The following is a 59,769-nucleotide window of genomic DNA, read 5'->3' on the forward strand; positions in this document are numbered from 1 at the left end:
GCAGTTAAACACTAAAGCATGGTATGGCTCCTTTCTAGCTGGCTGGGGAGAGAGGTTTTACATGACGAGATTCCAGAAGAGGTTTGTGTCTCTGTCACTGTGTGTGTGTGTTTGTGTGTGTGTTTGTGCGTGTAGAGCGGTTTGAGTGCATCTGTGCGTGAGTGTATGTGTATGCTGGGGGTAAGAAAAAGCGAGGGAGCGAGTGAGTGAGTGTCGTCACAATGAATCAGAGCGGGTGGGATAGCCCCCTCCCCGGTGTCTGTGTCAGCCAGTGAGCGTGCTGTTCTCAGTCGCACTGCACACAGCCAGTGTACAGCATCTTCAGCAGCCTGCCTCTCACGCTCTCCATTCAGCTCCCTGCTCCACACACTGAGAGAGCCAGCCGACCAGCAGCCTCCTCACTGAGCTCCATCTGCACGGAACGCAAAGTCGGGACGAACGGAGAGCTGCAGACGGGATGTACTTCCAGGGGACAAATATGTCTGTGCGGCACCCTGCGTGTCTCCTCCTGTTTCTGCTGAGTGCCAGTGGCGGGGGCCTCTCTTCCCCGCTCACTCCGGAGCTCCCGGCTCCCGAGGCGGACGCAGTTGCCCCGGCCGAAGCTGACCCCACCCAGGCCACTCCCCTCCCTGACCCCTGCGAGGGACGGCCCTGCCTGAACGGGGGAGCCTGCTTGGCCAAGCCCTCTGACCCGGAGGCAGAAGACCCTCTGCCGAAGTCCTGGGCTTACAGCTGCACCTGCACCTCTGGATTCACTGGACACAACTGTGAGGTGAGACTGTGCCACCATCCTGTGTCAGAATGAACTGCCCCTCCATCCATCTGTCTCTGATATTAAACACGCTTTGTCACCTTGACTACGCTGATTGCGATATGTGCACCTTCACATTACTGCAAGTGTGTTCTCTCCGTCTTCTTCCTCTGAGCATGTGCTGTTTGGGAGACATGAAGAGGAGCACTGCGTTGCTGTGGCAACTGCAGTAGAGAGGTTAGCAGAGAAGTAGACATGGGTGCCTATGAAGCAGTTAATTAGCCTAAAATATGATGCTGTCAGTTAGGTACAATCTTTTGTGTGTGAGTGTGTGTACATGTGCGTACTGTGACTAAACCCAGGTTCTGAGTGGAAAAGTAAACCAAGGCTTGTTCGTCAGTAGGTTTGGCATTGATTGGGATATTGATTTTGTTACGAATATCTTTTACCTATGATTGATTATGGCTGTCTTTCAATAATCATTCCCTCTTCCTTTGAACCCATGACCTTGACATTTCATAAAGACAGTTACGTTTCGACTCTCATTGAATTTTGGGTTCTATTCCTAAACCTATCACATCAGCAACAAACTGAGTGTCTTTATTAGTGGTAGGCGGTTGTTGTTGAATGAAATGCGTGTGGGTACTTTTACCCATTCTAAACCAATCAATGTGCTGGTGTAATGACTTCATTACAACTTTATGCCACCAATTTTGTTTACAGCAATGAGACATGTTGTGTTAAGACATGTATGTTAAGGCAGCAACATAATTGCTATAAAGCTGAGACACATACTAATAACAACATTTTTTTTTTCAATAGCATTAATTATTATTTTTATTTATATACACAACAGGTTAAACACTTTTGTTACTTTTCCAGATATTGAAAACAATTATGTCTTAGTGTTGCTACCCTCTGAGCAAATTAACTAAATGACAGTGCTTTCACTGCAGAACAGGCCAATGCCCTTTTTCACATACCAACCATTTAAATGACCTCAATACCTGAAGGAGACTTCCCTGTAAGCACAAGACGATAAAAGTAAATTTTCCTTGTTTGAAAAGAGGTCTTATTTGAACTATTTTGCAAAGCGGGTAAGCCTCAGATTTGGTTAACTGCTGACTGCATGTAATAACTATTTTTATTATGTAGTTACATCAGCCTTTTGACTGATGCTAAGAAAAGACAGCATACACAAACACCAAAAATGACAAACACAACCACACTTTCTCTAAGCAAAACTCAAAAATGACTGGAGCAACTTTGACCGCTACCACTCACAGCTGTCAGCTACGTTTGACACCTGAACAGTGTCTACAAGGACAACGCTTGAGTGAGTGTAGAGAGAATTGTCAGTGTAGCCAATGGTAATCAAACCTCGTCTCTCACTTACCAGCCTGGCATGCCTGACAACCAGAATTCCCGGTATTCAGGGAAAATGGAAAGAGAGCCTGTGACTTGGCATGTAAACTCCTCCTACACATGCACTTTGGTTGAAAGCGGGAAAAGAAAATCTCGAGACGATCTTATTGCGGATTTAGGTTCAGGTGTTTCTTTCTCATTCACGTTTTGGAGTACCTTAACAAGGCGGGCATGATTCCAGAGCACCTCTGCTACAAAAGCATGCAGATGTTGTATCAACACCACCACCACCAACCACCCAGCACCACCAACCACCCACCACCAATCACCAACCACCACCCACAACCACCACCAACCACCACCCACCACAACCACCAACCACCACCCACCACAATCACATATCACCACCAACCACCACCCACAACCACCACCCATCACCACCACCAACCACCCAACACCAATCAACAACCACCACAACCACCCAGCACCACCAACCAACAATCACCAACCTCCACCCACAACCACCACCCACCACAACCACCAACCACCAACCACCACAATCACCCACAACCACCACCCACCACCACCACCACCAACCACCCAACACCAATCACCAACCACCACAACCACCCAGCGCCACCAATCACTAACCACCACCAAACACCACCCACCACCAATCACCAACAACCACCAACACCAACCATCACCACCAACCACCACCAACCACCACGACCACCAACCACCACGACCACCCACCACCATGTATGTTTGCATGCCCAACCTCAAAAAAGGTTCATGAGTAGCCTATAAAAATCCTACTTAATCAGACTAATGGCACAATGGCCGGGACGTTTCTCACTGTATCCTTGGCTGCTCTGGTTTCTGACTCCTGGAATAGATCTGGGATGGCCAGCAGCTGCGGTCTGTTACAGTTGCAGCCAATCCGCTACTCCGCACCACATGTCCGCCGCCGCCAGCCTATGAGAGCAACTCTTTGGGGAGTCATTTATTTCTCTGTCCCTGTCCCGCGCACCCCCGTCTTTCTCCATGGCAACTGGAGCAGCAGTCAATAGGGATTCAGTGAAAGACCTGTGTGATCGGCTTGGCGGGCAGACACAGTGGCTGCTGGCAGCGGTCCGTTCATCTCGCCACAGATGCAACTGGGAAGCGGAGGATGGGGTGGGGGGAGGATGATGGGGAGATGGAGAAAGGAGGCTATAAGTTGGGGCGGTACTGACATTGAGAGACCGTGTGGGAAACTAATAAATGAACGTTGTATCTTTTTGTATGAGTTTTATGATTTTATGAGACAACGTTTCTGTGCTGGAGAGCAGGTGATGGAATTTCACCATGCTGGAAGGGACGTTGTGTAACAATCATGTCTTCCCCTGAGCTAGTTCTGGGAACCAGAAACGCACTGAGCCCTGGATCACTGACATTACTGGGTATTAAACCAGTGATGTATTTCCAGCCAAGCCCAGTGCACTAAACTGGCCTGGATACGCATCCACCATAGTCTGGCTGAAGCTGCGCTGGAAAGGACACTGAGAAAGAAAAAAATGCATCATCCAGCACAGTCCTGTTCAGGTTGGCCAATAATGAGAATCAGGAGTAGATCTTCATCTTGCTGAAACTCCACACAATCTATTCGGTACCTAAACCTTTCACCTGGTCCTATAGGGTCACCAGATGAGATTCCTCTTGCTAGTATCCATGCATTTTCCTCCTCTGAGTCTCAGGCCCAGGCTTATTCATTATTAAATTACTGGATGTACCCAGTTGGATGTGATAAGCTCCTCAAAAATAAGGTCAGGGAGGAAGTGTATCACTCCCTTAAGACAAGCACACAAGGAGCATTTAGTTAGTTGGTTTTCAGCGTGATGAGAACCAAAATAAGGGCTGGGGTCTGTTGGACTGTTGGGCTGGGGTCTGTTGGGCGGGGGTCTGTTGGACTGTTGGGCTGGGGTCTGTTGGACTGTTGGGCTGGGGTCTGTTGGACTTATGGGCTGGGGTCATTTAACCTGATGGCCCCAGCCTTTTGCGTTTGCCATTATTGTCAGTACCGTGCACTGAGGTAGATCACTTCCCATGAGTCCTGTAAAAAATGTTGTTTGAGGTCTGGACTCGTCTGGAGAGTGTGGAAAGTGGGGGCGGGGGCACGGATCATCCTTGTGATTGAACAGAATGGAGACTGGTTGAGCTGTTTGAAGTGGCAGTTGGCTTTTATTCAAAGCCACCGGTTAAGTGAACTGTCCATCATAGCTTTGAAGAAAACAAGTTTTTCTCCAGCTAGGTTTCTTGGAAGTCATCAGACAGGTGCAGTTGATGCACCGCTACCTTAGATCCCTCTGTTAGCTTTTCCTATGCACAGGGCACTTTGGATGAACACGAGGAAAGCTAATAGAGACTGGCCCATGTTTCAGTGGTGATGGTTATTCACTCGTGTCTCTCGGCGTGTCTGAGCTGCTGCAGATACAGCGCTACAGTGCTTGTTACAGCGTTTCATCGTCATCCAATTAAGATGAGCTCAAGGCACAATGCCGCGAAGCCTTTTGGTCTCTGAGCTGCTTTCATATCCTTTGCTTGTTAGGGAAGCAAAGAGATTGAGGCCAGGAGGAATACGGGAATATTCACACAGCTTCTTATCACACACTGCAGACAAATTACAATATTTCCGTGATCATCACTATGGGGACGATACTGTCGAGAGAAGTGGGCACAGTGAATACCAGCATGCAGGTTTGTTTTGGTCGATGGTGTCATCTCGGTGATCAGTTTGTAAGAAGTGGGCACAGTGAATACCAGCATGCAGGTTTGTTTTGGTCGATGGTGTCATCTGAGTGATCAGTTTTGAATGTTTGCAAAAGATCTGACTGCTCGCCGTTTGAGACAGAATTAGCAGCTGGAACAGGAGCTGACCAGGCTCACTGTCGCTGTGGTCAGGATTTCAGTCCCACGCCCCCACGTCTGAATAACAGCTGTTGGGTCTCCTTGATTTAATATAGGACATTATGACATGTTACACATCTACTGACCCCCAGTGATATTGTTGACACCATTGCTTTGTTGGCAGGCCAAAGGCCTACGCGTAGTTGGATTTTATTTCACCGTCTAGATGTAGGATTGCATGGCCAGGAGGGGTCACTGCCGGAAATAAATGTGGGGTTGAAGTGGTCAAGTTCCTCCGGTATGAAGAGATTCTTTAGTAGTAGTGGTGTTTTGAGTCCTAATATCTACAAGGCCCACAGCGTCAGACTGACAGTTCTGGACTAGAACATCTTGCTTTAAAGCGCTGCGGACTGTCTCGTCCTGTCACTCATCCATTAAGTCCTGCAGGAAATAGAACAGCAGCCCGCAATGTTCCAGACCAGAGCGCCCTCATGGGTATTCTACTGTAGGCATGCTTTTGAGTTTTGTGTCTTGTCTCATTCCACATTTTCTTCCTGGCCTTGTTTGTCTGAGTATTCAATCTCCTGTTCATCTCTGATTGACACTTTTTGCACACAACCATTTTTTGTTTGGCATATGGACGCTGATTTTATCCAGATAATATCTGCTTGCATCCAGACGCTCACATGGGAAGACCACAATAATATTAATGCTATTTTGAATATTGAAAATGGATGCTGTGTAATCAAAGCATCATCTGTCATTGAATACGCCAGATTAGCATTTTGAGCCAGAATCAATAAACTCATATTCTGGATGATGTCCTTTTGATTTCATGAAAGCCCATCTTTTCTTTCTAGATGAGAGTTGTCTCTCAGGCCTTGCCTTGCTCATTTCCACATCACACATCATCTGCCCTTTTGATCTCAAGGAAACCGAGTAGTTAGGACCATACTGGCTGAAAGCACTATGCATATGAATCGACTGAATATGGCCAATCTAGGCCTTGTTGCCAACTTTCATTGGCACTGTGGTGGTAAGCTGCAATTAGTGCAAACCAGTGTGCCATCCCATAACACCCTCCGCCGGCTCACCAATAACTGGTTGTTTCTGTTTTAGGGGTAAATGTAAACAGAGCTTTTTACTTTTAAAATTTTTACTTGAACCCCGTTTGTCTTTCTAATTTCATTTGTGATTAAGACCCTGCTTCATTGCAGCAACTCCCATTGGATTTGAGTGTCTTCCGAAACATATTTGGTGCTATTCTAATTCCTATCATGCTCATTCTTGTGTGCTGGAAAGAATGCGCTCTCTGGCGTTCTACCTCAATAGAGCTCACAGGCGCTCAAGCCACAACAGGAAGTTTTTTGAGCGGGATGAGGCAAGACAGCCATATTTGATCATTTACCCAACATAACTTGGACGTTGCTGGCTAATTGCATTGCCGAGTGCTAGAAAAATTCTCAATGGTTGTAAAAAAAACAAGCTTTTTGCGGAGCTCGGCATAATGTGATATTACAAGAAAGTATACCAGAAAATGCACTCACTACAGTGATCCAGACTGGATTAGTGTTTCTGCTAAATAATGCAAATGTAAAATGTTGGTGAGCCAGAAAAAATATCTGCAGCTGTCATCAAATTAGCACCCCATTTGGACCAATACAAGGAAATCAGCAGTGCTCTTATCCAGCGTGAAGGGCGCTAAACAAAAGCAGAGGAGTAAACCGAGAAAACTTTAAAACTTAAAATGGAATTTTAAAACTATTCTAAAAAAATTTAGTTTTTAATACTAACATACTGAATGGATTAACATACATGACTGTAACCAAACATTGTTGATTAGAAATTATGGGAATTGCAAATGCACTGCTGTTCATGCACAGCAATGGGGAATTGATTCACACTAACAGAGAAAACATTTCACTGCAGTAATCATACAGCTCACTACATACAGTGGGGAGAACAAGTATTTGATACACTGCCGATTTTGCCGGTTTTCCCACTTACATGTAGAGTGACAGAATCTAAAACAAAAATCTGCAGGATTTTAATCCATGATGGCGTAGTGTGTTACTAATGGTTTTCTTTGAGACTGTGGTCCCAGCTCTCTTCAGGTCATTGACCAGGTCCTGCCGTGTAGTTCTGGGCTGATCCCTCACCTTCCTCATGATCATTGATGCCCCACAAGGTGAGATCTTGCATGGAGCCCCAGACCGAGGGAGATTGACCGTATTGAGATTCACCTTTATTTCCTGAAAAGGTGGTTCATCCTTTAGTGTCCTTTCTTCTCTATTACAGATTTCTGGAAATGTGCTTTGCTGCACACAGTAATGTCTTCACTGTCCACTGTGATGTGTTTCTTGTGAAGAGGACGCACTTTGCTTTTTGTGGATATATTTCGACACACCACATATTGGACCGGTTTTCTATTTTGAATATGCACTCTGTGAGTTTCTTGGAAGCAGAGGTCCTTTATAAACTGTGATATGTGACCAATGTCACACTGAATCACTTGAAATGTCTGATAGAATCTAAGATAGATGACAATATGAGGGGCTGTAAATGTTTGGACCTTTAGAACTGTTACTTGAGGTGCTCCTGTTTCTGTGCTGAACCGTAGTGAGATGGCAGTGGTGAACGGTAGTGAGATGGCAGTGGTGAACGGTAGTGAGATGGCAGTGGTGAACGGTAGTGAGATGGCAGTGGTGAATGGTAGTAAGATGGCAGTGGTGAACGGTAGTAAGATGGCAGTGGTGAACTGTATTGAGATGGCAGTGGTGAACTGTATTGAGATGGCAGTGGTGAACTGTATTGAGATGGCAGTGGTGAACTGTATTGAGATGGCAGTGGTGAAGGGTAGTGAGATGGCAGTGGTGAACGGTAGTAAGATGGCAGTGGTGAACTGTATTGAGATGGCAGTGGTGAACTGTATTGAGATGGCAGTGGTGAACTGTATTGAGATGGCAGTGGTGAACTGTATTGAGATGGCAGTGGTGAAGGGTAGTGAGATGGCAGTGGTGAACGGTAGTGAGATGGCAGTGGTGAACGGTAGTGAGATGGCAGTGGTGAACGGTTGTGAGATGGCAGTGGTGAACGGTTGTGAGATGGCAGTGGTGAACGGTTGTGAGATGGCAGTGGTGAGCATGACTCTTAGTTATTTTATGGAGTTTAATATTGCTATAATCTATGAAGGAGTAGAGACGCATAGGTTTTGTATCGTAAAGTGTGTTTAATCTAAAGCATAAATAATACAGTACATTTCATACTTGGCATGTGGGTTTGGCACTCATGGTTGGCAGAAAAACTGGGTAATGAGAGTGGGAATGGGCAGGGCATATGGACATTAATATTAATATATCAATGTAGTAGTAAAGTAATATACTGCATTCTGTGATAAGCACTAGCTTAACCATTTAGCCAAAGGAAAATATTAAATATTATACATAATTCTATAATAAGTACCTCACAAAAGGATACTAGTGTGTAGTAATTTTCTATGGTACACTATATAATTCTATATTAGTGTGTAGTCGTTTCTTACAGTACACTTTAAGTTCTATACTACAGCGTGTAGTAGTTTTTCTATAGTATACTATATAATTCTATACTACAGTGTGTAGTAGATTTTCTGTAGTATACTATATCATTCTACACTGCTGTGTGTGGTAATTTTTCTACAGAAAGTTTCACTACACCACAATTTCACTGCACTGTACTAAGTTTTGTGGGCTTTAGTAAATAGTAGTATTTTCCTACATGATGTGTGTTTAGGTTTCTTCTGTATGTCTGGCATAAGTGCTATTTCTATCCTCTAAGTCCCAAGGCGTTGCATCACAGCACTGGGCTGACAGTGAACCTCCCTCATCCATCCCTTAGTCTACGTCCAGGGTCACCAGAGTACACGCAATTAGGGAGATGTGTGCACGTGTGCGTGTGTCCGTGTAGTGAAGATGAGGACGAACATGCGGACGTGGTGGACGGATTTCACTAGCGAGCGTGCGTCATCGTCTGTACTTTCGCCCTTCGATCTTGCAGGAGACGGTGTCTCTTAGCAACAGTGTAGCCAAATCTGTGGCCTGCTCTCCAATGACTGATCATTTATACAAAGAGATGGGCACGCTAACTCACGGAGGCTCACGCACACACACACACACACACACACAGACAGCACTGTTTATTAGTCGGCATAACAGTATTTCATTTTGATGTGCGGGAGCATAAGTAGCACGCTCTGTTTGAGCACAACTTGGACAGCTTTGCCAGGTTCTGAAGGTGGCCTGTTGTTTAACCTCAGATAGTGTGATTCCATATTCACTGTCAATGGCAGACGATGAAGGAGGCCAAACAGACAGTTAGGCAGGCAGGAAGTTAGGCAGACAGGCAGTCAGGCAGAGGCCCTCAGACAGACAGAAAAGGGGAGAGCAGTGTTGCCCCCTCCCAGTGGAGGTGTTGTTAGCCCAGGGCGCTAACCAGTGTTTGGCACAGAACCTGACCCAGTAAAAATCCATGCTCTTAAGGCATATTCACACTGCACCTTACCACAGGAGATTTTAGCACAGGACTAAGCAAGTGCTCACACTCGCACCTTTTGAAGTGGACTACTGTAGCACCAACCTTAGCCTAGGGTTAGCTGACCCAGATCTGTGGCAGGGTTAGCATCACGTTTTCAAGGCTAGCCCCAGAAACCCTGGGGCAAAATAACCAGTGTCAAATGGGGTCAAGAATAAAAGCATTGGCTGTTTATTGTCCAAGCACAAAAACAAACATTTAGTTTTCATATTCTTGTGACCCACACCATTACCAACATTTACACTGTAGCTCTGTATTGGTCTTTCCACTCCGCAAACTTTTCTTATGAACGTATACCGGCTTTATTTGAGGGAATTAGCCGGAATACAACTAATTCCTTGCTTTTGAAGTAAATCTATAAAGTATGTCAATAGACAAAAGGTGGAACAGGTCACATTCTCCGTCTCATGTTTATATTTACAAGTCACCATTTCTGTCTTTTTTTTGTGTAATTGTAACAAAGTTGTCAAAGCAAAAGCCAACAGAGTGAACGTCTTGATCAAACGATGTCAGAAAGCCCTTAATTGAACCATGGGAGACTAATATTGAACGCATGTTTTACATGTTGACAATATTTGCATGCCAGAGAGAACGTAACATTTGTAACTTGTCAGAGATAGAATGTAAAATGGTCTCATGTTGAATTTCTACATTAGCCTAGGGTTACAATTTCTTGTGTGAAGAATGGCTAAGCTATTCAAGGCCATTCTTAGACTTGGCTAGCTTCTTTTCTCTATCTCTTCACAGGATTGACAAGTATTCAATCACATACTTTCCTGTAATTAAGGATATTTAGTTAACTCAGTTTATCTATATCTAGCTTGTCTAGCTGTCTGCATTTGTCATCCATACCCCCCCCCCCCCCTAATTATTTTGTTATGGCTATCTCAAATATGTCTGCTTGTAGAAATAGTCATTCTATTTTTGTCCCATCTGCTTTCAGTGTTAAAACAAAAGATGTTTTTGACAACGTTCAAAAACAATTCAGTGGCTGATGCTTTCTTCATTTTCTTTCTTTTTTTATTCGTAACTAACCACATTACTAATGTTACTCTTAATGTGCTGAAACATAAAGATAAATAGTTTGAATGTGTAGCGTATACATTTGTTCTGGTTTAATTTGTCCTTGATACCAATCAAAGGCTATCATGGCTCTTCCCGGGGCTTTCCGACATCGGCTTTAGGTAGGCACTGCATAAGCATACATTGCAATGGTGCATGAAATAGACGTTTACTCGGGCGAGCTGTGGGAGGGGCTTGATGCTGTGATGATGTTACATGCTGACAACAGAAACAATACATCACTCTCCATTCTGGATACTGCACGCAGTCGGCAACATGCACTTCCTTGTTCAAGTGCGCACACGCGCAGCACGCGCACACACACTTAATGTATTCTCCCTCTTGCTAGTTAGTTAGCGATCTCATTTACGATGTGCCTGAAGACACTGCCAGGTAATGACATGTGACGACACCACACTATGTGCTCCCTGGAGACACATTAGCTTCCTCCATCCGGTATAAACAGATGACTGCTGGTTCTACACTCATCCTCTCCCTCCGTTTTTCCTCTCTGTCCTTCTCTCTTCCTCTTTAAGAGATATGTTATCGCTGTCTCTATACTGTCATCTCTATCTCTATCGGCCTTTTACAGTAACTGTTTATCTCTTGCTATTATCACTGTTTCTGTCTGTCTTTTTCTATTATTTCCCACTGTCTATTTCTTGCTGTTATCTCTGTTTATGTCAAATTTTTATCTGTACTGTATTTGTTTTACTGTAATCTCTGTATATGTCAATTTTTTTTTAATCAAAATCTCACTGTACATCTCTTGCAGTTAACTGTCTCTGTTTATTTTTCTCCCCTCTCTTTCTCTTATTTTTTTGAATTGCACAACCTTGCTCCCTCTTTCTCTTTCACTCCTTAATTTCTCCTTCATATACCTCTTCATCCTCTCTGTGGACTAGAATGTGTGTGGGTTGAATTAATGGCATAATAGCAGGACTGATGCTGATCTACTGGGGGATTGTGGGATCCTTAGATAAAAATGTCTTGCAAAACGTGTATTATTTTTAGGGATGGTTGATTTATCCTGTTCACAATGTCATTTGAGTCTTGTAATATTAAAAACCATAGCACCACAAAAGAGAAAGGGAAGAAACAGAAAGAAATAAAACAAATTTAAATGGAGGGAGATTGGAAGAGGGGGGAAGGATACCAGGGCTTGTTGTTAGTGGAACATGACAGATGTCGGGATCCCCCATCTATGGACTTGTTTGTGTGATTTCTACCTAAGATATAATTGGAAGTTGTTTGTTTTATGTGGTAACAATAAAACCACCATAATCTTCAAACTTACGTTTCCACGTTTGTGCCACTCAGCGGCCAACTTTCGAAGGACAAAAGCGAAAAAGATACTTGCTGAATGAGATTTATTTGGCAAGGCAGGGGTCCTTGGTTTGTAACAGACATCAGCCAAACAACAAGGAAGTAGTACTGACTAAGCTTGCTGTGTTAGGTCTGTGACACATGCTTCCATCTCTGATTTGTCAATCATCTATCAGAACATCTAGACTGACAGGTGTCCCTGTCTATCTCATTTTGACTTTCTTTATCTGACATGATAGTCCCAAACACTATTTTGGATGCATTTACCATGTGATCTCCAGTAGTTGTCATCTCTTTAGGTGGATTCTCAGGATTTGAGAATATTCTATTTCAGAATACTTACTCCTCCTTGTTCTCACTTTTTTCTCATTATCTTGGACATGTGTCAGTTTTTGTCAATCAACAGAACAATGTCTGAAAATACCCAGTCAAAAAGACAGCTTTTAATTTTATTTTAAGTCTGATTATGTTATCACTATCCTTTCAACCATCTAAAGGCTCAGACAAATTCCAATAGAAAAACAATGTCAGATTTTTTTAATTAACCCATTAATAAATGGGTTATCATAGCACTTTCAATGTCAAAAACACAGAATACTGTAAATGGAAATCTAGTCCTTTGGGGGGGTCCATGTGAGATTTGGTTAGGGGATCCCCTGCCTCGCAGCAAAACATTCTAGTGCCACTCCACTGATGGAGGAGAGAAACAATTTCATTTCTTCCAGCTCTAATCATTTTGACATGGCTTGTAAAGACAATGTAGCACTTTTAAAACCTTTCCAAATACTTGTTTTATAACAGCTATATTTTCCCTTCATCAAACTGATGCTGTGCAATGTTTTGGATGCTGGAAATGTTTTGAGAATGTACAAATGTGTAAAAGTAGTCAACAGAATGTTTGTGTTATAACCTTTTTCTAAACTGATAAAAAAAAATTCCCTCTTCAATCTAAACACAATACCACATAATGACCAAAACCAACATTTGTTTTGAAACTTGAGCCAATTTATAAAACTAAAACTAAAATCTTCTTTGGTATGACCCTAGCCTAAACGATGGTCAAACAAGTCTATCCCATTCTTCTCTGAAGAGCCTCTCAAGCTCTTTAAGGTTTGATGGGGAACGATGCTGCACAGCCATTTTCAGGTCTCTCCAGAGATGTTCAGTCAGGTTCAATTCAATGCTCTGTCTGGGCCACTCAAGGATATTCACAAACTTGTCCGAAAGCCATTCCTAAGTTTTCTTTGCTGTGTGCTCTAGCAGGAAGGAGGGCCTTCAGCCCCTCTAAGTTCCTCCGTGCTCTGGAGCAGGTTTTCATCCAGGATATTTCTGTCTCCCAATTCCTTATGTTGAAAAACATCCCCACAGCATTAAGCTGCCACCCACCTCCTTGATTCATGTCAGAGACGATATTAACCAAGTGATGAGCTCTTATCTCTGGTTATCCAGACAAATTAATAAATAAACTTCAATTAGTGCTGCACACAGCTGCTAGAATCCTAACTAGAACAAAAAAATTTGAACACATTACTCCTGTCCTGGCATGCTTACATTGGCTGCCTGTTAGGGTTAGGGCTGATTTTAAGGTTTTACTCTTAACCTATAAATCAATACATGGACTTGCTCCTACTTACCTTGCTGAAATGATCCAGCCATATATACCTACACGTAACCTTAGATCGCAAGACGCAGGCCTTTTAATTGTACCTAGAATTTCTAAACAAACAATTGGCGGCAGGGCCTTTTCTCATAGAGCTCCACTCCTGTGGAATGATCTGCCAATTAAGGTTAGAAATGCAAACTCAGTGCAAACTTTCAAGTGTCTACTAAAAACTCATCTCTACAGCACGGTTTATAATTAGGTGTAGCCTGGCCCGGGGGCGTGAAGGTGACCAGTAGGCTTGATACTGTCCACCCTTGCTGTCTTGCCAGGTGGGCTCTCGTCGCCACTGGGATGCCCTCCCTCCAATGCCCTTCGGGGGAAGAGTCACTGGCTTGTTGTTGACTCTCTATTGCGCACTTGTGCAGTTGGGCTGTACGCTACTAGCAATACTCGGCCCTCATTCAGGGGGGTTGCGGTTGGTGGGTGTCCCTTTGGTTGATGCCTGGCAATGTGGTTGGATTGATTTCCTGCCTGTTGGGCCCTGTCCGGGGCCTCCCCCGGGTAGGGCCACAGTGTCACCGGACCCCCCCGTCTCAGTTTCCAAGGTGTTACGCTGCTATATTATTGTGCTGGGGGACATGAGGGATGTACTACTAACTTTTCTCAGTTTCCTCCAATTTTAAATTTTAGAAGGAGATGAGGTCCTGGTCCACACCTGCGGATTACCTGGTTTGGGGGGACCGTTGCTGTTCCTGTCCTTGTCCACTTGGTCATACTTCTGACCTAGTCTAAAATCAAATATACTCTGGATTTAGCCAAGAGAAATTTATTTATTATTCCAATTGGACTCTTAATATCTCACCCGGCACAGCCAGAAGAGGACTGGTCACCCCTCTGAGCCTGGGTCCTCTCTAGGTTTCTTCCTAAAATTCGACCTTCTTAGGGAGTTTTTCCTAGCCACTGAAATTCAACACTACTGTTGTTTGCTCCTTGGGGTTTAAGCCCGGGTGTCTCTGTAAAGCACTTTGTGACAACTGCTGTTGTAAAAAGCGCTTTATAAATAAATTTTGATTGATTGATTGATTGATGAGCGTTGTCTGATTTCCTCCAGATGCGACTCTTGGCACACACAGCAAAGAGTTTAATCTTGATTTTATCAGCGCAGACAATTTCTCATAGTCTGGGTGACCTTTAGGTATCTTTTGGCAAACACCAAGTGGGCTGTCATTTGCCTTTTACTGGGAAGTAGCTTTCATCTGGCTACTCTACCATAAAGGCCTAATTGGTGGAGTGCTGCAGAGTTGGTTGTATTGGTGGAAGGTTCTCCAAACTCCCCACAGGAACTCTGGAGCTCTGTTGATCTCCCAGACATTTCAGTACCAAAGCAAATGGTCTAAATACGCATGTAACTTGGATATTTTTATTTTTGAATACATTTTCAAAAATGAATAAAAACCTATTGGAATAATGCACTGTATTTATTCCAAACTTGGGGTCATTGTAATTCTTGAAGACGAATCTTCTACCAACTCCCAGGGCTCTTGCAGGCGTCAGGTTTTCTTCCAGAATTTCTCTATGCTCTGCTGCATCCATTTTGCCCACTATCTTCACAAGATTTCCAGGGGATGCTTCTCTGCATGGGGATGCAGAGAAGCATCCCCATGTCATGATGGTGCCACCACCATGCTTCACAGTAAGGATGGTATTGTCAGGGTGAGTTTTTGGCAAACATTGCACATAGGGTTGAGGCCAAAAACCTGTATTTTGATCTCAACAGGCCAGAGAATCTTATTTCACTCTGCCTTACTCTCCCACATACCTTCTGGCAAACTCAAGCAATATATCCAGGGGATATTAAATGCCTTGGAAATCTTTTCATATCCTACCCCTGATTGGTTCTTTTGAAGAACTTGATATTACAGATTTCCTTTTTCCATAGGATCTGTACGAACCATCTGTCCAGAGACAGGTGTATTTATCCTGCAATCATGATGAACACTTTAACTGCACACAGGTGGACTCCATTCACCTTATTAAGTGATTAATTACTAACCTTAACCCTAAAGACAACTGGTTGAGCCACAGCTCATTGTGTGTGACGGCGTGGCGCTGCGCACCCTATCCGGCGCTCCACATCGCCGGCGTGCTAATTGGCGGCAGCAGCGCACCCCATCGACACACATACGTTAGGGGCACATCTAAGATCTTCTGGTGGTTTATTCCAGTTGTGTACAGCATCAGTACTAAATGCAGCTTCTCCCTGTTTCTTTTGGACTCTGGGCTCTACTAGCTGACCTGTGTTCATGGATCTAAGAGTCCTGCTCGGTCAAACATATCAGAAATTTATTTGGGTCCTAAACCATTCAGAGATTTATAAACTGAATGCACTTTGAAATCTATTCTGTAACTGACTGGAAGCCAATGCAAAGATTTCAGAATCGGAGTGATGTGCTCTGTTCTCTTGGTCCTGGTTAACATTCTAGCAGCAGCATTCTGAATGAGCTGCAGTTGTTTTACAGTCTTTTTGGGGAGTCCAGTTAAGAGACCATTACAGCTTGGTCTTTATGGGACCCCAAGGCTTTGATTCTGGCTATAGGTTTTAGATGATAGAATGCTGTTTTGGTGACCGCTTTGATAAGACTGTTAAATGTTTTAAGCACTCGCTGCCCTCACAACTTACAGTGCGTCATAGAAAGGAGGTGAATATATATGCAATCAATTACTTTATGTCTGATATTTGTAATTCATTTAGAACTATTTGCTGATTTTACTTTTCATTTTGACATTATAGACTTTTTTGGGGTTGCTTAGTGGCAACAACTATTAAATTAAATACATTTTGATTTCATGTCGTAATACAACAAATGTGGAAAAGTCCAAGGAGGGTGATTACTTTTCAGAGCCAATGCATATATTATTTTTAAATGTGCGTGTTTACATTGTATTACAGTGCTAAGAAATTAAATCTACTGACCACTCTTCAAAATGCTACTTATATTGATTGATTTGGCCGTCCATTGTCCCCATCCCTAATTGTCATTTGCAGTGGAAGCCATTCAGGATAATTTAGCAGTGATGCCTGAGAGATTTGTCTGGGATTTGAGAAGTACTTTCAGCCGCGGCTATTTGTCTGTACATTGTTGCTGTTGTTTAAGAGAAACAGCCGATGTCATGTATCAGATATGTATGTCTCTGTGTGTTGGGGTGTCTTGTGTACTCTACAGTGCTCTCACATTTCCTTCTCTCACTCCCTCTCTCTCCTTCTAAAGCACAAACACACACACAAAATGTTCTTCTACCTTAGATAATTGCTTTCGGGTTACCTAGACACGGTAGCTATGGCAACACAGATATGATTGTTAATAGTAAAAAAAATAAAAAACATTCAGGCATCTTGCTGAGGGACCATACTGTCTTCACAAATTGTCATGTAATAACTATGTTCTAGACAGAATGCTCTCACCAAGAAAAACACCCACACTTGTTCAAGCGTGGCCTTCGCTTAGCGGGCTCATGTTTCAGGAATAAAGATATTTGTGTGCACGCTTTTTAATATTTGTGACTAAGGGTGCCAGCTTGTCTTAAATATTTAGAAACATCTTCCATCTTCCTTACTCGGTGAACCAGTTAGCCATTAAACTTCCCTTGCAGCTTAACCCACAGCATAGATGACTCAGCCCTAATCAGTGACTGGCTGATACACTGACTTCCATTTACCAAACACTATAGCCCTCACTGGCGATTCTCCAGGCTCACTTTCACACCTTTATCCAAAGCTGGCCCCATGGAGATTTTCACAGATCTGAACAGACTGTGTCAGATTGCTAGCACTACAGGACTGACTGTGAGCTCCCGCTGGATTATCAAGCCATACAATTCCATATAATTTACATGAATACTTTATTAACATTTCACCCCAGACCTTTGTGCCACACGGTGGTCTAACGGTATTGGCCGATGCCTCCCGCGCTTATGGATTCTGGATCACTGCTGTCTTAGCACACAATCAGTCTTTTCTCAATACTTTTTCCTGTCCCACAAACATGCAAAGACTCAATGTTTTCAATGCAATGAATCTCGATAACATCTATAATTCAGTATGTTTTACTAAATTCCTAATTCTACAGCCTGAAGTGACAGAATGAGATGTGTTATGTGTTCTTTTTTATTAGTTTAGTTTAATTTATAAACAGCTCTGTCACAGCCATTCAACATAAAAATGTTGTGCGTTTGTGTGTGTTTCTGTATTTGCATGCATTTGTATGCGCATGCGCATGTGTGTGTGCTTCTGTGTGTGTGTATATGTGTGTGTGCTTCTGTGTGTGTGTATATGTGTGTGTTTATATGTGTGTGAGGGAAATTGCTGGCCCATCTTTCTTTACCTGCCATCGTTGAATGAAAGGTTATGGAATGATATTCTAATGTAATGACTCAAGAATTTTCTTCACGATAATTGTCCCAGCTGGTCTTGTGGTCAACGTATGGCCAGCAACAAGACCTTGTAGCGGATAGGAGCTTCAACTGTAGTTGTGTGGTCACATGGTTGAACTTGAGATGGTTGAACACCAGATGGGTTGAAATGTTCTGGATACGTTGCAGGGAGGTTTGAGGGCACCAGCAGGGAGCCCAGCTAACAGTGAGTTGATGTAGGCCAGATGTAGAATCACCATTTCCTGGATTTTGTACCTGTGCCTCTTCGTATGTCGGGTAACATTTTAATGTCCACAAATGTAATCTTTGGGCGCGACCGTGATGTCAACTCCGCGATGTTTGTGGAGAATGACATGGGTGTTATCCAGGGTCACTAGGGGTGGGGGAAACCATGGAGTTTCCAACCGTGACAGAGAAGTCATGTAGTTGACAGGTAGCAGACAGGGCTAGACAGCAGGCATAACTTCCTCTTGGTGGTGGTGAGTAAACACCCAAGCAGGGATTTCTGCCACCTAGGTATCCGAAGGAGTAAAAGAAATTAGTTCTGCTTCATCTGGATATCAATCAATGCAATTCATGGACAATGCAAGGAAATGACCCAGTCAAGTCACTTGTGAATAGAGAGAATAGAGTACCTATAACCAAGCCCTGGCAGAAACCAGTAGTGAGAGCCCATGGAGCAGACACAGATCCTCTCACAGAGGTGAAGACAGCTGAACGATGTAAGTGGATAATAACAGAGGAGATGGAGTCAGTTTGGGCAGTGCAAACAGCTTCTGTGACACAGAGGAGAGTGGTCTGGTTTGATTGACCGATCTTGAAGCCTGACTGGTTAAGATAGTGGAAATCATTCTGAGGCAAATGATCAACAGCCTTGCTCAAGTATTTAACAAAGCAAATACTAATGGCATGCCAGTCTGTTGTTTATTCCCATCAGTGTGGTGCTGTGGTGGTTTCTTAAGATGAGGAGTGACTCTGCTACCTGGGCGTTAAAAGGAGATGCCCCCAATGCCATTTTTGTTCAGCTGCTACAGCCCTGTTCATTCTCAGTCACTTTTTGTGGAAATTTGTTGAGGTTCTAGTGGATCCTTGTTTCAAACTTGCCCCTTGATAATTTATATAACGGCTCTCAAAGGTTTTCACTCCCCTGGGACCTTCTCACATTTTGTTGTGTTACGACATGAAATCAAAATCCATTTAATTAGACATTTTTGGCACTGATCAACACAAGAAAAATTACGATGGAGAAATGGCACCAACTGAACAGTTTGTTTGCCACATCTGCGGCACACTGAAACATTCAGCTGTTACCGATGCCAGGATCCAGGTCCCTAGAGCAGAAATGGAAAGCAAGATAATTTAGCATCTAGAGATGTTCTGGAACGTCACTCTGCATGTAAAATATCTGGTTGCATGCAGACCGGGACATTAATGTATGGCCCCCGGACCAAGTTGTCTGGTTATGGACAGCCTATATTTGGGCCGTCTTAGAGCTGAATGATCCAACATGCTTTTGGGCCTCTGTGGTCCTACTGTAGGGCAGTAGTTGTCACTGGCATGAGTAAACACTTGAGAGAGTTGAATGGTAATGAGGTGGGAGTCAGTCCCATGGAGAGAATGACGCTCTTCCCCACCCTCAGACATGCAATGCATACCGAATGACCACACACACACACACACGCGCACACACACACACACAAACTTTAGTTAAGCCAAAATCTTTCTTTTTCAAAATGGGGACACACACACAAACACACAGAAATGTAAACTTTAAGTTCCAACAGATTCACAGCCTGCTTTAAACATTTGTCCAGCTAGGATACACACCTAAATACATGACTGAAAAACCAGCTGTTAGATGCAATGATGAACAGGCATTACTGTTAAGTACGTAGTTAGCTTGAGCATTGTAGACATAGTTGACGGGCAGTTAAAAGCCACCGTTTAAGTGCAATGATAGAGCAGACGACACTGTAAAACCGTATCCAGTTGCTTAATTAACCTTACATTATAATTTGGCTGGACTTCAGAAAGACAAAATGATTTACTCAAAGTGAACTGAATATGAACAACACGTTGAGTAAAATTACAAAATCTTGTACCATGATTCCACAAAGGGAAACTATTTACCCTTAAATTAAAACTGCCAGTCTGCACTTCAACCCTAAAAGTCATTGTAATATTATAATTACCATTACAATTACCATTACAATTACTATTACAATTACATATTTCCATCTAAAGGGCTGGTATACAGAGACTGAAAAAACAAACATTTGTCCTGGTCTAAATACTTTTGGAGTCACTCTATTTGTTTTATATAGTTAAGTAGTGTATGTACTGCACACACACACACACACACGTGTGTCCTAAACATTACCTTTCCATCAGCTTCACTAAGACATGCAATCATCTCTTTTCAAAGACAGAGGCAAGCAGAATCCCAAGATGGGAGCAGATTAGGATACCTCCTTTAGCCTAATACCTACATTTAACTTGGCCGTATTGAAAGAGAGAGTATGGCATAGTTTAGTGTTGATCACACACACTTGTTAACAACGTTTATATTTAGGGCTTATTACAATACAATACAATTTGAACGTCAAACACTGAAGTCAGTTCATGACTTTGTGTTGCAGGGCTTAGTTTTGTTACAGTCCCATTTTTTGGCTGGTGTGGCAGATACAGCTAATTATTATGGTTCTGGGATTGTCTGGTTGGAAACAACAGTTCACACTTCATGTTCACTGGTACAATTGTACATGTTTATATATATGTAGTTGTATGTTTCTAAGTATATTTGTTTGTATGTGTGTATTACTGTATCTATTGTTTAACCTTTCCATATATTCTCGTATGTAGTGACAATATAGTAACAGGCTTTCTTGAGTTAAAAGCTGAATAGCTAAGATTTAAGGCTAGGATAGATCTACACTTTATGCGGTAAAGTTTTGGACCGAGCCCCTTTTACTTGGACTCAAAGCACCTATAAAACCTCCTCAAAATGTATAACTCTCTGCTACTCCTGGCTTTGCATCCTTAGCAGAAAAAGCCATTTCAAAGTTAATAAAGAGGTAGGTGTAAATAAGAGGAGAGTTCTCTAAGGCACAGCCATGGTAATATACAGTAACAAATGTTGAGTCTGAAGTGGCCTCTCCGTTTTCCAGGGCGTCTACAGTCACTCTTCCTCTCCTCTGCTGTGTTAACAGTTCTTCACAGACCCCTGTGCCAGCAGCCCCTGTCTCCATGGCAACTGCAGCGGCAGCGGCGAGGGCGAGGCGTACACCTGCGAGTGTGCCGAGGGCTACGACGGGGAGAGGTGTGAGCGCGCCACGTTGGGAGCCTCGGACCAGTTGCCTCTCTCCAGCTGGGAACCCGCCAAACTCCCCGCCCCCCAACAGGCCACCCCGGCCACGCCCACAACCGCCACTCAGCCGCCCACGTCAACCGCGGTGCCCTCCACCACGCTGGCCCCTCCCACACTGCAGCCGTGGCAGCCCAAGGCCGGACAGAGGCTCCTGGCGGTGCCGTGGGAGAAAGAACAGGTTAATGATGAGCACACACAGCACAGAGAATTATCTCCTTGGTGTTCCTGTGTGTTTTTGTATTCCTATATATGTGTGTGTGTGTATTCCATTTGCAGGTGACAGAGGGACTGCGCTGTGAGAGTCCTGAACTGTGTGAGCTGACCTCTGGAACTCTGACCTTATCATTAGAGGTGCCTGAGGAGACTGCCATCAAGTAAGAGCCTGACATCTGTGTGTGTGTGTGTATAGTCCTCTGTCTCACTGTGTGTGTGTGTGTGTGTGTGTGTATAGTCCTCTGTCTCACTGTGTGTGTGTGTGTATAGTCTGTCTCACTGTGTGTGTGTGTGTGTGTATAGTCCTCTGTCTCACTGTGTGTGTGTGTGTGTGTGTGTATAGTCCTCTGTCTCACTGTGTGTGTGTGTGTATAGTCCTCTGTTTCACTGTGTGTGTGTGTATAGTCTGTCTCACTGTGTGTGTGTGTGTGTACAGTCCTCTGTCTCACTGTGTGTGTGTGTGTGTATACAGTCCTCTGTCTCACTGTGTGTGTGTGTTTACAGTCCTCTGTCTCACTGTGTGTGTGTGTGTATACAGTCCTCTGTCTCACTGTGTGTGTGTGTATACAGTCCTCTGTCTCACTCTGTGTGTGTGTGTGTATACAGTCCTCTGTCTCACTGTGTGTGTGTGTTTTAGGTCTTACTAAACTCATGGGGACCAAATGTCCCAATGAGTATAGTAAAACCAGAAAACATTTGACTCAATGGGACCTTTTGCTGGTTAACTTTATTGAGGTTAAGGTTAGGGTTAGGTTTAGGGTTAGATTAGGGTTAGGTTAGGGTTATGTGTTAGGGTAAGGGTTAGGTTTAGGGTTTAGATTAGGTTAAGGGAGCATGCAATTTATATTTTCTGGTCCCCATGAGGGTAGATATACAAACTTGTGTGTGTGTGTGTGTGTGTGCGTGTAGTCCTATGTTTCACTGTGTGTGTGTGTGTGTGTGTGTGTGTATAGTCCTCGTTCTCACTTTACTGCATGCTCCAAATCCCCTCTTCCATTTCATCCTTTCGTCTACCTAACTCAGTAACTCACCTCTCCTTGATGATAGTCCAGGAGAAGTCCAGGAATGAAGATGCTTCATTACAAATGTTCTTTTGCAAAACATACATTTGTCAAATACTGCAATACATTTCTGAGATGGTTGTCTATGATGATTTTAAAAAATTATAATAATCTCTAATAAATATATTTGAAGTAACACTCAATTATGTTGTAACAATTATGATGTCTTTTTTTGGTATGTAAAGTTTGCAAGTTTATAAAAGAAATCACTGGAACTTCAGCCTGTTTGGGGGGAACTTTGACCTGGATGATAATAAAATCCTGTCCTATTAAAAGAAGTTCCCTTTAATATTGTGTTTCTCTAATATGTACATGTCCCAGTGGCCCTTCTAGGAGGAGAATCCACTCTTTCCAAGACTCACCATCATTGTGAAGCCCTAGTTACTTCCTCAAACAGAGTCATTTCTGAGGAGGTGTTAGGCCATTTTATTTGTTGTTGAGTGAAATTTTGTGTAATGAATAATAATGAGTAATGAATAATTTAATACATTATTCTATGTAAAATAATAGGGATTCACATTGCTTCTAACTCGCTACCCATTCCTCTGTCTCGTGTACGTAGAACATGAGTAATGTCCCTCAGTCAAAGACAAAGGGAGTTTTTTTGAAGCCTCATGAAGACGGGTGGATTGGTAGACGGGTGGATTGGTAGACGGGTAGATTGGTAGACGGGTAGATTGGTAGATGGGTGGATTGGTAGACGGGTGGATTGGTAGACGGGTAGATTGGTAGACGGGTGGATTGGTAGACGGGTGGATTGGTAGACGGGTAGATTGGTAGACGGGTAGATTGGTAGACGGGTAGATTGGTAGACGGGTGGATTGGTAACAACACTGGAATTGTATCTTTAAACATGGTCAACAGTTTTTTCTTTTGCTGTTGGTGATTAATTAATTCACGAAACACTTCTAAGATACAATAATCAGCTTCAGGACTGGGAGGACACAGCTTAGGGGTGTCACCATGAGACCAGTTAGGGTTTTAAAACACAGAAGAAAAACAGAAGTATCTCCCTAATAATTACACAGTGAAAAGAAGGACGTAAATATACAGAACGAAAAAAGAAACAAATATAAAAATGATGCATCCTATGCAACAAGCCATTAACATACTGTTATACTGCAACAAAAAATGAAAAAATATGTTAAATAATATCCAAACCCATTACTGTGTAAGTGCCTCAGTATTTTCCGGCATGGTAATGGCTGCATCATGGCACAGGTATGCCTGACATTGACAAAGACTAAGGAGATTGTCAAACAAAATCAAATAGGCAAAATCCTAGAGGGAAACCTGCTTCAGTTTTCTCCACACCAGACACTTGGAGAGGAATTCACCTCTCAGCAGGACAATAACTGGCACCTTATAATGGTCCATCTACACTGGGTGTTCACCAATGACATCATGGAGAGGTCGAGTTACAGCTTTGACATTCAAATGGTAAGACATGAAAATGGCTGTGCAGGAAAGATTCCCAACATCTTGACCAAGCCTAATGAAAAATGGGTAAAAATTACACAAAACACGTTTGCCAAGCTTTTAGAGACTTACCCAGGAATCTATTAAAAAACGTATTAGCTGTGTCTGCCAGTCCTGCACTGGTTCAGTATGAGCCTGGCAGAGCATCACCAGGAAAGGTACCCAGCATTTTGTGCTTTTTATGGGTCCCACGCTTTAATCCCAGGAGTTAATCATTGCCTTTCAAGGATTTGAGACCAGGTAAGAGTTAAACGTGAATACTTAACACATTAATCTGTCCCCCCCCACCCCCCTTCTCTCTCACCCGTCGTCTGATTTCAGGGTGTTGGTGAACGTAAGCGGTGCTCCAGTACTTTGGCGTGTTGGAGAGGACAGTTTCCAGCAGGCCTCCGTGGTGGATGGGACCATCCTGTGTTTCCAGCAGGCCTCCAATGGGCTGGTGATCCCTGACCACTCCCTCACCCTGGGACACAACTACTTCATCAGTAAGTCACAAGTACTTCCACAGCTGCAACGCCACAGCTAGAACACATGATGGAGGAAGGTACTTCTGTCAAGTCCACGGGAACCCGAGACACAAGTCTTAAGGATGTGTACCCGTGTCCTTGGTTTAAAAGATTTTGTTTAGTTGACATTGAAAAAAATAATCCATTGACAGTATCTGTATAATGCGTATATTGTGTTTTTCCACCTTCTTATTTAATTATAACATTGGGAGATTTCCTTTCTGTTTTACTTTGACCTGTGACCCATTCTTTTTTTTACCCCTGCAATACTGTTCACAAGATGCTGCACTTGAGTGGTCTTTTGTCATATATCTGAAATAAACATTAAGTGTTCTGAGTCTGGATAAGTAATTTCCATGAAATTTCCAACAGAAATGCAACATCCATAAAACAGTGTAATAATGTCTCCTTTGCATGTTGCTGCACATTGCCTCATTGGCTCTGGCATGCTGTTACGTTTTCTGTGGATTCGTTTTCTTTGGCATTCGGTGTTTGGAACGTTACAGTAACGTGGGTCTGAAGGTTGGATGGATTCCCGGCGGTGTGACATGCTAATTGGTATTTTGCCCTTTTAGTGTGACTTTCTACCTGACCCCTGTGCGTGGTCCCCATACCAACGCTGCTGTGTTTTCCGTTTCAGCCTGTCTGCACACTGACCTTCAGCTGTGTACAGACACTCTGCGTCAGAGCCAAAAGGCTGTGTCTTAGCAGATGAATTTTGTGTGTGTGTGTGTGGGGGGGGGGGGGGGGGGGTGGAGGGTAAAGAGAATGAGGGGAAGATGAAAGGGATACGGGTAGATACAGAGGAAAGATTAAAAAAGGTCTGAAGAAAAGTAGAGAGAATAAAAGAGACGAGAGAATAAAAGAGTAAGGAAGGGAGAGTAAGTCATTTACCACTCTGCCCTGGAGGTGTGTGTTTTCTGTGTGCGTGTGTATTTCTGTGTGTGTGGGTGTACGCATACTCTCCAGGACCAGATATCAGCTCGGTCCTAAAAAAAAAAGATTTACTAATGTGTTTTGTTGATTAGTCTAACATCTGCAGTCAAGTTTTCATGATAAACCACATTGAGTAGCAAAACAAAATGTTTGGGTAAAATCTCTTTGATCCCATGTACAGTAGCTCAGTTAGCATAGCATGGGACTTACAGGGTCAAGGTTCTGAACTCAGTCAATACAAGAGGCCACTACTGTTAAGCCCCTCTGGATAAGGTCATCTGCTGAATTAGTTACATTTGATGTGAAGTTAGATTTGAAACAACGTTTGTTCGCATCTGACCCTACTAACAACAGAATTGGTGTGAGCCAGCCACAGGCTTCGACTGAATGGAATAATCATTCAGACTCACGACAGAGCCTTCAGGATATGACTAGATACTAAATTGAGAAAACACATTTTATTTGCTCTGGTCATTCCGGTAAATCAGGGGTGTCCAAACCGGTTCCACAGAGGGTAGAGTGTCTGAGGGTTTTTGGTTTTTCCTAAAAATTGATTCCCAGTTCACACCTAAACAACCAGGTGACGGTAGAAACGAACCAATTAGTAACCTAATTAGTCAATCAAGTACAAGGAGAGAGTGGAAACCTGCAGACACACAGCCTTTAATGGAATAGTTTGGACACCCCTGTGGTAAAAGTGTGGCAACTTTTCTGATTTTGACTTTCATCAAGGACAGTGGCCCTCATTCATGAAATGTGCATATGATCAAATTTGATCTTAAAATGACCGTACGATCATTTCACAGACAGAGCTGTATTCATCAATATTATCTTTGTCGTATCCTTGCGATCAAACACACGACTGGTCGGAGACCGTGTGAACCAACGTCACAAAATAAGATCATGCTTGCTTCACAATAAGACCATCATTATCACACAAAACAACAATTGTTACAGCCTCAGTAACAACAACCACAATATAAAATAAAAGAATGATGAATAACACGTACAAGCGTACCACAATATTAAATATTGTATCACCACCGTAGGCTATTATTGTATTATTTATTTCACTTTATTCTGCATTTTCTCTCTTATTTCTGTTGTTCATGCGTTTGTAAGGTTTGAAATGCCTTTGTGTGTGTAATGCGCCAGACAAATGAACTTGCAGTATCGACATGGTTTTAAGACCGAACTTGGCACTCAAACCTGTTAAAGCATGGCAACAAAGAAAATAATGAACTGACCCCTGTTCAAAAGTCTGCATACCCTTAGTTCTTAATACTGTGTATTGCCCCCTTTAGCATCAATGACAGCGTGCAGTCTTTTGTAATAGTTGTCTATGAGGCCCCGGATTCTTGCAGGTGTTATAGTTGCCCATTTGTCTTGGTAAAATGCCTTTAGGTCATGCAAAGCCTTTGGTTGTCTTGCATGAACCGCACGTTTTGCAATTGTAACCAAGCTTTTTTGTGGCATTGGCGCAGTAAAGGCTTCTTTCTGGCAACTCAACCATGTAGCTCATTTTTTTTTCAAGTATCATCGTATTGTGATCCTTGAAACAACCACACCCTCTTTTTCCAGAGAAGCCTGTATTTCTCTTGAGGTCACCTGTGGGCTTTTCTTGGTATCCTGAAAAAGAATACTGGCAGTTTTGGCTAAAATCTTTCTTGGTCTACCTGACCTTGGCTTGGTATCAAGAGATCCCCATATTTTTCACTTCTTAATAAGTGATTGAATAGTACAGACTGACATTTTCAAAGCTTTGGATATCTTTTTATATCCTTTTCCATTAAGTTCCATTACCTTGTTACGCAGGTCTTTTGACAGTTATTTTCTGCTCCCCATGGCTCAGTATCTAGCCTGCTCAGTACATCTACATGAAAGCTAACAAACTCATTGAATATTATACACAGACACTAATTGCAATTTAAAAAGCCACAGGTGTGGAAAAATTCACCTTTAATGACCATTTTCACCTGTGTGTGTCACCTTGTGTGTCTGTAACAAGGCCAAACATTCAAGGGTGAGCACAACTGTATATAGTAGATATGCACATTTAGCTGACTTTGAAGTGAATTGTATGACAAAGTTGAAGATATAATGACAGGCTGTGCTTATGCCACAATAAAGGGATATACTTCTTAAAGTTAAATTACATGTGTTTACTGTTAGACCTATACAAACTAACATATGCACACTACAGATCTCCCACTGGAATGTCACGTGCCATTCAAACTCTGGGGGGTGTGTCTAACTGTCTGGAATGTCGCCATGTCATTCAAACTCTGGGGGTGTGTCTAACTGTCTGGCCCTTTGTTAGCTCATGTTGTGAAAAAGAAACATATTTGTGATGATTAAATCGCTAATGTGCAAATGGAACAGGCTTTAATTGACTCCTGATTGGCTGAAGAACAATGCAGTGCCAATGACTCCACATACCAGGAATTTGACTCAGGACTGTCCCTTTGTCCTCTCTTGTAGGTGTGCTGCGTCTGGGCTCCCCGACCGTCTCCGAAGTCACACTGCGTCTCAACTTGACAGTGAAGGCCAGCAGCTGTGTCGAGCCTGGCAGTCGCTTCAGCGACCCACAATGCTCTGGGAAGGGAAAGTGCATCACCCAACCCTCTGTGGTAAGACGTCGGGGGGGTGGGGGGGGTTGTGAATCAGTTCATGGATTTGGGGGTATATTTTGTGAACCATGTTTAATCAACATCATTCCTTATTGTCACAGGGAAGGAGAAAGGCATACATGTATTGTGGAAATGGTATGCCTTAAAAGTCCTGCATCAGTTCCTACTACTCTCAGGGGCTTCCTGTCTCTCCAGGGACCTTACACTGATCACTATTACAGAGAGGAACACATGAGCAGAGTGAGGGAGCAGATGGGTAAGAGAAAAAGAGAGCAAGGGAGAAGAGAGGAGAAGGTGAGGAGAGATAGAGAAAAGAGGAAACGGAGATGGAGAAGAGAGAAGGGGAGAAAATGATAAAGAAGGGGAGGAAAATGAGAGAAGAGAAGTGGAAAGGAGTGAGAGAAGAGAGTAAAGAAGAGAAGGGTAGAAGAGAAGAGAGAAAAGGTGAAGGAGAAGGTGAGGGGAGATGGAGACGAGGACAGAGGGAGGAGAGAAGGCTGTGCTGACGTTTCTCCTCCCACAGGTAGTGTTAGAGTCTGATGTTGTGCCCCACCAAAGCCGCAATGCAACCCCAGTAACCGGAACCTCCCCAGTTATAAAGGGCTTCTTCCACAATGTTCTATGCCCACTCATTCTCATGTCATCATCTAGGACCATTAGTTCATCCTGGTCCGGTCTTGTCGTCAGGAAGAACTCCTGGCTCAAGTTTTAAGTTGTTTGGCATGAGACAGTGAGTCTGTGATGATTCTACCCTCCAGAGCACATTCTTCTGTGAGTGTGAGGAGGGTTACTCTGGGATCTTCTGTGAGGAGTTTGATGCCTGCCACCTGAGGCCTTGCCAGAACTACGCCATCTGTAGTGACCTGAGGCAGGGCGGTGAGGGACGGAACTTCACCTGTATCTGCCCTCCAGGTAACTGCTGTGTGTGAGTGATAATATATATAAGTGAAATCCAACCTATCCAATGCTGGGGTAAAAGTGTCACAAGGAAATCCACAACAATCTACACAATGCTGGGGTAAAAGTGTCACAAGACATCAGAAGCAGAATTACAAAGGCTTACACTGCAAAAGGCAAATCTCTGGTCAACACCAAAAACAGAAAGGGGCAGATTAGAATTTTCTAAAAAGCATATAGAGATCAGCCAGCACAGTTCTGGAACAGAATCTAACGGACAGATGAGATGGAGAGGCGACGGTAAATCCTCATGAAAGAGATCGTAAAAGGCAAGTGTGGAAAATATCTGATGCATATCACCTCATCTGTGAAGCATGGTCGGGGTCGTGTCACGGTATGGACATGCCTCTGGGCATACGTATGGAGGAAACTGCGTCTGAGCGGAATTAAATGTCACTTCCTGTCATTCAGACACAGATTGATGATCTACAATACATCCAGTGGGGTGTAGCCGATAACATTTCAATATTAACACACGAGTCAAATCGGGGTTCCGCGGGGAGAGGAGTTTGATCCTGTCAATGTGTGTACTATATTTGGAGCCAGACTTGGTGAAGGTATCGTTTCTCTGCCAGAGGGAGGTTAATTAACATGTTGTGGAGGCAGAGGGGTAGAGCTGTGGATGATGGCCAGCCACACCATATTAGAGAAGGGTGATTAGAAGAGTGTGGTGGAACGTCTGACAGTCTGAGGGGGCAGTAAGTTCACGTCAAGAGTGCTGTGGAGACACAACATGGTTGATGCTAATTGGTTAGATGGGTAGTATGGCTGCTGGTAATTAGCTAAATGCAGGGCTTATCAACGTGCTCTTTGGGAGACTGAGTGTTTTGATTTGAGTTGACCTGATGCGTTAATGAGGATGGACACTAACAGGAAAGTGTGAGACACAGGGAGGCATCTGTGAGGCGTGTGTGTTTGTGTGTATTCCGTGTGTGTAGTTATACTGATAGTATAGTTGTACCCTGCAATATATCAGTGCAGAACTGTGTGTTGGGCTCCTTTTGCTTCAGATGTGTTTGACGCTATGTGACTGTGTTTTGTCTGTGTACTCCAGGGTACGAGGGTGACCTTTGCCAGTTGCTCGTGGACCATTGCCTGTCGCAACCCTGCAGAAACGGCGCTACCTGCTCCAGCAGCTTGGCCGGACCCAGGTGCTACTGCCCTGAGGGTACATACAATATCACACCCCTGCCCATAGCATGCAGAGATCTACAGCAAGGATGTCCGGCACAATATCACATTGTTCATCAATGCTATTTTCAATTTATTATTAGCTGATCCTGTTTATGTGTTTTTGTGTGTGTACTTTTGCGTACTTTGTGTACACAAAGGGTTTGGTTCTGTGTGCATGCGTGTGTGTGTCTCTTTGTGTGTGTGTGTCTCGTTGTGTGTGTGTGTGTGTGTGTGTGTGTGTGTCGTTGTGTGTGTGTGTGTTCTGGTTCGGCTGCCATTCCTTTCTGCGTGTACTTGGTGTTTATCTGTGCCAGCCTGTGGCTTCATTTAAATCTTCCTCCACTTCTATAATTAGTCCTCCTGGCCCCATGACCTGCTCTCAGCCCCCCATGGGAAATATATGCTAGCATGTGAAAACGTCTGCCAAATCACACTACTCCTAAATAAGGGCACGGCATTCCAGGCTTATTATCTCGATCTTTCACACACAAACAAGCACACGAGCACGCAACACTCCTATGCAAATCCAACCTGTAATTAAACACATCAATGAAGCAACTGAAATTAACGTAGAAACCGGTCATAATAATGTTCTTAATTCCAAGTACATTTCCCAGTGGACGCTGAGTCTTGCTAACAATGCAAGTCTGATAAGAAATGATCAGATTTATACTGTTGCGTATGCACTAGCAACAGCCAACATACTCATCCACAGCAGTTTTCTCACAGAAAAATAGGTTATGGTGCAACAATGAGAAGGAGACTGCTTCAGCACTTTTTTGATTTGTGCAAGTATTGTCTGTGTGTGTATGTGTGTAGACATTGGCAAGTCTGAGTGAGTTAAGTATACACTCACCTAAAGGATTATTAGGAACACCAATTCAGTACATTGAACTCATTGTCATGTTCAAGAAACCAATTTGAAATGATTCAAGCTTTGTGACATGGTGCCTTATCCTGCTGGAAGTAGCCATCAGAGGATGGGTACATGGTGGTCATAAAGGGATGGACATGGTCAGAAACAATGCTCAGGTAGGCCGTGGCATTTAAACGATGCCCAATTGGCACTAAGGGGCCTAAAGTGTGCCAAGAAAACATCCCCCACACCATTACACCACCACCACCACCATGATGGATCCATGTTCTCATTCTGTTTACGCCAAATTCTGACTCTACCATCTGAATGTCTCAACAGAAATCGAGACTCATCAGACCAGGCAACATTTGTCCAGTCTTCAACTGTCCAATTTTGGCTCGTGCAAATTGTAGCCTCTTTTTCCTATTTGTAGTGGAGATGAGTGGTACCCGGTGGGGTCTTCTGCTGTTGTAGCCCATCCGCCTCAAGGTTGTGCATGTTGTGGCTTCACAAATACTTTGCTGCATACCTCGGTTGTAACGAGTGGTTATTTCAGTCAAAGTTGCTCTTCAATCAGCTTGAATCACTCGGCCCATTCTCCTCTGACCTCTAGCATCAACAAGGCACTGCCGCATACTGGATGATTTTCTCTTTTCACACCATTCTTTGTAAACCCTAGAAATGGTTGTGCGTGAAAATCCCAGTAACACATGCAGATTGTGAAATACTCAGACCGGCCCGTCTGGCACCAACAACCATGCCACGCTCAAAATTGCTTAAATCACCTTTCCTTCCCATTCTGACATTCAGTTTGGAGTTCAGGAGATTGTCTTGACCAGGACCACACCCCTAAATGCATTGAAGCAACTGCCATGTGATTGGTTGATTAGATAATTGCATTAATGAGAAATTGAACAGGTGTTCCTAATAATCCTTTAGGTGAGTGTATGTATTGTATATGTGTGTTTGTGAAAGAGAATGGCACTTCTTTAACAGGCTTGTTAGTTAATATCTTTGTTTGGAACCTTTCTACTGGGTTTAAGGGCAAATAGCTTCTTGTATTGGCCCTTGTATTGTTGTTACTTTAACTATTGCCTTTTTCCTTTTGGACTAGATAATTTACCTAATATTTTCTCACCAGCAGCGGGTTTCTATCGACTACGTATTGCACATAAAAGGTACTTTTGCACATAACATTAAATACTGAATAAACAAACTGAATACAAATATGAAGTTCAGTGCCTTTCTGTTGATAGGTTACATACTGATGGAACATACTGAATACAAATTTAAAGTTCAATGTCTTTGCATTACATTTTCTTTCTATAAATAGTAAATGTGCCCACTCTGGTCTAACCCTAGCCTAAATGCATAGAAATGCATGTTCCCAATCTACTAGTCCTAAACCTAACCTTTCCCCTAACCTTAACCCCAATAACCTAACCCTTATGCCTGAACTGAAACTACGCCTAACCCTAAACCTAACCATTATTCCCTCAACCTAACCATTAATCCCTCAACCTAAACATTAATCCCTCAACCTAACCATTAATCCCTGAACCTAAACATTAATCCCTGAACTTAACCATTAATCCCTGAACCTAAACATTAATCCCTCAACCTAACCATTAATCCCTGAACCTAAACATTAATCCCTGAACCTAACCATTAATCCCTAAACCTAAAAGTTACCCCAATTGTAACACCACGCCCAGTTGTAAGTTTTAGCCAAAACCAGGTTTTATATCAGGTCTGCATGTGTACACTGTAACGATACCAGACGGAGGCAGGTGTTGTGGTTCCAGTTGTGGTGTGCACCGCTTTTAATTGATAACAGGGGAACAGCTGAAGCATGGTCAGGAGTACAGGTTTGAGTTATACACAGGAAGGCACAGATACAGATTGGGGTAAAAAAGGGCTGGGCAGGTCTCCAAATCTCAGGCAGGCAGAAGGTCAAAAACACTGAAGTCCAAAGGACAGGCAAAAGTACAGATAGGGATTAGGCTGGGAATCGGAGTAAAAGGTAGATCGGGCTGAAGCAGGTCGGTACACAAACATTTGAAATTCTGAAAAAGGCTTAGTAATTTTGCAGCGAACAAACAATCAATACTACTGTTGTTTTCTCCTTGGGGTTTAAGGCCGGGTGTCTCTGTAAAGCACTTTGTGACAATTGCTGTTGTAAAAAGGGCTTTATAAATACATTTGATTGATTGATTGATTGATATCCTAGCATTGGAAGGCTGGGAGTGAATGAACTAAACACTGGGAGAAGACAAAGGAACAGGTTAGTGACACAGGTGATCAGAATTCAGGTGATTGTGAGGCACGAAGAGTGGTGCGTTCAGGTGGAGTAGAAGGTTCAGGTCTAGGAGGTGCGCTGGTTCCCGGTGTTGAGTGACGTGCATGGGGCACAGACCTTACATACACATAGACCTGGATCATACGTGTGCACTCACACATTTTTATCAGCTTTTTCCAGTGATGTGTAACTAACTGCCCACACAGACATTAATCAAACAAAGCGTATTTAGCTCAGATGCTCAAATTTCTATCACGCTGTGCATGAAGCAAAGTGATGGATAACAGCAGATGAAAACAATAGCAGAGGCATAGCAGCATCACGGCTAATATTCACCCAATTCTGCTGCTGAAGGCACATTTCTGCAGCTTTCCTAATATCTGAGCCACTGTACTATTTTAATAGTTGTAGACAGAGGGTGAAGGTTTTTTGGCTTGGGAATAATTTTAAAGTGTGTCATGAACACAGCTTTGCATAACCTGGCATAAGATCACAAGCATAATGCCAAATGCAATGTAATCTAGCCCTCAACTATACAAACATGGTTCCAGATCAGGGGCTGTATTCACAAAACATCTAAAGGCTAAAAGTAGCTTTAATGATACTGAGCTTTTAACAAGGTATCGTCTTAATCGTGTATTAATCGGGTATTATGATCATAGTAGAGCTAGTCAGGGATGTTGTCACTTCACCAACAAACAGAACCAACCCAATAACACTGGACATCAAGTTTGTGACAACTCTATGCTACTTGGCCACAGGCAAAATGCTACTATGCAGCACAGACGAACTACATACATCTCATCTGTCAGGAGAATTAGCCCACTTAGCCTACATTTTATTTTGAATATCTTTATTTCAATATCGCAACATGACACATTCTTCTACATCACTGTGGGCATAGTAAGTAAGCTTGTTCGTGGAACACGACATCACCCATAGCAACGGGGTCAACCCCGCCCTTTCTTTTAACTTAAGATTTCTCCCCATTCCTTAGTAAAATTTGCTCTCAGCAGCTTTGTGAACAGGTTTCAAGAGGAAACTCTTAGCTAGGAACATTTACTGCTGTTTGGGAGGTGAGATAAAATGTTTTGTGAATACGGCCACAGAACATTATGAAGGTCTTGACCATGTGTAAACTTAGAGCCCATCTTTACCATTGTGAAGGGTAAACACACTAGACAACCTGGGTTCCTGTGTTGAGGAAAGGCTTTGTATAGTCAACACGCCAGCGGTACGTTTTTGAATACCTCAAATATTAAAACACTTTTGTATATTTCCAAGACCCCGAATGAGAAGGTCCTGTTTTGACAATCTTGTTTTTTTAAGATGTTGTTATTGATACTGTAAATGAATAATTCCCAAAGTACTCGAGAGAAGGAGAGACAGAGAAAATGAGATTGAGCTTGATGTAGTCCTGACGCTCAGACATTCTGCCTGACAGCCTGCTCAAGACCAAAGCACACACACACACACTCACATCGCACATGTAATGTATGTTTTCTTACAATCAGTCAATGATGCAGCGTTAAGAGTGGCTCTTAATGAAGATGTGAGACATTGGAGGACTGCTTTGCTAGTAGACACTCTAGTAGTGTATTAGTAGTGTATTAGTAGTGTATTAGTAGTGTATTAGTAGGCAAGCAATGGTTTGTTGTGTTACTGGGCAAGCAATGACACCAATATTAGCTGAAACTTCATACATTGTATATGTTTTGTTATATAGTAAGTATTGCACATTCAGAAAGACAGATTGTAACTTAAGAAAGGTTGATTGTAAATTGAAAAAAAAAATATATTGTAAACTGTGAAAAATGATCAAAGGCTATAAAATGAGGTCCCAATCTTACCTTGTCTTCGTCACAGCATCTGCAATCACTGTCTCCATTTCAGCCATCCTCAAGGTGCCCCTCACACTCCCCTCCCTCCTCTGTCCTCCTTCCTTTTCAGGAGAAACATCACAGGATGTTTCTATCAGGGTCATTGCCATGGTTGCGCAGAAGGGAAAATGACTGCACGTTATTAGGGGGGACTGTGTGTGTGTGTGTGTGTGTGTGTGTGTGCGTGAACGGGTCCATGCTTGAGTGCAATTGTTATTTGACACATACAGTAGATATCGTTTTTTTTTTATATATATATATATAAAGGTTTGCTTATTTAACGAACACAATTAAAAAGTACATGTTGCAATAATTTACTTGATGACAGAATGTTCTCCACACTGTCCCATCCTTGGTCTCCCTGGTTACCATGAACCTGATTAATGAATTCTTTTAGTGATGATTTTACACCAACAGGCTTGCAGGACCTGAGTGATGCTATGCTAGGCTAAAACACACTGCTGCTACACCCCCTTTGTACGGAGAGAAAGGGCACGTTCTCCACCCCCCAAATGTTCTCTTTCTGTTAGGTGAACCTGTTTGTCGTACCTGTGACAAAACTGTAGGCCTTAGCTAGCTCATGTAAAACTGGGGCACTGCAGGATGTCGTGATACGTGGTCAACTCACTGAGCGCACAAACAATGACAAAGAAATGACAAAGTGAAAGACTGTTACTCAAACCTGATAATTTGTCACTGGAATAGGCACATCAGCTGGCTTTTTAAATCGAGTCCATGGCAGAATGTTCTTGCCTCCTCTCTCACGCTCACAACTGGGCTGCTGTCCTCAGACTCTATACCCACAGGCATTCCATTAGAAAGAGAGTGCGGCGGCAGCTTGAGGCAGCAAGACAATGCTTGGTTCAACACCATGCCCTTGCGCTATGGAAACACTGCACTGCATGCAGCTAAACATGCAGAACTTCTGGCAAACGTAAATTGCTTATGTCCACAGATCTATCCCAGCTGACACAAAGCAACGGTCTGTTTTCTAATCACTAACCATGACAATTTAAAACAGACTCAATGATGACTGATGAGGTCCGACACATGACTACATCAGCCAATGTGGGCCCGTCAACCATCCTGTTCGGTTAAGCCAACTTCAAAATCCCTCTTTACTGTCAAATACATGGATAAAGCATAGGACCTGAGACTGGTTTGAACGTTCTGGAGAACACAGCCAAAGCAACACTGGAGTGGTTTTGATAGAATTCTTACAATGTCCTCAAGTGGCCCAGCCCAAGCCAGGATTGAACCTCATTGAAGATCTGTGGGGACACCTGAGGATCACATTTCATTTAAGCTCCCCATCCAGACTGACAGAGGGTGAGGGGATCTACAAGGTACTGTAGAATGGAAGAAATTGCTGAAATCCAGGTGTGTTATGCTGGTATTGCCAAGAAGACTTCAAGCTGTGATTGCTGCCAAATGTGCTTCTAGAAACTACTGAATACAGAGTGTGAATAATTATGTACAGTCTTGTGACAAAATAAGTAGACCCCCTGGAAATATCTTTTTATTTTTTATTACATATTTGGACATTTTTGACAGTTGACAATAAAATATTATTTGCAATTATGTATTAATATAAAACTAACTGAAATGCATTTCAGAGTGCAGAAAAAGAACTTCCAGCCCTAGCTTCATTTGCTGGTGTTAGCCCCTTTGACGTAAATAACTTCAAGTTGCACTTCTTTGTAACTATCAGTCTATTGCATTGACTGAAATAATTATTTCCCACCTTATATGCTACATATGCTGTGTCATGTTCGAGGATTTTCTTGCATGCCATGGCCCGCTTCAAGTCCCACCACAGCATTTGATAGGATCTGGGCTTTGACTTTCCGTAACCCTCCATTTCATATTTTTGAGGCATTCTGTTAGTCGATTTGCTTGTATGTTTTGGATCATTGACCTGTTGCACGGTCCATTTTCAGTTCAGCTACAGCCTTTAGACAGACTGCCTCACATTCCCCTAAATAATTCTCTGGTACAATATGGAATTCATGGCTCACTCAGTGATGGCAGTTTGGCTGGGCCCTGAGTCAGCAAAGCAGCCCCAAGCCATAATGCCCCCCGTCCTCCATTCTTTAATAATAATACATTATAGTTATACAGGGCTTTTCTGCCATCCTGCTAGCATAGTGGAGTCTGTCGATAGCATAGCCAGAGTAGTTAGTACAGCTTTACCTATTGCCACTGTGACTCGTTCCAGGCTGAGAAAAGTTAAACAAGGTAGTCCTAACAATAGCAACCTTATTAAGATAAAGCCTTTCTCCACCTCGGTCAAAAATAAAAATCACTGGATCACCTTGCAATTTAAAATGGGACTCCTAAATGTTAGATCCCTTGCTCCAAAGGCAGTTGCCGTAAATGAATTAATCTCTGATCATAAACTAGATGTTATTGGTTTATGTGAAACGTGACTAAGGCCTAATGAATTAATTGCCTTAAATGAGGCCTCTCCTCCTGGTTATACTAGTGATCATATCCCTCGTGCATCCCGAAAAGGAGGGGGTGTTGCTAATATTTATGACAGTAAATATAAATTTGCTCTCAAACATATCACTCAGTTTCATTCTTTTGAAGTTTTACCCATGAAAGTTAACCAGGCCGATAAATCGTTTTACATAGCTACTATTTATAGGCCCCCCGGGCCATACACAATGTTCCTCAATGAGTTTCCAGAATTCTTGTCTAACCTTGTAGTCATGGCAATTTTTGGCGATTTCAATATTCATATGGAAAAGTCCAATGATCCTCTTCAAAAAGCCTTTGAAGCCATAATTGACTCAATGGGCTTACAATTTATTAGGGTGGACAAATTACTTAAGGAGCTATTTCCTGTGCTAGGTCAGCCAATGCTGAACCTAATAAATTGCTCCCTTTCCTCCGGATGTGTACCAAACTCACTAAAAATAGCTTCAAAAATAACTTAAAATGGCCTCAGACAAAGGTTCCGCATCCGTCCTGTTGCTTCTTGATCTTAGTGCTGCTTTTGACACTATTGATCACTCCCTTCTCTTAGAGAGACTGGAAACCCATATTGGGCTACGTGGACATGTTCTAGCCTGGTTTAAATCTTATTTATCTGAAAGATATCAGTTTGTTAGTGTGGATGGCATATCCTCTGACAAGTCAAAGGTATGCTTTGGTGTTCCTCAAGGCTCGGTTCTGGGCCCATTATTGTTCTCACTATATATGCTCCCTCTGGGCGATGTAATCCGAAATCACAATGTAAACTTTCACTGTTATGCTGACAGTTATATATTTCAATGAAGCATGGAGAAGCCCCTAAATTAGCTACTTTGGAAGCATGCGTTTCAGATATTAGGAAGTGGATGACAGAGAATTTCTTGCTCTTAAACTCAAGGAAAACAGAAATGCTCGTTTTAGGACCCAAGAAACAAAGAGCGTTGTTAGCAGATCTCACTGTGAACCTTGACAGCTGCATGGTCGTATCCCAAAAAACTGTAAGAAACCTTGGCTTAACCCTTGACCCTGACCTCTCCTTTGAAGAACATATAAAATATGTCTCAAGAGTTGCTTATTTTCATCTTCGAAACATTGCAAAAATAATAAACTTTCTATCAAAAACGGATGCAGAAACATTAATCCATGCTTAAGTTACTTCTAGACTAGATTACTGCAATGCTCTTCTCTCTGGTTATCCAGACAAATTAATAAATAAACTTCAATTAGTGCTGCACACGGCTGCTAGAATCCTAACTAGAACAACATTTTTTTAACACATTACTTATGCCCTAGCGTCCTTACACTGGCTGCTTGTTAGGGTTAGGGCTGATTTTAAGGTTTTACTCTTAACCTATAAATCAATACATGGACTTGCTCCTACTTACCTTGCTGAAATGATCCAGCCATACATACCTACACGTAACCTACCATCGCAAGATGCAGGCCTTTTAATTGTACCTAGAATTTCTAAACAAACAGCTGGCGGCAGGGCCTTTTCTCATAGAGCCAATTAAGCTTAGAAATGCAAACTCAGTGCAAACTTTCAAGTGTCTACTAAAAACTCATCTCTACAGCATGGTTTATAATTAGGTGTATCCTGGCCCGGGGGCGTGAAGGTGACCAGTAGGGTTGATATTGTCCACCCTTGCTGTCTTGCCAGGTGGGCTCTCATCGCCACTGGGATGCCCTCCCTCCAATGCCTTTCGGGGGAAGAGTCACTGGCTTGTTGTTGACTCTCTGTTGTGCACTTGTGCAATTGGGCTGTATGCTGCTGGCAATACTCTGCCCTCATTCAGGGGGGTTGCGGTTGGTGGGTGTCCCTTTGGTTGATGCCTGGCAATGTGGGTGGATTGATTTCCTGCCTGTTGGGCCCTGTCCGGGGCCTCCCCCGGGTAGGGCCACAGTGTCGCCGGACCCCCCGTCTCAGTTCCAAGGTGTTATGCTGCTATATTATTGTGCTGGGGGATATGAGGAATGCACTTTCTAACTTTTCTCAGTCTCCTCCAGTTTAAAATTTTAGGAGGAGATGAAGTCCTGGTCTACACCTGCAGAGTACCTGGTTTGGGGGCCCCATTGCTGTCCCTGTCCTTGTCCACCTGGTCATACTTCTGACCTAGTCTAAATTTAAATAGACTCTGGATTTAGCCCAGATACATTTATAAATTATTCCAATTGGACTCTTAATATCTCACCCGGCACAGCCCGAAGAGGACTGGTCACCCATCTGAGCCTGGGTCCTCTCTAGGTTTCTTCCTAAATTTCGGCCTTCTTAGGGAGTTTTTCCTAGTCACTGAAATTCAACACTACTGTTGTTTGCTCCTTGGGGTTTAAGGCCAGGTGTTTCTGTAAAAGCACTTTACAACTGCTGTTGTAAAAAGGGCTTTATAAATAAATTTGATTGATTGATTGATGAATGGGCTGCCACTGTTTACGATGGAACAGATGAGCCAGGCCGACAAGTAACCAACACAGCGCCGGTGATGAAGGAGGCTTGCGACACAGTCATCTACCAGGTGGAGCAGAGGTATTCACAAAGTGACCACCTGATCGCTGCCAAGCTGCTCTTCCCACAATTTGTCCTGTCATTCCCTACATCTGAGCTTGACTGTGTGGTGAAACTATGGCCTCTAGGAAACTAGGAAAAGTTGAAGTCTGACCTGACCACTCTGTACCGCCACACTGAGCTTCACACTGGTACGACGGCCCTGTCTCTGTTAAGATCCATCCATGAGAACAACCTTGAGGAGGCTTTTGCTGAGACCATCACTCTGCTGAAAATTATCATAACACCTATGACGACATCCGAAGTCAGAGAGGAACTTTTCCACCTTGAAGAGGGTAAAAACCTTCACTCCCAATACTATGGGACAGCTGCAACTCCACACATTGGCCATGTTGTCCATTGAAGCCAGCCAATTCAGCAGCTACATGACTTAATTCCCAAAGTCATCGTAAAGTTTGCCCAGAGGAAGAACCGCCGTGACACCTTTCTCTTCAAGTGAGCCCTCAGGCTTGGTGAGTGAAAGCATTGTGTTGGATCGATTGATATAGATGGTGATCAGTGTCAGTGTGTCCATGCTTATCTATTAAGGTTGTTGTCATATAATTAATCTGTATTCCTAAAAAGTTGTCTTTCCTCTTCGTTGTGGCCTTCAGTGGTATTGAGCTCATTGCTGTTCGCGTATGGCCCTGTAGGCACATTTGTTCTGAGCTTGGTTGTATTCCTAATTTTGATTTGTAAATGTGACAGTGGTAATTTTACATGTGTGTGAGAGATGAGAGCAATTACACAAGAAGGTATCTCTCTCTCTCCAGTATGTGTACTACAACACATGGTAGAATCAAGCCGCTCTGTTATTAAAAGTGTTTGTTGATGTGTTAAATAAACATGTAGCAAGAGGGAGTTTTGTAGCTTTACTGGTATGTATCCTATATTTTGAAATGGTTTGTGCCCCACACATTTTTTACATATAAAAACGCCACTGATCAGAAGGACCTTGTAATTAATGCGTTGAGAGCTCGCGCAGGATAGGCGTGTTGTGCTGCCAGGACTTGACGTGGCTGAGAAGACCGGCTGCGGAGTTGTGGACCATTTGAAGCTGATGGAGGGATGATGAGTTGATGCGGGAGAGTATGGAATTGCAGTAGTCATGACGAGAGGACATCAGTTCATGTATTAGGGCTTCCGTGGTGGGACGGGAGAGGGAAGACTTTAGTTTGGCTAAGAGTTTGGAAGAGTGAACCTTTGACAGTCTATCTCAAGTGTTGTTCGAAGCATAGGGTTGAGTTCAGGTTGACTAGGGTGGACAAAGCATAGGGTTGAGTTCAGGATGAATAGGGTGGACAAAGCATAGGGTTGAGTTTGGGATGACTAGGGTGGACAAAGCATAGGGTTGAGTTCAGGATGAATAGGGTGGACAAAGGGGGAGAATCTAAATGATGAAGAGTAAGGGGCCCAGAACAGAGCCATGGGGAACACCTTATGTAACTGCAGCTGAATCAGAGGGGTGGTGAAGTTATTAATCCTGATGTGGACAAGATATCATGGCCAAATGCCGAATTGAGGCAAATTAATGTAGTTAATATTTCTTTATATCAGCTGGACTGAGGGCAGAAGGAGGACTTAGCAGGACTGAGGGCAGAAGGAGGACTTAAAAGGACTGAGAGCATCTCTACAAGTGGAGAGTTGGAGTATGTAAACTGAAGCGTGGATGGTGAACCCTGACTTATTACTCAGGCGTTCCGGATTGCCAGCTTTCTTCAGGGCTCAAGTGTAAATCAGGGGGAGCAGGCGGAGGAGACAACAGCCTTGGTTTGGAGTGGGGCCAGGGAGTTGAGGTAGACAGATAGTGCTGAATCTGTTCGCTAGTTCTTCACTTGAATTGGGGCCAGGGTCAAGGGGGAGGGCAGAGCAGATGGTATCAGAAAAAGGTCGTTTATTGGTGTTGTGGGGTGTGACTGTGCACAAAGAGAAAGAAAAGCTGAGGATCATATTCCAGATAAACTAGGGGAAATACAGTACCAGTCAAAAGTTGGAATTAAACAAATCAAAATACATTTTTACTTTAGGCCCTCTTTGCCTCAATGACAAAATTGATTTTATGGCATTCTCTAAAGCAGCTTCATGAGGTAAAGTAATCGCCCCTAGAATTCATTTCAGTTGTTAAAAAATTATTTATGGAATTTCTTTGCTTCTTAATGCTTTTAAAGAGTATTTGAAGAATCTACAATATGAAATGTATTTTTAAATGTACACTTTTTTGATTACTGTATGATTCCATGAGTGTTATTTCATAGTTTTTAATATATTCAGTATTATTCTACAATGTGCAAAATAATAAAATTTAAGAAATACCCTCAAATGAGTAGGTATGTCCAAACATCTGACTGGTACTGTATGTGTAATGTTTAGCCTAAGACAAAATCAAGCATGTGACCTTTTGTGTGGATGGGGAAATTGACATGTTGAGTAATATTTAAACAGTCTTGAACAGTAATGAAATCAGGGAGAGTTTGATGGGTCCATGTGAGAATTCATTTCAAGCAGGAGTAAATTACGGGAGAGTGTGACAGCACTGGTATGTAGTTCTACTTGGTCAGAGAGGAATGATTTATTAGTTCTGGGAGGACGATGAACAAGCACAGTGGTCACGGAGTAGGTTGATTTGTAGGCAACGTATTCAAATGAGATAAAGGAAGGGTGACACCGTTCAGTTAATCTGAAAATCACCAGGCTGTTGCTAGGTTTAGGTTAGGAGAAGGATGTCAAGTTTGGTGTCCATTATTACAGTGTCTCCCAACCTTTTTCAGTTACTGTACCCCCAAAATGTTTTTGCACTGCTTTCAGTACCCCTGAAGTACCCCCTCATGTTAATTTCACTAGTAAGTCTATGGTGTCATGAGTGTTTTCAAGTACCCCCTGTGGAGAGGCCAAGTACCCCCAGGGGTCCTAGTACCCCTGGTTGGGAACCACTGCATTATTAGTTTGTGAAGGAGGACAGTGGTAGGTTAAAGGGGGCGTAGGCATCAAAGGTTTACAGTTGGAGGTGAGAAAGGGGGAGAAGGGGGAGAGCCAGAGCCAGGGAGGGAGTCACTTCTGGGGAGTGGCCATCAAGCTGACTACGCACGTGGTAGCGCTGGAATAGTCAGTAAGATGCCGGGTTGATGACAAGCAAAGTCCGACGTTGGTATCCCAAGTTTATCTCAAATGGTTTTCTACTGGTTTTCGTTTGAGCCATTTGATGTGATGGTAAAGAAAGTGGTGTACTAACCTTCTCCGTGTGAAGGAAGTTACATTTCTGTTTATTTTCATTGCATGAAGAAGGTGAAACTCTTTGGGTGATTTGTTAAATTGGGTTACCTTTATCAATGCCCAGTGAACGTTTGTGGCCAAATATGTAAAACAAAGACAACGTTCCAGGGGATATACTTACTTCTTCACACTACTGTACATCCAAAATTTCAGTTTAATATTTTGCGTAAATTGACACATTTCCTAAAAATGTTTTCACTTTGTCATTGTGGGTAAGTGAGTGTAGATTGCTGATATTTATTTTTTCAAATGTTTTAATGTAGTCTATTAAAAAAAAAAAGTTGAAGGGGTCCAAATCCCCTCCGAAATGCATTATATCTGGATAAATACGCTAAGTTGTACTGTTTCCTTAGTTTAAAGATAACTTTATGGTAAGTTATTTCTCAAAACCTCATAAAAACTTTGTGTGTTTGTTCGAATGTGTCTGTAAAACTGCCACACTTCACCCATCTGTGAAAGACAAAAAAAAAAAGAATGACACATTGCAACATACATCTTTTGAAATAGAACAATGTGCATCAGCCTAACAGTATGTTGTCAGCTGGAGTGTTAGATATAATGTTTCCCTCACTCACCAGAAGTATTGAATGTGTCCTAGATTTCAGCTTTAGACTGTGTCTCTCGTAAAGCACTGCACTTTTTCTCTTCTAACCCGACTAAAACTGTGTGAGAAGGCATGTCTTTAAAGACATGCTCCTTTCTGGAAGAGATTGGAACATACTGGCCACATTGGTACTAGGCTGGGTGAGTACACATAGCCTGGGACACACTGGAAAATAAACACATTTCAACCACTGTTTGATTGATAGGATTATGTTGACACACAATGGAGCCATCGTACCCATCAGTGCAACTGGACTGCTCATTTGACTGTTAAATAGAGCAGACCTGAAATACTGCTATTGTTGCTACTATTCGGGGGTCTTTGCCATGCTCATAAGCTGACAGCATGTGGCCTTAAGACTGCAGGCCCGTCTGTATATTTATTGTATGTGTTATACTGCCAGTATTTAAAAAGAAGCATACAGATTGCGTCATTGTTTGTATTTCATCAAGCTAATGCAGATCGGCTTTCAGTGTCTATTGATTCACTGATCCAGAACTAAGGAGCACTCTGTATCAACCGGACTGATGGACATTTACCGTATTATATAATTGTCACTGAGGAGGGAGGAATCATCTGCTAGAGTCGCAGGCTTTCTGTATGGGTCTCTGGCTTTCTGTATGGGTCTCTGGCTTTCTGTATGGGTCTCTGGCTTTTCTGTATGGGTCTCTGACTTTCTGTATGGGTCTCTGGCTTTCTGTATGGGTCTCTGGCTTTTCTGTATGGGTCTCTGGCTTTTCTGTATGGGTCTCTGGCTTTTCTGTATGGGTCTCTGTCTTTCTGTATGGGTGTCTGGCTTTCTATTTTTCTCTCAGGCATTCTCAGTCTTTCTGCTCCCTGTCATTCTCTCTTATCATCTCTCTTTCTCTCTCTCTGATCGTCTCCATCGCATATCTGTCTTGTTCTTTCTCACTGTGTTGCGGTCTCTCCCTCTCTTCTCTCTCAGGGTATCAGGGCGCTATGTGTGAACAGAGGGTGGACCCGTGCGCCTCAAGCCCATGTCACAACAACGGGAGCTGCTACCCCCAGGGTCCCGGCCTGGGCTTCGGCTGCAGCTGTTCGGCTGGTTTTACCGGCCCGACATGTGCCCAGCTCGTAGACTTCTGCGCCCTCAACCCCTGTGCCCATGGGATCTGCCGCAGTGTGGCTACCAGCTACAGGTGTCTGTGCGTCCCAGGTGAGCCATCCTCTGGTTGTGCACATATGTATGTCTGTGTGTGTACGTATGTCTGTGTGTGTGTGGGTGTATGTATGTCTGTGTGTGTGTGTATGTGTGTGTGTGTGTGTGTGTATGTATGTCTGTGTGTGTGTGTATGTATGCGTGTGTGTAGTTGACATACGGTTAACCATCCACATGCAATACACAGCATCACAGGTGGACATTTTGACTACCCACAATTCCACAGTCCCCGGTGATATGAATGTAGACACATACGGCACCTTCAGAAATCTATAAAAACACTTTGATTTTTTCCACATTTTGTTGGGTTACAGGCTGAGTTTAAAATGTATTACATTTGGATTCAACTTTTTGTTTCTGATCTATTCACAACTCCCACGTGATCTCATGGTTTTTACAAAGTTTCACAATTGAAAATGTGCCTATCATTGTCATAATTAGGCTGTATTTCAGAATTGGATCTATTTGCTAACTAATTGCTTTAACTTATGCAAACCAGATTTACTTATTAACATTTAACAATGCTGAAGATGATGGGTGTACAGTTGTAAATAGTACAATGGGGCTGACACACAGTATTTAGGAAAGTTGATAAATCGAGGGGGATTAAATGCACTGACATGAGAACTAGGTCACAAAAGCGAAGAGGAAACAGTCTGCTTACAGTAAGTGTTTCCCTTCGTGGCCTAGAAATCTATTGACTTTTAATTAGATGGTAATGTAAACAACTTCACCAGTAACCAAATAAACGTGCCTCAGAACCTAACACAATCTACAGAGCAGTGCCTGGATGATGGGCTTTTGTCAATCTGCAAGACAAATTTAAACTGAAGTCGGGAAAGTAAATAGGCAGTGTTCAAGTAGCTTAACTAAAGCCCCTTCTTTATTTGGCAAGCTAGCATCAGAGATAACAAGGATTCAAGAATGGTGAGTTGCAATATATTTCGTTTTGATTTAGTTGTGAACCAAGTCAGGTTTGCTTGCTGGGTGCTGGGAATAAGCCTCATTCTGCCAGCTCTGGTCTCCTGGAGGTCCCATCCCAACGGTAGTCAAAACTCTTGCATCCTGGCAACCTAGTGATTGAAGCTAGGACAGCAGTCCCTGCCCGTTTTATTAAAACGTCTGAAATCTTACCCATTTAAATATTTACACACTTGCTCTAGATTTCAATAATCCCCCATTTCTTCCAAAAAAGTTGAAAGTGGAGAAAAAAGTTGTTCTCCCAGCACTTCTCTACTAGCAACTTGGCCTACTCTTAAGCTCCAAACTCCACTCTACTGCCCCAGGATGTGATGCAGCAAAAAACAAAAACATTATCAAACCACATTGGACTGTAGATAAGGTGTTCTTTTCTTTGAATACTTAACATCTGTAAACATAGCAAGGATCTTGAGCTTCTTACCATTTCACCTTTATTGGTTAAGTGTTTGGGAGATGGTTTGGGCTGAAACTGCTCCTCCAGAGTTATCTCGGTCAACTTTTTGCAGTCGTTCAAGGTTCTTTGTCAACTATTCAAGCCAATATTCGATGATGATCTATGGTTGAGTATCTTCTTCAGGTTTGACAACACAGTGTTGGACCACAGTTCCATGTGCCTCAAGCTTCTTCATAACACTGCAGACTGTGGTAACCAGAATTCCAAGGTACCTGGAGATGGAATTGTTACTTTGAGAGTTTCTGTTTTTGAATATTATTAGATTTTTTTATATCCCCAGACAATTGTTTGGTCTTCACCGTCTTGACAGTGGTACAGGGAACATATTGTTCAATTCTCTTTCACAAACTGTGTCGAGTGACAATTTACACCCTTTAGACACCTGTAATGTACCACAACAGATACCCTGTAGACAACCGTTAGTGATTGCCTTCAGGGTATCTGAAATGAACCCGGTAAACAAGGATCAGCTGCCACTAAACGAATTATTCAGAATTAGGGGATGGACAGTTATGCTTTACTTGTCTCTAAAGTTTGTGAGTTTGAGACACATTTTTGTGGGGCTTTTTTAAACCTTAACACTTACATTAAATATTCAGAATTGTTATTATGTATTTTATTTAATCAGGGAGAATCACATTGAGGCCGCAGTCATTTTCAAGTGGGAAGAGGTTTTAAGCAGTGGGTGATCACTGGGACAAACAGACATCACGCACACATCGATGGTGGACAGACTGTCGTCAGGGGGTGCTGAGACTGTGTCGGGGGCTGCTGAGACTGTGTCGGGGGCTGCTGAGACTGTGTCGGGGGCTGCTGAGACTGTGTCGGGGGCTGCTGAGACTGTGTCGGGGGCTGCTGAGACACAGCATTCTTATGAGACACATAGCATTCTTATTAGATAGAGTCTGTCTAAATGAAGACCTAATTGGACAGCATCATCTGCTCAGCTATGCCGTTAGACAATGGCTGCAGACAGATTGTGGTCTGGAACAAAGCCCAAAGCAACTGTTTCACCATGGTAACCAGACATCAGAGGAGAGGGAAATGAGGTGAGGAAAGACGGATCAAGAGTGAGAAGAGAGGTGGACAAAGATACAGAAAGACGAGGAAAGAAAAATAGTAAGCGCAATGGAGTGTTACAAGGACATAGGTAAGTGGGAAAGATGAAAGAGACCATATTTAAAGGACCTTGTCATTTTAATAGAACAAGAAAAAGAAATGGCAACATTGGATTTAGTTGTTTTTGTAAGAAAGTAAATACTGCCATTACTGATTACTCCTCGCATGATCTCAACCTCTTAAATGGAATCAAACTGCAAACTGAAGGACATGTTCTGCTGAGAGGATTTTTCTGCAGCTACACCCAGATCGGTAGTATTTAATATAGCTTTCCTGCAGTGCCTTATAGGTTTGCATTTCTACAAAACAAAATGTGGTTCCATTGTACAGAGCACACTCAATCAAGCCCAGCTAAAGTTTTCAAAATGATTTAAAATACGATTTGAACCCAGGCCTGGTCCCACCCTGCTAAGTAATCACTAAATAATACATAATGATTAGTAATCATTCCACACCATTAAACGCAGCATGGAGCCATGAAAACCAGTGACATGATCAATGAGCCAGGGAGAGCATTGGAAAACCTCCCTGTAGTGGAATCTGTGCTTGAAATGCTTGACAGACGCGCCTTTGAGATAAATGTACGTGTGGTTTACAGAGATAAAACAAATAATGTTGAACGCAAGTACTGCAGACCGAGTTCAGCCATGCAACTTAAATATACAAAAAAAAAAAACATATATAATACACTGTCACTGTGCATTTGTGAAGATGTGAGAGGAGAACACCAGGCTATATCAGGGAGCTAACATGTAGGAGATCCCAAGCTCTTCCCTATCAACCTCTGAGGTGTGTCAGAAGATGAAGACAGAATGGGTTTTGGAGAGAAATTAGGATTCACTTGACTGACATGTTATATGCACCTTTGGACTTTGGTCAAAGCATACTTTGTATGTTACAGTATGTGTCCTCTCATGGTAAACAAAAACATATGCACAAAGCTGACAGCCACCCAGGGGCGGACAAAACACACACTCACACTGCATAAACATGTATAAATAGAAATACATGTGGCAACAAAAGTAAACAGACCCATGCATACATACATAGTACACATTCCTTTCAAGGGCTGCATCTACCTGACACGCAGAAAGTGCATTTCTTTCATTTATATTTATGAATGGTTATAATCAGAAGAGTAGAACTTGTTTCTAACCGTAATATAAAAAATAGAATGTTAAATTCTGTCAGTCACTATATTCTGACCTTGGACTCACACAACTATTCATTCATTGGAGAAAATAAGTCAAGATCCAGTTCTCACCCCCTGTGCAAACCTGCCACCTAGTGGCAAAGGGGCTGGCCTGAATTTAATGAACCACTCCAAGTTAAGGCAGGATCATGGTTTCACAGATGTGAATATAGACCTACATTTTATATTATACTGAATTTGATAGGATGTCTGTGGGTGTAACTTATCTACAGCACTGTAAGCGAACATATGCAACGTGTTGTATAAGTAATTTGTCTAGGAACAGCACATAACAAGAAGATATCCGATAGCAAATGTGCCAGATCTATTATGTTTGTGACAAATGTATTGTGATGATATATATAGTACCAGTCAAAGGTTTGGACACACACTTTTTGGGTTTCTGTATGATTCCATATGTGTTATTTTATAGTTTTGATGTTTTCACTATTATTATACAATGTGAAAAATTGTAAAAACTAAGAAATACCCTTGGAGGTGTGAGTGTGTTCAAATCTTTGACTGCTACTGTACAGTGTGTGTGTGTGTGTGTTTGTGTATGTAGCTCCACACTCTCCTCACGATTGATATCTAAACATGTTTTTATCTTGAACAAGCTATCTAAAGTTAGGATCAGGGACAACGCAACTGTCTTTGTGCGTGGCTCTCCCAGGTTACCACGGTCTGTATTGTGAGGAGGAATACAACGAATGTCTGTCAGCCCCCTGTCAGAACTACGCTACCTGCAGAGACCTCATCAATGCTTATGAGTGTGTCTGCACTCACCAGTATGAAGGTAGGTGTGTGTTTGTGTGTGTTGGATATAATCCAGTGTGACTGACACCTCCTGGAGTGTGTGTGTGTGTGATGAAGCTTAAGTTGTAATATGTATGTAAATGTAGATGTATTAAGACTGCATTATAAATGTATCTGCATGAATGACAATACTGTATGTGTTGGACAGCGTTCTGTATGGGTGTGGAGTGTTACCATGGAGGAGACGTGTAACTCCTTCCTTTAAGGCTACATTAAATTAGCATTAACGAATACAGTATTTTACACAAACGAATGATGAACAACAACGACCAAACCATTAGTAATGGTCTACAAGGGCATTAGGAGTGTGTACTGTCATTTGTTCACGTTGATACAGGACAAAAAATCATTCCGTTTTGTGCAAGGTTGTCGAATGCAAGGGTCAAGTCTTAATAATGACTGTGTGTGTGTGTGTGTGTGTCTGTGTGTGTGTGTGTGTGTGTGTGTGTCTGTGTGTGTGTGTCTGTGTCTGTGTGTGTGTGTGTGTGTCTGTGTGTGTGTGTGTGTGTGTGTGTGTGTGTGTCTGTGTGTGTGTGTGGCAGGCAGACACTGTGAGGTCTACAGGGATCCCTGTCAGAAGGTTCACTGTCAGAACGGGGGACGCTGTGAGAGTTCAGGACTTAACGCCTCCTGTGTCTGCCCACCTGGTTACCTGGGTGAGGATTACAACTGTGTGTTTGTGTTTGCGTAAGACTTGACAGTAAGAGCCGCCTGTTCCAAAGGCCCTTGGGGACGCATGGAGACAAGGCTCGGCTGTTTTCACCAGCAAGTCAACCCCCCTATGAACTGTGTCCGTAAAAAAAAATAAAAAATACCTGCTGCTCCAACTAAACATGCCTCCCATGGGTTCCTTCAGGGCAGGGCTGTGAGCTGGACGTCAACGAGTGCGAGAGCAGCCCCTGTCATCACGGAGGTACCTGCCTCGACCAATCGAACGGCTACACCTGCCACTGTCCACCAGGCTGGGTCGGGGCGAGCTGTGAGATACGTACGTACGCTGAAGGAGATATTAGGAAAAAGTGTACCAAGTCCTTTTCAGTGGTAGAAACATGTTTTCGCTGTCCGTCTCCCTCAGACTTGCAGTGGAAACCGGCCCACCCCGAGGACACTTTGACCAACATGCCGCGCCACTCCCTCTACATCATCATCGGTGCGCTGTGCGTGGCCTTCGTCCTCATGCTCATCATCCTCATCGTGGGCATCTGCCGCATCAGCCGCATCGAGTACCAGGGCTCGTCCCGCCACGCGTACCAGGAGTTCTACAACTGCCGCAGCATCGACAGCGAGTTCAGCAACGCCATCGCCTCCATCCGCCACGCCAGGTGAGACGGCACTGGATTCTCAACCGCTCGTGCCTATGGTGTCCTTGCTTTGCTATGCAGTACGCATCCCAGCGTTATTAAGAGAGCTTCTATACTTAAGCAATAAGACTCCAAAAGGGATGTTTCATGTGCTACCAAAAAAAAACCTGGAGGTGTCTTATTGCTATTACAAACCAGTTACCAACACAGTTTAACCATTGATTTAACCATCCCTGTGGTATACAGCCTTTCATGAACTGGGTGGTTTTATGCCAAATGCTTACATGGACCATGGCTTCCAGTCCACAAGCATTGATGGGTCAAATCACGTTTAATCTAATCTCCTACAATAGATGTTGCATGTTTGTGTAATACCTCCTTTACCAATGACACCCTCTGTTTACAAGATCGCCTTTAAAACGCCCCGCTCATCCGACACCTGTGTTTTACTCTTAACTGAGAAGCTCCACCTTTGGCAGATTGGGAACTGCCTTGCATGTCGCTACTGTAGGCGTACTGCCTGAAGTGCTGTTCAATATCTGCTTCCTTCCTCAGATTTGGGAAGAAGTCCCGACCTGCCATGTACGACGCCACACCCATCACCTACGAGGACTACAGTCCCGACGACAAGCCTCTGGTCACTCTGATCAAAACGAAAGATTTGTAGAAATGACAGCAGCAACACGCCCACCAAAACACAACGTCATCAGGCATCACCTCTTCACACTTACTGTACAGTAACTACACATGTACGGATGTGCACCTCTTCACACTTACTGTACAGTAACTACACATGTACGGATGTGCACCTCTTCACACTTACTGTACAGTAACTACACATGTACGGATGTGCACCTCTTCACACTTACTGTACAGTAACTACACATGTACGGATGTGCACCTCTTCACACATACAGCAGCTTCATTCAGTGCAAACCATTCAGTATTTCTCTAGACAAAAATAAACTAAAAAAATAAAGAATTGTTCTGCAACTGTTTCAATATCCATAAAGCTACAATAGCATACAAGCATATTTTGTATTATTTTAATAGGTGTTGGGTGACCAAATGTCAATGGCTTCTGCTTTCCAGTAGAATGTGACTACATTACCCACAATTCCATTGGGGGTCCTAGAGGGGGGCAGGTCATGAAAACCCTCTCCTAACCCGTGAGCTCAGTGTAGATTCCGCAGAGGCTACTGATAGCTGTCCTTACAGGTTTTTGTAGAAATAGGTGCACTTGTCATAATGCAGTATGATATATACACACACATATCTTTCTATATTCTGCAGTAGGTTGCCTCACTTGATGCATGGGTAGATCTGAAGGTTTCTGCATTATTTTGAAACCCTCCGTACATTGCTGTTGATTTAGTGTATCTTTGCCAAAAATCTTTTTTCAGGCAACATTATGTGGTGGTGGACCGAGACAGGAGAGATGCATATGCATAGAACAGATGTATGAAACTGGTAAAACAGTGCTTCTTTAAAAAAAAAAAAAAGTTTATTGGTTGTCATGTTTTTGTCATTTACATGCAAGTTCAGTACAAATAAAGTATGAGTAGTAATCGTATTCACAGTGTTTTAGGGTTTTCCTATGAGGACGGTGTATTTTTTTTGCAGGAGTAGCCTATGGGTGGGCGACTGACATGTTGGGTGGGAGGGTCTAGTATGGGAGATTGACAGGTGGGGGTCAGCTAGTGTCTGCTCCTGTAATACTGTATAATGCTTCTGTGTCCCAGGTACAGGTTTGTCTGTGTGTGGTTGTATTGTTCCCGTCTGGGGTCAACCTCTGGGTGCATTTGTTTGAACCTTGCTTAGGGCACCTGATGGGTGGCCCATTTTAGACCATTCTATTGGTCCTTTAAATGTCTGCCCAGCAAGGAAACCAGGCAGGCTAAAAACAAATGCACCCCCCCCCATTTCCTTTTTGGGGGCCTGACTTGACTTGCCTAGGGTCATCCTCCTTTTTTTTTTGAAGAGAAGAATCACATATTATCTATCTCTAATGCTGTAACAATAAAGATTTAAGTGAAAACAAACCAGACTCCACTGAGGTGTGTGGTTTTTGTTGTTATTATTCCTGATTTTAAAAAGGCAATATATGGAAATTGTTTTAGACAAGTTTCAAATCATGAAATTCGACTCGAACATCAGACCAGACATCTATAAAATTCGTCAGTCTTTTTTCTCTTTACTGGAAGGCAAGCAAAGTATCTCCAGCTTTCTAGTAGACACTTCATGGACGACTACATCCTTTTCAACGAAAGATTTTTTTTTTTTTAATTGAACCAAAAAGGAAGGCCTCCAAAAACGATGGTCAATAACAGGGCGTTGTGTTTTTTAGCAACATTGCTAACCAACTAGCTGAAAGTAATCACCAATCACAAAACATTGAAGTATCGATCCGAGCGCCAAGAGGTCATGGCTAACAATGAAGACTAAATATCAAAGTGTGATCATTGTAATACGTGTGTATTAACACATTTTTTATGTCGGACCTCAGTGATTCATTCCATTACAAAGAATCTGCAGTTCTAATGGTGTTTGGCCGGCTTCCCCTTTGTCTTTTAACTCCACTGATCACGTTTTAGTCTTCATTGTTACCCATGACCTCTGGGTGCTCTCTTAAGGCGGCCTTCTGAAGTCCAATGGACAGCTGTACTTGGAATGGAATCTGCATTTCTTCTTAGAACATGTCAAATCCAGCTCCAGCGTTGTCTCTTGAGTGGCCTTAGTAATAATATATCAATACTTGATTGGACAATAGCACTCAAGTCACAAGAAATATTATCCCAAAAATGGCTTTTTCCTCCAGACTTGAAGCTGAGTGGTGGGTTTGGACCAAGCACAATAATAAGTGCCAATGACTCAAACTGAATGTAAAAATGAGAGCTGTGGTGCAGAACAAATAGTTAAAGTGAATGACACATTTTCCAAACACCTCTTTACACTTATGTATTTTGGCTAATACCCACATATCGTCGGTTTCTGGGACCAATCACAAGGGTTTGAATGTGGTTGCAATCAAGAAATCATCAGATCCGGAGTTACTGCAAAGAATAAATGATTGTGGCTGTTGTTTTGGCTGGATCAATGGATTTGGTTTGCCAGGCAACAAAATGAAGTTAGAAATGTTGTTTAATTTTGAACTAGAAATATTCTGTAGTTGTTTAAGTGCATGATTAAGTTCTGGGTCCATATGTGTAAAGAGATGAGATCATCTCCACCTTATCTCTTCTGTGACCAACTCTTGTCTCCCTTACAAAATGATGCTGACATCTGCAAATTCCTGTTTGCCCAATGCATCATAACTAATGCTGCACGTTATCTCAGGCAAACTGTTTTTATGACAGATTTGCAGCACATATTTAAGTTAACCTAGTTAACCCATTACAGATGACTAAATCAGAGACTTAAGACCTATCCTCATGAATAGCCTAGGGCATTGATGACCCACTGAAAATGTCATTTCACTTCTCAGACTTAAAAGCATTTAATCCTTTCTTTATCTCTCACAAGTCCATTCTCTTAATTACTAACTAAGATATACAGTGGATATAAAAAGTCTACATATCCCTGTTAAAAAAGGTTATTGTGAGTTTTTATTATTTATTTTTGCCCCTCAAAGATTTCAGTTTGTTTTTCAATTGAATTGTTCATGTTATAGGTCACATTAAAGGTGGAAAAAGTGTTTGTTATACATCACAAGAACCTGGCATTTTAACAGGGGTGTGTAGACTTTTTATATCCACTGTAGTGAACTGTGTATTCTGACAGTGACATTTTCCCCCTGTTTTCAAGCACTTTGCATTTGAAATGATACAATGACTACAAAAGAAATGCACACTACCAGCTTAAAGTTAAGGCTAATTTCATCCATACCCGATATACCATATAGAAATTACAACATGTTTTATACATAGTAGGGTGCCAAAAAGGTGCTTAAAATACATTTTTGTAAGTCAAGTGTGTTTGCTTTGTTATTGCATGGACAGGACGGCATTCAATATTTAGTCTTGACTCAATGCTTTCCATTTCCTTTCAGACTATGAGTAATGTTTGCTATAGGTATATACAGGTACTGGTCATATAATTAGAATACCATCAAAAAGTGGATTTATTTCAGTAATTCCATTAAAAAAGTGAAACTTGTATAATGTATACATTCATTCCACACAGACTGATATATTTCAAGTGTTTATTTCCTTACATTTTGATGATTATAATTGACAACTAATGAAAACCCCAAATTCAGTATCTCAGAAAATTAGAATATTGTGAAAAGGTTCAATATTGAAGACACCTGATGCCACACTCTAATGAGCTAATTATCTCAAAACACCTGCAAAGGCCTTTAAATGGTCTCTCAGTCTAGTTCTGTAGGCTACACAATCATTGGGAAGACTGTTGACTTGACAGCTGTCCAAAAGACGACCATTGACACCTAGCAAAAGGGGGGCAGCACACAAAAGGTCATAGCTAAAGAGGCTGGCTGTTCACAGAGCTCTGTGTCCAAGCACATTAATAGAGAGGCGAAGGGAAGGAAAACATGTGGTAGAAAATAGTGTACAAGCAATAAAGATAACCGCACCCTGGAGAGGATTGTGAAACAAAACCCATTAAAAAATGTGGGGGAGATTCACAAATAGTGGACTGCAGCTGGATTCAGTGCTTCAAGAACCACCACGCACAGACGTATGCAAGACATGGTTTTCAGCTGTCGCATTCCTTGTGTCAAGCTACTCTTGAACAAGACACAGCATCAGAAGCGTCTCGCCTGGGCTAAAAACAAAAAGGACTGGACTGCTGCTGAGTGGTCCAAAGTTATGTTTTCTGATGAAAGTAAATTTTGCATTTCCTTTGGAAAAGGAGCCCCAACTAAGTATTGAGTGCTGTACATGCTCATACTTTTCATGTTCATACTTTTCAGTTGGCCAACATTTCTAAAAATCATTTTTTTTGTATTGGTCTTAAGTAATATTCAAATTTTCGGAGATACTGAATTTGGGATGTTCATTAGTTGTCTGGAAATATTTGGACACTGACACAATTTTTATTATTTTGGCTCTGAATGCCTATTGATTTGAAATGAACCAACCGAGATGCGATTGAAGTGCAGACTTTCAGCTTTAATTCAATGGTTGAGCAAAAATATTGTATGAAACGTTTAGGAATTGCAACGTCTTTCATACACAGTCCCCTTATTTCAGGGGCTCAAATGTAATTTGACAAATTAACACAATCATGAATAAAATTTTCATTTTTTATATTTTGTCGAGAATCCTTTGCAGGCGATGACTGCTTGAAGTCTGGAACGCATGGGGATCACCAAACACTGGGTTTCCCCCTTAGTGATGCTTTGCCAGGCCTTTACTGCTGCTGTCTTCAGTTGTTGTTTGTTCGTGGGTCTTTCTGTCCTAAGTTTTGTCTTCAGCAAGTGAAATGCATACTTGATCGGGTTGGGATCAGGCGATTGACTCGGCCATTGCAGAATATTCCACTTCTATGCCTTATTAAGAAACTCCTGGGTTGCTTTGGCAGTATTTTGGGTCATTGTCCATCTTTAAAGTGAAGCGCCATCCACTCAACTTTGCTGAGTTTGGCTGAATCTGAGCAGACAATATATCCCTATACACTTTAGAATTCATCCAGCTGCTTCAGTCTTCTGTCACATCATCAATAAACACTAGTGACCCAGTGCCATTGGAAGCCATGCATGCCCATGCCATCACACTGCCTCCACTGTGTTTTACAGATGATGTGGTATGCTTCGGATCATGTGCCGTTCCAAGCCTTCTCCATACTTTCTTCTTCCCATCATTCTGGTAGAGGTTGTTCTTAGTTTCATCTGTCCAAAGAATGCTGTTCCAGAACTGGGCTGTCATTTTTAGATGTTTTTTTGGCAAAGTCTAATCTGGCCTTTCTATTCTTGAGGCTTATGAATGGTTTGCACCTTGTGGTGAACCCTCTGTATTTGCTCTTGTGAAGTCTTCTTTTAATGGTAGACTTGGATAATGATATGCCTACCTCCTGGAGGGTGTTCTTCACTTGGCTGGATATTGTGAAGGGGTTTTTCTTTACCATGGAAAGGATCCTCTGATCATCCACCACTGTTGTCTTCCATGGAGATCCAGGCCTTTTTGTATCGCAGAGCTCACCGGTGCGTTCTTTTTTTCTCAGAATGGACCAAACTGTTGATTTGGCCACTCCTAATGTGGGGGCTACATATTAAAGAGCTATAATTCCTAAACCCTTCCTCCAATTTGGATGTGAATCCCCTCAAATTAAAGCACTTTAAGCCCACATTCATTATTTAACTTGAATATATTTTGGTAAACAGCCAAAATAACAGAAATTATGTCAGTGTCCTTCTACTTCTGGACCTAACTGTATGTAGGTGATTTATGCATTAGATGGTGGAAATTAAGTGGTAGATGATGACTGTGTCCAGGACCAGGATTACTGTGCTATACCTGAGCCAACAGCAGTCGACTTGGCCCTGTCGGAAAATTTGTAAATCCAGGGTGAGATAGCCAAGCTTAGAAGAGAGCTATAAGAAATAACTGTCAGGAATAGTTTGGGCTGTTTGCCGGATGAGATGAGGACCTAAGATTCTACAGTAGGTAGATGGATGACTTCTAACCAATGCCTTACTTGATTCAACAGTAGGTAGATGGATGACTTCTAACCAATGCCTTACTTGATTCAACAGTAGGTAGATGGATGACTTCTAACCAATGCCTTACTTGTACGGTATCTTATCAGAAGGTGGATAATGATACCCTGAATTCCTTTGTGTCTTTACCATCTGTCCTTTGTTAAAAAGTGTTCAGCTCATTTTGCAATTCTGTCCAGACTGTGGCTTTTTGGAAACTGACTGAGCCAGCATCTTTCAAGCATACAAGTTAACAACTGTGAGCAAGAGCCTCCCAGAAGAATTAGGTCACTCTTCCAGTACATTGTAAGACAACAATTGTCATAGAAATGTGCTCCACTGTCTGAAACGATTCAATCATATACGCTGCCTTTGGATGAGCTATTCTTCAGAAGGACAGAGAACTAGCCCAAGAGGTTTACATCCATTGCTCCATCGCTCAGCTTCACATGGGCCAATTCCCTATCCACATTGTTCAGAGGGTTGACCATCTGAATGTCACAATTGGAAGTGAAGGCCAACTTGTCAGAGTAATTGAATGGCCACAGTGGAGCCAATACGCCTGCACCATTCAATTCAGCACCAACGCCCTCAACAAAAAATGCTGGTAAGATTCCCAAAGCTACCAGCTGGACAAGTCCCGGCCCTAGACACCTGCCTCCCCTTGTGACCTTGTCAGGGGCGGTTCCCAGGGAGCAGATTGGACTGCGGGCCAGAAGCAAAGATGAATCGGAGAAGGTTACAAGATGGAGGAAGAAGAATGCCAGCAGACGACTAGTGTTGTGGACTCCAAAGATACCAGCAGGCACGCATTCTTCCCAAACCCCCGTTGTTGCCCGACTCTTTGACCTTTGCGTTGAGATGCAATGCAATAGCAATGACTGGGAAGATGCCCTGGAGAAGGTCAAGGTTGCCACCCAAGGAGCCTTCCAGAGCCCCGGCCGTGCCCGGCCGTGCCCGCAGAGCCACCCAGAGCCACGGCTGTTCCCACAGAGTCCTCCAGAGCCCTGGCCATGCCTGCAGAGCCACTGCCGGTAAAGCGGGCTACAGCACCGGCCGAATCCCAGCAGCAGCCGCCGTTCTTAAGTGTGGTGCAAACACACCTGCCCTCCTCAAATCAGTCACCATGTCACCTTGTCTTGGTGAGACTTACATGGTCACCAAAACGTTGAGCTGGGGTATGTTTAAATGAAACACAGACCTTATTTGAGGTGATTCTGAAATTCCTCATGGGATTAATTAAAAGTGAAATAGTGATAGAACCAGTATACATTTCCCTCTAGGTTTTATGGCGATTTCAGACAAAGTCAACGCTGATGAAATCCCAAGGGTGACTTCAATGAAGTGAGCAGGGGTTTAATGCGTCACCTTTGGGACACACTCTTGACTTCAAAAATGAAATGAATGGTACCCTGTTCCTTAATAAAACAAGAAATTCTAAGTTACAAATCCCTCATATTGTTGAAGCAGAAATAAACATCACTGACGATAGAATATTTAATTTAGGGCATTTTTTGTTTTGTATGTAGGCCCTATTACATCTCAAAATCAGATGAAAACGAATGCATGTCATATCATTAAGCACACCTATACATTCTTTTGTATGAAATAGCGAAAGCTAAAAAACTACACTGCCATTTTGAAATTCCCCTTCGCTGGCTATTAGCTATTAGCAAGCCGAACCTGCATTGGGGCAGACAGCTGGAAGGGCCATCGGAGTGTTTAAATAGCCCCTACACCCTTGCTCATTTTTGCTCCCTCACCTATGGGACACAATGTGCAAATGGCGGAGATGCATGCGCGTGCAAATTCGTGGCTGAG

The 59,769-nt window shown here is 42.7% G+C and overlaps 1 protein-coding gene across 1 annotated transcript; it reads left to right on the forward strand.

The window, feature by feature from the left end:
- Positions 1-278: 278 nt before the first annotated feature.
- Positions 279-53,337, forward strand: dner (delta/notch-like EGF repeat containing). Its single transcript, XM_010873444.5, has 13 exons — positions 279-772; positions 21,206-21,541; positions 21,640-21,737; positions 24,438-24,601; positions 28,040-28,188; positions 28,947-29,100; positions 30,200-30,313; positions 45,194-45,424; positions 49,847-49,969; positions 50,532-50,645; positions 50,846-50,977; positions 51,065-51,311; positions 51,846-53,337. Exons 1-13 carry the CDS (start codon positions 458-460, stop codon positions 51,955-51,957), a joined length of 2,289 nt encoding a protein of 762 aa, XP_010871746.2. The 5' UTR covers positions 279-457; the 3' UTR covers positions 51,958-53,337.
- Positions 53,338-59,769: the final 6,432 nt, after the last annotated feature.

The sequence above is a fragment of the Esox lucius genome, chromosome 1 (genome assembly GCF_011004845.1).
Source record: "Esox lucius isolate fEsoLuc1 chromosome 1, fEsoLuc1.pri, whole genome shotgun sequence".
Lineage (NCBI taxonomy): Eukaryota > Metazoa > Chordata > Actinopteri > Esociformes > Esocidae > Esox > Esox lucius.

What these genes read in the sequence shown, in the direction of transcription:
- dner (XM_010873444.5), top strand. Translation starts at nt 458, where the DNA reads ATGTACTTCCAGGGGACAAATATGTCTGTGCGGCACCCTGCGTGTCTC. An exon ending in TCACTGGACACAACTGTGAG is followed by an intron (nt 773 to 21,205) that starts GTGAGACTGTGC and finishes CTGTGTTAACAG; the next exon opens with TTCTTCACAGACCCCTGTGC. An exon ending in CTGCACTCACCAGTATGAAG is followed by an intron (nt 49,970 to 50,531) that starts GTAGGTGTGTGT and finishes TGTGTGTGGCAG; the next exon opens with GCAGACACTGTGAGGTCTAC.